Below are 72,089 nucleotides of genomic sequence, written 5' to 3'. Positions count from 1 at the left end.
GGGAACCTCATTCTCGCAGGCGCCGCTGCAGTCACCTAAGTTGCAGCTGTGGACCTGGGCCTCCTTGGGCTGTTGGGGGCCGGAAGCAGGCAGGAGCCCTGCTCGTCAGGGCGCTGTTGCAGCCGCCTGGCTGCGGGTGTGGACCCAGGTATCACTGCACTCTTAGGGGCCCAGGAAGGTCTCCCCATTTCCCGCAAAGGCTCAGAGGTGTCTGCACCTGCTGCCTGGCCTCTCCCTACCCGCAGCAACCACTCTGATTTCGGAGCAAGGTTGAGGCCAAGACCGGGCTCTGTTGCAACCTGGCTGTGTGTGCGTATGCTTGGGGCAGTGCTGACACACCAGCCCAGTGCCACCTTGGCCGCCTCCAGACTTTGGGCACTGCCGATCACAGGAGGGAGGCCTTGGGGGAGCTGAGGGCAGCTCAGTACTGGCCTGCAGGTGCCCCTTGTCACAAACAGCCTGGGCATCATGAACCACAGCAGGAGGCAGAAAGGCTCCTGGTTGGAAGGGGGTGGGTGTCTGGTGAAGCCTTACCTTCCAGCCAGGGAGGGCCTGAAGCCTGGGGGCTGGGCTGCCGGTCCTGTGGACTGGAGTGGGAACTTGTGGCGCTTTTTCTGAGCTGGCCCATGGCCTCCTGCACACACTCCTCCATAGGCACACACTTCCTCCCCTCTGAGGTCCATAAAAAGCTCCAGACTCAGCCGGACCAGAAGAGATGTTGGGACCAGTAGCTGCAAAAAGGAACTGTTCACTCTAGGGTCTCCTCTCTGCTGAGAGCAGGGAGACCATGGGACAACCTGCCTGCAGAGAAGAGCTACCTTCTCTGTGGAGAGCTGAACACTTGCTGGGACATGCTGGCTACAGAAAGGAGCAACCCACTGCTGGTCTCCTTTGAGTTGTCCTTAATAAAGCTCCTCTTCATCTTGCTCACCATCCACTTGTCTGTGTACCTCATTCTTCCTGGACACAGGACAAGGACGCAGGACTCGCCAAATGGCAGAGCTAAAAAAGCTGTAACACAGTGCTGAAACATGGCCCTTGCTCCACGTGTTGTGGGCAACAAGGATAGAAGAGAGAAGGGGAGAAGAGCTGTGGCCCTTTGGGGAGTCCAGACCTAGGAGTTCCCCCAGTCAGGGCTGTGACACCCTTTTAGGGCTCTGTAGTTCCTGGCATTTCCAAGCTTCTGGGTGTCACCATATTCCCCACTGTCAGCCATGGAAGCTGCTTATGGTATGCCTGGTCCAGCTGCAGCCTCACAGGCAGCCAGTGCCCATGCCTGGCCTGTGCGCAGTGGCCGGACCCCATGCTCCACTCACTCACACACCCCTCAACGCCCTGCTTGCCCTTGGCAGGCACGGAATCCAGGCTGGGAGCATGAGCCAAGCGCAGCCTGCTGGGCGGAGTGGGATCAGTGGGCCAGAGCAAAACTTGGGCAAAGGCACCACTAGCTACAGAGGTTTCCAGCTGGTGAAGCAACACCCCAAAGAGCCTGTGACATTTTTACTTTTTGTCTCTATGATTTAACTATTCAAAATACCTTATATTAGTGGAATCATACAGTAGTTGTCTTTTGTGACTGGATGATTTCACTTAGCATAATGTCCTCAAGGGTTCATTCATGAGGTAGCGTATGTCAGAATTTTCTTTTCTTTTTTTTTTTTTTGAGACAGAGTCTCACTTTGTTGCCCAGGCTGGAGTGCAGTGGCACAATCTTGGCTCACTGCAACCTCTGCCTCCTGGGTTGAAACAATTCTCCCACCTCAGTCTCCCAAGTAGCTGGGACTACAGGCACACGCCATCATGCCCTGCTAATTTTTTTGTATTTTTAGTAGAGATGGGGTTTCACCAAGTTGACCAGGCTGGTCTTGAACCTCTGACCTCAAGTGATCCACCTGCCTTGGCCTCCCAAAGTGCTGGGATTACAGGCACGAGCCACTGCACCCAGCCTACTGCTACTGCTTTTAATTCTTGTGGGCATATATCCAGAAGTGGAATTTCTGGATTATGAGGCATCTTAGTCCATTTTGTGCTTCTATAACAAAATACCACAGCTGGGTAATTATAATGAACAGAAATTCGTTGGTTCACAATTCTGAAGGCAGGGAATTTCAAGATCTAGGGGCCAGCACTTGGTGAGGGCCTTCTTATGGCATCATACCATAGCAGAAGGACAAAGATAGAAAGAGGGAGAGAAAGAGATCAAACTCACGCCTCAAGCCTTTTTATACTTTTTATACTTGGCATTAATCCATTTATGAGGCTGGAGCATTCATAATCTAAACACCTCCTGTTTGATCTTACCTCCCAACACTGTTGCATTGGGCATTAAGTTTCTAGCACATGTATTTGGGAGACACATTCATAACACAATATATGGTAATTTCATTTTTAACTTTTTCAGGAACCATCATACTGAGGGACAGTTTTGGCAGATATAGGATTCTTGGTTGCCAGGTTTTTTCTTTTTGCATTTTGCCTATATTGGCCCATTGCCTTCTAGCTTCCAAATTTCTGATGAGAAATCTGGTGATAAGCTTATTGAGGATCTCTTGTGTATCATAAATCACTTCTGTCTTTTGGCTTTCAAGATTCTTTCTTTGTATTTGTCTTTTGAGAGTTTGATTATAGTGTGTCTCAGTGTGGGTCTCTTTAAGTTCATATTACTTGGAATTTGTTCAGTTTCTTGAATGTTTATATTCACGTATTTCATAAAATTTGAAAAGTTTTCTGCCATTATTTTCAGATATGCTCTCTGACCCTTCTCTCTATTCTCCTCTTTTCACTCTCATAATGCATATGTTGGCCCACTTACTGGTGTCCCATAGATCCCTTAAGCTCTATTCACTTTTCTTCAATCTTTTTTACTTCTATTCCTCAGACTTAATAATTTCCATGATCTTATCTTCAAGTTAGTTGATTATTTTTTTGCCTGCTCAAATCTTCCTCTGAGTCCCTCTAGTGAATTTTTTATTTCAATTATTTTACTTTTTCACTGCAGAATTTCTTTTTAGCTTCTTTTTAAGTTTTCTGTCTTTTTCTTGGTATTTCAATTTTGTTTATACATCATTTTCTTATCTTTTCACACATCTTGCTCAAGTACTTTGACCATTTTTAAGACAGTTGTTTTAAAGTCTTTGTTTAGATTATCTGCCTTTAGGTCTTTTGCAGGAACAGCTTATGTTGATTTTCTTAATGTGTCATACTTTTCTATTTCTTTGTATGTCTTGTGATTTTTTTTTTGCTGAAAATTATACATTAAGATCTAATAGTGTATTAACTCTGAAAATTATATTCTCTCCTTTTTCCAGAATTTGCTGTTTTTGCTATTGCTTTTGGTTATTTTTAAAAATTGTTGTAGGCTCTCTCTATGCCGTCAATCAGCCTAAGATGTAAACTTAATGTCTTTTCAGAGCCTGTGCCTTCCCCTGGCATAATCACTGTCTAATTTTTCCCATGTATGCAGTATCTTTGGCATGACCTAGTCTTTAATGTCTAGCTCTCAAAGGAGGAAAAGAAAAAAATAATAAAGTAGAGAGAAAGGCATTAGCTCTTTAAATGCCTTGGAAGTCACTTACACTGGAAGGGGAGAGACTTGTAACAGTGAGGGGTGATACAAAAACAATAGCTGCCTGCTTATTTGTACACATCTCTGTGATCAGGAGCGGCAACCAATGATCAGAGCACAGATTCCTAACATTTGGAGGACAGGGTCCTTTTTTACCCACTCTGGCTTCCCCAAATTGAGTGCAGTTTGCTCCAGAAACAGTGCACAGTTGCCTGCCACAGAGCTGGGTTGGGGAATGAGTAGCTGCTCCTGTGCTGAAATTGACCAAAATTAACCAAAATTTACCATCCAAGCCTGATCCTGGAAACCAACAGACTCCGAGTTTCCAAAATATTTACATGAGACAGATTCTGCCAAAGCAATTGTTGTCTAGGTGGGAAGACAGATTCCTGGTGCTTCCTCCTCTTCCATCTTTCCAGAATTATCTCACTGGTAAATGTTTAACAACCAATTTCCTCCTAAAAATGTATGGATAGCCATACATACATGAGTTGATTATAAATTTCACTAATATAAAAGATGTGTAGCATATAATTTACAAATAATAATTATATATATTCTTTGTTATACATTTCATACAGATAATTGATTCTCACAGAATGCTTTCTTTGATTTTTGCCAACTCTTGTAGAATTATTGCAATCTATGGCTGCAATTGATAAATGAATGCAGTTCTGACATAAATGTTAGTTGATATTTTCATTTACCTCCATAAGTAATACAAAATGAAACAATGAAGACATATGTTAGAAATTCACTCATTTATTAATGACAGAAATGACTTCTTCACTGAATGAGGTAATAGCTTTCAAATAGTCAGTGAATATTCTCACAATTTTTTGTGCTATTCACAATATAATAGTGATAGTTATGGCACACATTTAAATTTAATCTTCACTATTAACCTTTTTCCCATAATTCTCTTAAATATAGACAATCAGCAAAGCAATAAATAAAGCCATGATTTGTAATGTTTGCCAATTTTAGTGGTGTAAATACTGTCATCACGGCTGATTTCACATGACCAATGTGCTGTCACTGAACATGGAGTTGTAACACAGTATTATATAGTATTTTTACTGCAGAGATTAAATAGACATAAACTCAATAATATAGATAATAGTAAAATAAAATAATTAGGAAGTGATGCAGTTTGAGTATTATCATTTTAATATAATTTATATTTTATTCAGTTTATATAGGTACACACAAAATTTTATAATTTAATTTTTAATATTGTCTGTGTTTAACCACTAGATTGCAAAATTCCTAAAAATTTTAGTTAATTCTAGCTATATTTTGACATACATAATGGTGCTAAACAAATGTAATATATTCTTATTGAGAATAATGGCAAAAAGGTCCAATTCAAGTATGCTAAAAAACCAGATATTTGGCTTTGGCTCTTCAGAATAAAAAAAAATGTGGATCACATTGAAACAAAAATTTGAATGCTACTTGCTTCACACACACAGAGAAAAATTGTCACCTGGAATTTCCCTTATCTACTGTAAAACATAGCATTAGACATTTTTAGCTTTTCTGAAAGTAATTATAAGCTTTTATTCAGTAAGTTTAATAAGAGTGGTCATTTATTATAAAATGGACAGAAGAGGATAGGAAGATCAAATTATAGTTTTTGGTTTTGGTGTTGTAAAGACACATCTCCTAATTGCATCACACATTTTCTTACTTTTTACTATCGATATATTTATATTGGTTAACCCTTCTAATAATTGCTTATAGTTCTACAGCTCTCTAACATGTTGAAACACTCATTTATTTAACAAATATTGATTGAATGCTTATTAAGTATAGTATGCTATTTCATTTAGGAATAACAATAAGTTTTGTGGAATAGGCAGAAATTTTAACCTCCTTTATACTTGCAGAAACCAAGGCCCAAAGTGGCTTAGTGATTTTTCTCCAAAGTCAGAGATTAGAACTTAAGAAGAACCTTGACCAACTGGTTTAGTGTTTCTTCTCAGTATCAGTCTGGGTCTGCATAAAAGTTCACTTACGGAAAATTGCTAAATTTTGAAAGACGATCCAGTGTCCTAATTTGTTCAGCTAGTAAAGTTCATTTATTAAATTGTTTAATTATTTAACAAATATTTATTGAGCTCATATTGTTTGCTGAGCACTGTTCTAGACCCTATGGTTAGAACTCTGGTTATTCAAAATCATTAGTTGGGATGAAAATAATAACATGCTTGTCCAAAAAAAAAAAAATCAGTTGCTCTGTAAAGTCACTGAAACTTTTGAATCTTTGTAGGGTGATAATTTGTATCAAATTCTGCACTGTAATTCTAATAGCTTCTATGATATGACTGGAATTTAGTGTAATAGTAAGGTAGATTATGCTGAATTATGGAGTGTTATATACCAACATAAACATTTTCTTATTAACTTTATACTATTTTTTTCTGATTAAAAAATGATGCCGTCAGCCAGACTAACGAAAAAAGGGAGAAGACCCAAGTAAATAAAATCAGAGAAGAAAAAGAAAACATTACAATTGATATTGCAGAAATCCAAAGGATCATTATTGGCTACTATGAGCAACTATATGCCAATAAATTGGAAAATCCAGTGGAAATGAATAAATTTCTAAACACATACTACCTACTAACACTGAACCATGAAGAAATACAAAACCTAAGCAGACCAATAGCAAGAAACAAGACTGAAACCATAATAAAATGTCTTCCAGTAAAGAAAAGCACAGAATCTGATGGATTTACTGCTGAATTCTACCAAACACTTAAAGAAGAACTAATGCCAATACTACTCAACTATTCTGAAGAATACAGGAGGAGGAACTCTAAACTCATTTGACAAGGCCAGCATTACCCTGATACCAAAACCAGACAAAGATAAATCAAAAAAAGAAAACTACAGGTCAGTGTCTCTGATGAATAATGATGCAAAAATCCACAACAAAATACCAGCAAACTAAATTTAACAATACATTTAAAAGATCACTCATCGTAATCAAGTGGGTTTTATCCCTGGGATACAACAATGGTTCAACATATGCAAATGAATCAGTGTGATACATTATATCAGCAGAATGAAGAAGAAAGATCATGTAATCATTTTAATTGATGCTGGAAAAGCACTTGATAAAATTCAACATCCTTTCATGATTAAAAAAATTTAAAAAACTGAGTGTAGAAGGAACAAACTGCAACATAATAAGATGTGTATATTACAGACTCATAACTAGTGTTATACAGAAGAGGGAGAAACAGAAAGCATTTTCTCTAAGATCTGTGAGACAAGCATGCCCACTTTCACCACTGTTATTCAACATAGTACTGGAAGTCCTAGCTATAGCAATTAGACAAGACAAAGAAATAAAGGGCATTCAAATTGGAAAGGAAGAGGTCAAATTATCCTTGTTTGCAGATAATATAATTACATATTTGGAAAAACCTAAAGACTCCATCAAAAAACTATTAGAACTAATAAACAAATTCAGTAAATTTGCAGGATACAAAATCAACCTATAAAAATCAGTAGCATTTCTGTATGCCAGCAGTGAGCAATCTGAAGAAAAATGTAATCCCACTTAAAATAGCCACAGAGAAAATTAAATACCAGGGAATTAACTTAACCACATAAGTGAAAGATCTCTACAATGAAAACTGTAACATACTGATGCAAGAAATTGAAGAGGACACAACAAAATGGAAAGATATTCCATGTTCATCAATTGGAAAAGTCAATATTATTAAAACGTCCATACTACCAAAAGAAATCTAGAGATTCAATGTAATTCCTATGAAAATACCAATAACATTCTTCACAGAAATATAATAAACAATCCTAAAATTTATATCAAACCACAAAAGACCCAGAATAGCCAAGCTAGTGTGTGCAAAATTAACAAAACTGAAGGAATCATATTACCTGACTTCAAACTATACTACAGACCCATAGTCACCAAAACAGCATGATACTGGCGTAAAAACATACACATAGACCAATGAAACAAGATAGAGAACCCAGAAACAAATTCATATGCCTACAGAACTCATTTTTGACAAAGGTGCCAAGAACATACACTGGGGAAAAAGATAGTCTCCAATAAATGGTGCTGGAAATACTGGATATCCATATACAGAAGAATGAAAGTAGACCCTTATGTCTTGCTATATACAAAAACCAAATGAAAATGAATTAAAGACTTAAACCTAATACTTCAGTCTATGAAGCTACTGAAAGAAAACATTGGGAAAACTCTCCAGGATATTGAACTGGGAAAATATCTCCAGGATATTGAACTCCTTGAGTAATACCCACAAGCCCAGAAAAAAAAAAAAAGGAAAATGGGATCACACCAAGTTACAAAGCTTCTGCATAGCAAAGGGAACAATCAAGTGAAGAGACAACCCACAGAATGGAAGAAAATATTTGCAAACCATCTGTATTAGTCCATTTTCACACTGCTGATAAAGACATACCCGAGATTGGGAAGAAAAAGTCTTAATGGACTTACAGTTCCACATGGCTGGGAGGCCTCACAAACATGGTGGAGTGAAAGGAGAAGCAAGTCACATCTTGTGCAGGGAAACTCCCATTTTTAAAACCATCAGCTCTCGTGAGACATATTCACTGTCTCAAGAACAGCACAGGAAAGCCCTGCCCCAATAATTCAATTATCTCCCACTGGGTCCGTTCCACAGCATGTGGGAATTATGGAAGCTGCAAGATGAGATTTGGGCAGGGACACAGAGAATCAAACCATATAATTCTGCCCCAGACCCTTCCAAATCTCATGTCTTCACATTTCAAAACCAATCATGCCTTCCCAACAGTCCCCCAAAGTCTTAACTCACTTCAGCATTAACTCAAAAGTCCACAGTCCAAAGTCTCATCTGAGACAAGGCAAGTCCCTCCACCTCTGAGCCTGTAAAATCAAAAGGAAATTAGTTACTTCCTAGATACAATGGGGGCACAGGCAGTGGGTACAAGCATTTCTCCCATTCCAAATGGGATAAATTGGCCAAAACAAAGGGGCTACAGGCCCCATGCAAGTCCAAAATCCAGCAGGGCAGTTAAATCTTAAAGCTCCAAATGATCTGCATTGACTCCATGTCTCATATCCAGGTCACGCTGAAGCAAAAGGGGGATTCCCATAGTCTTGGACAGCTCTGCCCCTGTGGCTTTGCAGGGTATAGCTCCAGTCCTGGCTGTTTTCATGGGCTGGCATTGAGTGTCTGTGGCATTTCCAGGTGCACAGTGCAAGCTGTCAGCAGATTTATCATTCTGGGATCTGGAGGAAGGTGGCCCTCTTCTCACAGCTCCACTAAGTGGTTCACCAGTAGGGACTGTGTGTGGGGGCTCCAACCCCACATTTCCCTTCTGCACTGCTCTAGCAGAGGTTCTCCATGAGGGCCCCGCCCCTGCAGCAAACTTCTGCCTGAGCATCCAGGCATTTCCATACACCCTCTGAAATCTAGGCAGAGGTTCCCAAATCTCAATTCTTGACTTCTGTGCACCCACAGGCTCAACATCACATGGAAACTGTCAAGGCTTGGGGCTTTCACCCTCTCAAGCAACAGTCCAAGCTGTACCTTGGCCCATTTTAGCTATGGCTGGAGTAAGTGAAACATAGGGTACCAAGACCCTAGGCTGCACAGAGCAGGAGTCCCTAGGCTCTGGCCAAGAAACCATTTTTCTCTCCTAGGTCTCCAAATCTGTGATGGGAGGGGCTGCCATGAAGACCTCTGACATACCCTGAAGACATTTTTCCCATTGTCTTGGTGATTAACATTTAGCTTCTCATTACTTATGCAAATTTCTGCAGCCAGCTTGAATGTCTTCTCAGAAAATGGGATTTTCTTTTCTATCTCATTGTCAGGCTGCAAATTTTCTGAACTTTAATGCTCTGCTTCTCTTATAAAATCGAATGTCTTTAGCAGCACCCAAGTCACATCTTGAATGCTTTGCTGCTTAGAAATTTCTTCTGCCAGATACCCTAAATCATCTCTCTCAAGATTAAGGTTACACAAATCTCTACAGCAGGGGCAAAATGCCACCAGTTTCTTTGCTAAAGCATAACAAGAGTCAGCTTTGCTCTAGTTCCCAACAAGTTCTTCATCTCCACCTGAGACCACCTCAGCTTGTATTTCATTGTTCCATATCATTATCAGCATTTTGGGCAAAGCCATATAACAAGTCTCTAGGAAGTTCCAAACTTTCCCACATTTTCCATTCTTCTTCTGAGCTCCCCCAGACTGTTTAAACCTCTGCCTGTTACTCAGTTCCAAAGTCACTTCCACATTTTCAAGTATCTTTTCAGCAATTCCCCACTCTATTGGTATCAATTTACTGTATTAATTCATCTTCTTGTGGCTGATAAAGACATACCCAAGACTGGGAAAAAAAGGGGTTTAATTGGACTTACAGTTCCACATGACTGGGGAGGGCTCACAGTCATGGCAGAAGGCACGAAGGAGCAAGTAGCCTCTTACCTGGATGGTGGCAGGCAAAGAGAGGGTTTGTTCAGGGAAACTCCCGTTTTTAAAACCATTAGATCTCATGAGATCTTACTATCACAAGAACAGCACAGGAATGACCTGCCCCCATGATTCAATTATCTCCCATTGGGTTTCTCTCACAACACATGGGAATTATGGGAGCTACAAGATGAGATTTGGGTGGGGAGACAAAGCCAAACCATATCACTACCAATCTGATAATGTATTAATAACCAGAATATAGAAGGAGCTCAAACAACTCTATAGGAATGCTCTAGGAATTTGTTACTATAAATTCCAATAATCCAATTAAAAATGGACAAAATATTTGAATAGACAATTCTCAAAAGAAGACATACAAGTGGCAATAGGCATATGAAAAGATGCTCAGCAGCACTGATAATCAGAGAAATGCTAATCAAAACTACAGTGATATATAATCTCACCCTGGTTAAAATGGCTTTCATCCAAAAGACAGGCAATAAATGCTGGTGAGGATGTGGAGCAAAAGAAACCCTTGTACACTGTTGGTGGGAATGTAAATTAGTACAACCACTAAGGAGAACAGTTTGGATGTTCCTCACAAAACTAAAAATAGAGCTACCATATGATACAGCAGTCCCACTGCTGGGTATATACCCCAAAGAAACGAAATCAGTATTTTGAAGAGATATCTGCATTCCTATGTTTTTCGCAGCACTGTTGACATTAGTCAAGATTTGGAAGCAATGTAGATTTTCATCAACAGATGAATGGATAAGAAAATGTGGCACTTATACATAATAAAGTACTATTCAGCCATAAAAAAGAATGAGATCTTGTCATTTGCAACAACATGGGTGGAACTGGAGGTCATTATGTTAAGTGAAATAAGCCAGGCATAGAAAATCGAACATCATATGTTCTCATTTATTTGTGAGATGTAAAAATCAAAACAATTGAACACATGGAGACAGAGAGTAGAAGGGGTGGGGAGGGGAGGTGGCGATGGTTAGTGGTTAATAAATAAATAGAAAGAATGAATAAGGCCTAGTATTTGATAGCACAATGGGGAGACTATAGTCAAAATAATTGTCCATTTTAAAATAACTAAAAGAGTATAATTGGATTGTTTCTACTACAAAGAATATATTCTTGAGGAGATGGATACCACATTTACCCTGATGTGATTATTACATGTTGCATGCCTATATCAAGATATCACATGTACCCCCCAAACTGGGCACGGTGGCTCACACTTGTAATCCCAGCACTTTGGGAGTCTGAGGTGGGCAGATCACCTGAGGTCAGGAGTTTGAGACCAGCTTGGCTAATGTGGCAAAACCCTGTCTTTACTGAAAATACAAAAATTAGCCAGGCATGGTGGCAAACACCTGTAATCCCAGCTACTTGGGAGGCTGAGGCATGAGAATTGCTTGAACGTGGGAGGCAGAGGTTGCAGTGAGCTGAGATCATGCCACAGCACTCCTGCCTGGGTGATAGAGGGAGACTGTCTCAAAAAAAAAAAAAACAAAAAAAACTCATGTACCCCATAACTATGTGTGTCTACTATGAATCCACAGAAATTGAAAATGAAAAAATAAAAATAAAAGTAAATTATGCCATATGCTTATGGTCGAAAATTGTATAAATGTAGAAGAGAAGCAATAACAAGAACAAATCAGCTTTTTTACCCTAACATCTATATGTGATCCATTGTTAATATTTTAATGTTTCCTTTCATACACACAATACATACACACATATATATGTATATTATGTAACTGTCATTATATATATATAATTCATTTATGTAAAGTCATGCATCACATAATGTTTCAGTCAATGATGAATTGAATATAAACAGTGGTTCTATAAGATTATAGCAAAGCTGAAAAATTCCTATGCCTAGTGATTTGTGCTACAAATTCCTACAGTATTCAGTCCATTAACATGCTGTGCAGGTTTGTAGCCTAGGAGCGATAGGCTATACCATGTAGCCTAGGTGTGTGGTAGGCTCTAATATCCGGGTTTTTGTGAGGAAGGTATACTCCATGATGTTCGCATAATGGCAAAATCACCTAATGACGCATTTCTTAAAATACATCCCCATCATTAAGGGACACATGAGTATACCACCTTTAACATAAATAGTATAAAACACAAATATTTTTTAATGTCATCATATATGCTTCAAAGACAACCTTTATGTACTTGTGTAATATTTAATCGTGTAGATTTACTATAAATTAACTTAGCCAGACATTAAGCTATTTTCAATGTTTTATTATTATAAGTAATGTGATACTAAAATATGTATCATAGCTTTTTAAAAACTTTTGATTATTTTCTCATGCTATTTGTGGAAAATAAATTTTAAGTCCACAACTCCTGAATTTTTAAAGGCTCTTGGTACCTATTTCAAATTTTTTTTTTCAACAGCTTAAACCAAATTGCTTTCCCAGCAATACAGTGTAGGAGTGTGGATTTCCTTGCATTCTTGCCTACACTGAACATTCATTTCACAAAATATTTCCACTTGGTAGATAAAAGATATAACATGGATTTGATTTGCTTTTCTTCGATTACTAATAAACTTTATTTTATAAGATTATTTGTCCTTTCTCTGTCTTTTAAAGTTATTGTTTCACTGCCTTTGCTCATTTTATTTTTTAAGGGTCTTTTTAGGTATTTTGAACTTTTTTTTCGTATTCTGGAACCTATAGAAAAATTTTGAGCAGGGAGGTGATATATGATCAGATCTGTTTTCTTTTTCTACTTAACAGTGTAAAACATTTTGAATAAAACATATGGGGATAAATTTAAGCATATTTACATAGTACTAGTCTCACATGTATGCATTTCTCCCTTTTTAAATAAATTAAATTAAAATTTTTAAGCTGCCAAGTGGCACAGACTGGCAATATACATACTCCTTAAGTTACACAACAGTCAAGCAGCTAAAGTCACGATTTATGTATGTGTGCCCAATTAGAAAAGAGGCTGGTGCCAAGATAATCACAAATTTGCCATAAACTAAAGTTCATTACTGTTACATGAGAAAAGATATTGGAAGAACTTCTTTTATTTGTTCCAGTTGTCCTAGAAAAGAAAAAGGATTATGAGAAACATTTCATATGAAAGCACAGCTAACATTTATTAAATGCTGACTAAACATGTAACACTTAAATACATGTATTAAGTAATTTAATCTTCACAACAATCTATGAAATAGCTCCTGTCTTTCGTTCCATTTTATGGATTAAGAAACTGAGGCACAAGGCTGGGCGCGGTGGCTCACTCCTGTAATCCCAGCACTTTGGGAGGCCGAGGCAGGTGGATCACGAGGTCAGGAGATGGAAACCATCCTGGCTAACACGGTGAAACCCCTTCTGTACTAAAAATACAAATACCAAATTAGCCAGGCATGGTGGCGGGAGCCTGTAGTCCCAGCTACTCGGGAGGCTGAGGCAGGAGAATGGCGTGAACGCAGGAGGCGGAGCTTGCAGTGAGTCGAGGTCACGCCACTACACTCCAGCCTGGGCGACAGAACGAGATCCATCTCAAAAAAAAAAAAAAAAAAGAGAGAAAAAAAGAAACTGAGGCACAAGTTCAAGTGACTTTCCCAAGGTGATTTAATAAGTAAGTGATAGAGCTGGGTTTTGATTTGAGGCAGCCTGGCCTTGGAATTTATACAACCTCCTTGCTAGTAGCCTTTCGATTTCAATTCCATTTAACCTTTCAATTCAATTTAACTGCATTTACTGAACAGCTGCATACTAGACACTGTAAACAACTTATGGAGAGAAAAGATAAATAAGGTATAGTTCCTCATTCTAAAAGTGTAGACAAATGAAGGTGACATGCCCATAAAGAGTGGCAAATAATGTGGAAAAGGCAGAGGATTTTACGGAAGCAGAAGGGAAGTGTACTACATTTAGTCTCTGAGAGATAATATCTGAGCTGGGGTCAAAGAATGAGGAGAAGTTAGTCAGGTGAAGAAAGAGAAACAACAATTTGAGTAGATGTTGACAAGTGTTGTCAATACCTCTTATGAGTTAGTTTTGTGCTGAAAGCTGGAAATAAAACACTGAACAAATCAGAAAAGTTTTCTGCACTAAAAATGAGTGTATGTCAGCTACTAAATTAGAAATCAAGAGGATATAGATTGTGAACAATACTACGAAGAAAGAAAATGAGAAAACAAGGTACTAGAGAGAAAAAAACTGGGAATGTGTTTTAAGTGAGGTGCTCAGGTAAGGACTGTCTACGAGCTAGTCATGTGGAGATGCAGAGAAAACCAGATCTCCGCATGAGAGGCCACAGCAAAAGTAAAAGCTCTAACATAGAAAAGAGTTTAATATGTTCTGGAAAGTGAAAGAAAGCCAAAGAGGGTATAGCACAGTGAGCAAGAAGTGGCAGAGGATGTCTGAGATATCGGCAGAGCCAAATTTTACAGCCCCTTGTAGGTGATAGTAAGGAGATTATATTTATCTTGTGTGCATTAGAGAGTTATTGATAGGCTTTGAAGCCGGGGTCACTACATCATCTCATTTCTCATTCAGGCTGTTTGCGGAGAGAATGGATTAAGCAGGGCACAAGCAGAAGCTGAGAGATCTTCAAGGAGGCCTTGGTTGGTGGTCCAGCTGAAATATGGTGAAGAAACAGATGCCATACTAAGGAACTTGAACTTTCTTTTGCAAGTGTTAGAGGCTCCTGAAGAGTATTTTAGCAGGGAAGTTACGTGACATAAATTGGGGTTTAGATAGGTCACTTTATTAAAGTTATGGAGAACTGAGGGAAACAAAATCACTTGTCAGAAAATTTTTCCAGCACATTGTGGATACATAACAGAATTTATATGTGTGATTATAAATACGTATTTTATTTCCAAATGAGGCTTTCTTTCTGGAGATACAGAAGACTCTCAAAAGACATTATAAACATATCATTTGACTTCTTTCTCTCTTTCATGAGGACTCAGGTCTTGACAGAGTACTTCCAAAGTAGATTTTTGTCATCTCTTAGGGTTAACATCTAGATTTCTGCTTCAGAGAGGAGCTGATGTGACTGCAGCAGAGAGGAAAACGGTGAAAGAGAGCTGTTATATAATTGTCTCTTCCCTGTTTAGTGGACAAACTGTCAGATGACTCTCTAGCAATGATCATGAGGCCCTTGACAATCTGGTCACCATTATCCTTCATTTGTAATTTGAATGCTAGGTAAAGGGGACCCCTGCCCTGGACCCCTGCTTTGGACCCCACATGTTAAATTTGTCAGATAGCATGAATGCAGTTGATGCTTTCATAAGAAAGTATTGCTTCCCAGGAGTTCTGAGCATCTGTTTTGCTTCTCTTTGCCTTCCAGTTTGTACTTCTGGAAGCACTCATATGTAGTGCTGAGCTCACTACAGTTGTACACAGCAGCCAAGGAGCATTTTTCAAGGTTAAACAATTCAAATTACTCTTATATTTGTTATATAGAGGTTTAGGTGTAACATGTATGAAGCATGATACCAATTCTTTTCATTGGCAAAGAGGTGGACACAAAAACTAGAATTGTATAAGGTTCAATTTTTGGAAAAATATTTAATAATATTGTTAAAATTTAAATTTTTTGAAATTAAATAATGAAAATGCTCATTTTAATTATAGCTTTTAATTTTAATTAAATATATCTCATTAAAATACTTTTAAACATCAAATACAATTTTCAACTTTAAATATTTTGATTAAATATTTGAATATTTGATAAAATATATTTGATAAATGATATACTAAATATTTTAACTAAATATATTTAATATATCAATATTAAATATTTGATTATGTATTTGATGAATATCAGTGAATTTTTTAATATCAAATAGTTGAATATCAACGTGATTTGTTCACCAACTACAATTTTATTTTATCTTTTAATTTTAATAGATAATTTTTAATATTTTAAAATATATTTTTATATTTTAAACTTTGTTAAGTTTGTTAAGTAATTTTTATTTTTGTATTTGTTTAGTTTGTGCTGTTGATGAAATACATCTAATATTTAATATTTTGAATATAATTATATTTTGTTGATTCTGTAAGTTGCTATTAATGGAAAACAAGTATGTAAAAACTTGTTTATAACAACACAGTGATTTTGCTGAATTGAAAGTAAGAAAATACCATAAACTAAATATATAATAATTTATGAATTGTCTTTATTTTGTGACTCATCCAAACATTGCTGGTCCATCCCCAGAAATGTCCAATAGTAATTAAAGTTAATTATCTGTGTTTTTTTGCCCGATTTTAGTAATATAAAGCTATACCTTTATATATATCTTCCGATTATGTTGTTATAAAGATACATTTGCAAAGTAAGAGATGGTATATTTTTTAGCTTGATTTATAATTTTTAAATATTTAGACATGATACAGGGGCTCCATGCATCCTTGTCCTAGGCATGGCAAATGTTAGAGGAGGGCCTGTTGATACTCACACACATTTCTGCTATATGGAGGCTTCACAGCTGCCTGAAAAACTCTGCTCCTTCCCTCTCTTCTGCTTAGTTCACTCCTCTTCATCATTCAGTGTTTAGCCCCAATGTCAGTATTCTCTGATCCCTGAATCTAGACTTACTCACTCTCTCCTCAGGAGTCCCACTACACTTTTCATGTTTTCTTATGATTATCCATTTACATGGGTCCAAGCCTTGTCCTTAACTGTGAGCTCTTTGAGGCCAGGCATTCCTCATTCATCTCAGTATTATTAATGCTTGTCACAGAGCCTGGCCTATAGCCTGTGCCCTCCATAAGTGTTTGAGGGAAAAATGAACACTCACACCCACTCTCCATCTGTAGAGAAGTGCTTGTGTTCACACATTGCATTTGCTCTTGTGTGATGAGACATACTGCATATACCCAAATATATACACACTCTCCCACATATACAGATTTTTTGGAACATGCTTCCCAAATCAAACAATACATTTGTGTGATACAGACTTTTAAAAATCTGATCTTATTTCCTTTTCAAGTTGAATACATATCTTTCTCTTCCTACTCTTTGAGCTGCTAATACTAAGTTGACATGATCATATATTCTTAAGATTGAGAGCACTTGCTTTTTTTTTTTTTTTGCTAATGTTATTATTGTTTTAACTACTTAAACAGTTTTTATTTTTTTCAGATCAGCTTGTTAACACTGTATAATAACAATGTAAAAAGAAATATCTTGCAGTTTGGGTCATAAGTGAAAGACATTTATTTAAAAAATCTTCGAATGAGATTATTCCAGAACTTTTCTCTACAACAATGAATATTGATACCAAACATACTCCCCTGTGCAAAACAATTCTTTGACCAAGCTTACTTTCCTATTTTCATGCTAAACAATATTGGGGCCAGGCAAAAATAATTTAGCTTCTTGCTTCAGGAAATGCCTACTCCTAGAAGATAAGACTGGAACTAACTAAGGAGATTACTTATCAAGACTAACAGCTTGTTCATCAAGAACTCTTTCAAGACTCTCCCCTCATTGTGCCCACCAATCCCGGTCTATTCTATCACAAAATCTGCAGAATCCCAATTAGTATGCCTTTTTGCAAGACTTGCCTTAAAATCACCCTCTACACTCTGTAAATACCCTCCCCTGAAATCCTTCTTCTCAGCTCAGACACTACTAAGACTGTATTATCATGATAAAGTTCTGCTTTACTGTGTTACATCTAATAAATTTAGTTTTTCTTGATAGACAGTTTTTCTGGTGAAGTTTTTAGGGATGAGACATTTGAAAAATCCTCTAGATTCTACCAAAATATAGTGTCTCAAGACCCTGGAATTGGATTAGCATGCTCCCCAAAGACCCCTTGAGCTTCCTGTCTACAGTGTCTCTGATTGCAGTGGATAATAGATTCCTTAGTGGGTCAGAGCTGTGATTAAAAAAAAAAAAATTCAGCTCCCAAATATTTCCTGGGAATAAGAAATCTTTGTTTCTGAATTCTTTGATTATCTGATCAGAAGTGAAATCTTTTTTCCTTTGAGAAAAGCTGTCTTGTGACTAAAAACACTGCTGTTTGTCTTTTGGTTTGTCTGTCCTCAACACTTTCTGCTGAATGTATGTAAGAAGATGATCAAAAAAAGAAGATGGGTGTAGGTTTGAGGAGTTCATCTCTTGAGTAGTTCAAAAGTTCTCCTTATGTCAGGCTTCTTATAAGGCAAACTTTACCTTGGGTTTCCTATTAAACTCTTATGAGACCTTTCCTCAGTCTTGTCTTATTTTATTCATGAGCATTTGGGTCAAGGCAAGTTTTCTACTCCAAATCTTCCATTTGAAATTGGCGGTGGCTAACTATTAGGTTAGGGTGTGATGGGTAGTTTTATATGTTAGTTTGATTGAGCTAAGAAATGCCCAGATAGTTGATAAGACATATTTCTGGGTTTGTATATGAGGGTGTTTCTGGAAGGGATTAACATTTGCATCAGTAGACTGAGTAAAGGAGATCACTCTCATCAGTGTGGGTGGGTCTCATCCAATTAGTTGAGGGCCTGAATAGAACAAAAAGGCAGAAGAAGGACAAATTCTCTCTGTTTTTGAGCTGAGACATCCATCTTCTCTTGATCCAGTACATCAGCACTACTGGTTCTTGGGCCTTCAGACTCTAATAACGTATTCTATTGGCCCCTGGCTCTCAGAGCCTCAAACTCAGATTTACTATTGGCTCTCCAGTTTCTCAGGGATTTGGATTTGGGCTGGAACTACACCACCAGCTTTCTGAGTCTTCTAGCTAGCAGAGCACAGATTATGGGATTTCTCAGCCTCCATCATTGCATGAACCAATTCCTCATAATACATCTCCCTATATGTATTTATGTATATTCTGTAGGTTCTGTTTCTCTGGAAATTTAATACAAGGAACAATGGGCATAAGCAACATATCCAGAATACCATGGCTTTCATGAGGCTGTCTCAGTCCAAGTCCATGCTCCAATGCAGCTGGGGAGATCCCAGTGTGAAAGGCTCATGGGACATCAGGGGAGAATTATCTTTTATGTAAAGGTCCTTGAGGCCCTGGACCTCAGAAGAGTGTTGGGAAATTTGCTTCTATCATGTATTTTCAGTATAGTTTGTTTGTTTGTACATTTAAGTGGAATAATTTTACCAAGGATATTTTAGAATTACAGTGGCTATTTTGACGAGCATTTAATTTGAACAAAACTATTCATTTGAGAGATATTTTAGAAAAAGAATGGTCTGCAATTTTCATTGACATAAGAACCTAGCAAAAGAAATTTAGTTTCTCAAATTGATGCTTTCAAAAGATTCCTTAGCCATGGCAAATGAGAAATATAAAAACCTTAAAACTATTTTCTTAGACCCTCCTGAACTTCCATCTGAATATAACTGCCTTTATTCCACTCTTCCTCCTTCCTAGGCTCCTACATTACCCTTATTCCCACCCCTTCCGTTGACTCATCTCCTTTCCCTTCTAGCCAAGAAGAAACTCCCAAATCTCAAATGTTTTTTAGAGTTAAACCCACTTCAGAACAGATCAAGTTCTATTGTGGTTGACTTTAAGCCCTGATCTTTGTCTGAATTGAAAGCGATTGTTAGCTACTTTCTAAAGCATACACACAAAATAGAGACAGAAATTTACAAGAGAATTTGGAGTTGTTCTATTAGTAGATTATTTAGAGATCTCAGATTTACATCATTTGGCTCATATATTAATAGGAATCTCATAGGCAAAAAAAGAGGAATAAAAATTGAATGGAAAAGTCAGAATGGGGAGATTCTGAGTGACCTAATAGACCTTGAATTGTAGGGAAGATTAGAGGGGTTAGAAAAGCTGTAGATGTAGAGCAAGAGCTGTAAGATGCCATCCTCAAAGTCTGTTCTGTAAAAATAGATTGTACTGTAATCTTGTTCTACAGGCAAAGAAAGGATGAATCTACTGGTGACTTCAGGAGTAGGCTTTTTAACACCTTTATACAGCGTTCAGGAATAGATCCAGGAGCAGAAGTGACCCTAACTCTATCTTCAGTTTCTTTGAACAACTTTAAGCCAGAACCAGGGGATTTAATATGAAAGCAAAAACAGGAATGGGAAGTAGCTCTGTTGCCTGGTCTCTAGTCATTCACTCAACATCTTGAAATAGCCTTAAAACACAATTGGAATAAGGTGTAGTATGAATTGGTGGTCTCACGCATAAAGAAACTGCACGTTCCCTACTCTATCACAAGAACATGGGTAGAGAGTTATTAATAAAGACACCTGTAAACAACGTAAGCAGAAAAAAAATGATAAAACAATTGCACTGTGGTAGTTAGAAACTGAAGGAAAATATTGAAGTGGGTAGACACTGAAAATGCTCCAAAGGGAAATTCAGCATTTATTTTCCCATTTTTACCCTCAAATTTACAAGTAGAAATTTCTGCAAATGTTAAAGGACAACCTGCCAGATTGTTTATCGATACCACAAACTCTGCCACCAGTACACAACCTTTCTCTTAGAATCAAGAAACTAGTAATCTCTAGTTATTTCTTCATCTTAGTCTATAACCACCACCCTTCGACTTTTAACCAAATAACATTTTTTCCCCTTCTCTGTGATACCACATCTGTGAACTTAACAGGGAAGGATCTAGTGGGCAAACGAAATGTTTAGATTAAGTGTTCCACTGTTGACCTCTTGAAATCCTGAGGATTCTCCTAGTCATAATCAGATAATAACTAATTGAGATATTGACATACTGGTTTCTTTGCTTCTTAAATAAGTCCAATATGAAAATCTTCTCCATATATAAGACTACTTGTGAAAAAAAATTCCACTTATTTTGGCAAAATTATTGCTGCCTGCTATGTTCTGGATGTTTGTGTCCCTCTCAGATTCATATGTTGAATTCTAATCACCAAGGTGATGGTATCAGAAGGTGGGCCTTTGGGACATGACTGTGCTCTGATAAAAGAGGCTCTTAGACCTGCCTTAACCTTTCTCCCACGGGAGAACACGGTGAGATGGTGCCTTCTATGCACCAGGAAACAGGCCCTCGCCAGACACTAAATTTGTCAGCACCTTGATCTTGGATTTCCCAGTCTCCTGAACTGGAGAAATGATTTTCTATAGTTTATCAGCTACATATTTTAGGGTTTTTTGCTATGGCATCCCAAAAGGACTAAGACAGTGCCCAAAGCATCAGGGTTCAGATCGATCCACACAAATCTTGATACAAGTTTGCACAATACTGTTTAAAGCCAGAAACTCAAAAGGCTAAAACCAGTAGTTAAAAGACTACTAGAGAAAAGTCTCTTTATACCTAGTACCATTCTTGTAATTTTCCTTACCTCCCAGTTAATGAACGCTAAAGAAAAGGACATAGATTCATCCAGGACTTCAAGGCCATAAACAAAATAATCATTCTCTCTTCTCTTCCTTGTGGTTGTGAACCCATTTACGTGTTACTTGAAGATACATTTTTTTTTTCTTTTTTGAAGTTATAGATCTGTGTTCTGCCATCTTTACTTTCTTTAGCTGTTTGCCTCTTCCTGGGGAGTTGAAAATATACCTCGGCTCTCTCATTTTTGGCAAAGATGAGTTAGCCCTCCATCCTCCTTACAACTAAAAAAACATGGATGTAACAAAACAAATAGATTGTAAAATGCAGAACGAGAGTAGATTGCCTAGGGACCTCTTGACTCGAGGAATGACATGGCAGCTGATCATGTGGTTTTTATTGTTGCCTCCCATATATTTCCTAAAGGGAGCTTCAAAGATCTCCATCCCAGAGCCACCAACAGGTTTGTTGTCCATAGCTAAAGGACTGAGAAAAAGGTAGCCTAACAACAGAAAACTATTTTGGCAATACCTGCCATATGCCAAATAAACACCAATAAATACATTGCATTCCTCCCTGCAGTTTCAGTGGAACTGAACAGAAAGCTGGTGTCCCTTGACATCCTCCTACCCTGTGGAAGTAAGTTCAAGTTGTGATATGCAGATTCCTCTGCTGTCAGCAGACAAAGTGGAGACCTAATCTATCCCTTTCCAGGTAGAAGTCCTACTTGCAGGTAGTCCTTCTATCTGTCTGGTGGAAGCAGACTGTGCTCTGATATTACCCCCAAGGCAACAGGGTCGGATGGTAAGCTGAGACTTCACACCCACCCAGCAACAATGAGACATAATGAGGAGGTGCAAGGAGATAGTCACCACTATACTTCACCATTCACCCTCAGGATTCATGGAGCCCAGCCAGTAGCTGAGCCTTCATGTTCTCCTGGCATCCATGAGACTATACGAGGTGGTATGAGTTGAGGCTAGTCTACCAGCACTCCACTGTCACCTCACTTTTGGTGTCACAGGAGCCCTATGGAGCCCAAACTTCCACACCTACCTGGAGGCAATGAGGCCAAACAGGGCAGTATGAAGCAGAGCTAGTTGGCACTCTGGTTCCTCTGCCTACCCCAGTGTCAGTGGGTCCCAGTGGGGAGCTGAGCCTATAGTGTTCAAGAACATTGAACAATGCAATGCACATGAAGTAGGCTGATCAATATTCTTCTCTCCCCATCCTGTGCAGAGCTGAGCATACACTTCCACCTGGATCAGTAAAGAAAAATGAGGTGATGGATGGTGGGCTAAAAGTTGGCATTTTTTCCCCAAAATGGAAGAACCCAGGTATTTTTTTGACTCCCCAGGGAGTGACGAACAGCTAAAGGCAATAAAGATGGCAGAACACAAATACACATACATTGTTGTAATTTCATGCCAGTAACTTTTGTTGTGCCCTGGAAGAAGTGTGGTGCTTTAATAAATCCTGAAATACGTGGCATTGACGTTGTGATTAGGTGGCAGGCAGAAGCCTGGCAAGGCTCAAGGAGGTTGCCAGCAAGGGCACAAAGACCTGAAGGTTGTGGCAGAAACTGTCATTGCAGTAACATGGAAAAGAGGAAACACAGCCAATAAACTCAATGGTATAGTAAGGAGATTTCCACGCAGAGAGCTCAAGAAACTGTGGATTTTTCTAGCTGCTTATAATAAAATGTAGGAAGACAGAAAATAAACTATTCAGTCTTAAAGTTGGATTTAAAGGAAAAGTAGAGGCTCCAGATATTCTTTCTAGCCAGCAGAAGGTTCTCAAAGTAAGAAATATCCTATGGCAAAGATCAAATTCAGGGTGTTACCTAGAAAAAATAAAGCTGAAAATATGGCTAGTAAAATCCCTTATTAAAATCTTAGAAACATTTAAATCAGCACCTCAAAGACTCTTTCAAGAAGACCAAATGTCTTCTAATGATAGTATATGTATGCTTCACACATTCTCTCCAGTAAGTAATAGGAGAATTCCAAGGTCATTGTTCTACAACCACTCTGAAGAAGACCCAGGGAGAGAATCTATTCTGAAAAGATTTGTGGGTGTGGTTTTGTTTAATAGTGTGGAATATAAATCAACTTGTAAGAAGCCCAAAAAGTCTTTAAAAGAATTATAACAGCTTGGAGAGAAAAGGATAGGGACATTACAAATTAAAAAGTAGCCTTTGGGCTCTTGAATGTCTATAAGTAAGAAGCAGGTTGAGAAAATTACTTAACTGCAAACATAAGCTATTTCTGTGGGAAGGAAAGCAGACCAGAGGGCAGAGCCAAGAGATGACAGAGTGATTCCCAGGGAGTTATTACTTGTCCTTAGTCAAGGAACTGGCCTCATGTGCCCTGCTTGTCTCTAAATTGTGTGGATCAATTATTGTGTACCTTCTACCTGTCCCTGTTTTTGAACAGGAATTACGATGCTTGTTCAGCTAATGTACATTTGGCGTGTGTAGAGCTAATAATTTGTCTTTCTTGTTTATAGGTTTTTAGATCAAAAAGAATTGTACTCAAGGAATTGAAGCTATGGAGCCTCTGCCACATCTGGACCTGATTTTGATGACAAGATCCTGTACCTCAAGCCCGAGACTAATTTCATAATTTGATGAATCTTTTTGGAGAGTCATGGGAGGAATGTAAACAATTTGTGGCCAAAGGAGAATTATGGTAGTTTGAAGATGTGGATACAAATTATTTGACATTCTTCTCATAGAAAGGTGATGCTTATGTCTCCACTCCTTGAAAACAAGCTGGCTTGTGACTTTGACCTACAGTGTATGGTGGGAGTGATGCTAGCATCAGGAAACCTACTTGCTACAGACCCAACAACATGCAATGATCAGATCCCAATTTAGACTGTAAAAAGACCAATATCAGAGACTAAGAACTGAGATCAAACATACCTTCTTCCCGTACCAAACAGTTCTGGGGCCAAATATTGTCTACTGTCTCTATGCTAACTAGTACTGAAACCAGGCAAAATTAACTACTTAGCCGCTTGTTCCAGGAAATACCTGCTCTCGGAAGAAATAAGTTAACCCACCTGTATTAGTCTGTTTTCTGCTGCCATAACAGAACATTACAGACTAGATAATTACTTTGAAAAGTTTATTTGACCCACAGTTCTGGAAGCTAGGAAATCCAAGAGGATGGCACTGGTGTCTGGTGAGGGTCATGTTATAGTGGAGGAGTGGAGGATGGAAGCAAACACATGAGACAGACAGAGAAATCAGGCCAGACTTACTTCTCTAACAAACCCCATCTCAATAACTAACTCATTCCTATGATAATAGCATTAATTATCTCATGAGAGCCCTCATAACCTAATTACCTCTTAAAGACCCCACATCAATAAAATATCAACATGAGTTTTGGAGGGGACATATATTTAAATAATAGCACCAACTAAAGAGCTTACTTACCTTGCTCATCAAGACTTTCTTCAAGACTTTCATCGTGTTGTTTCTATCTACCCCAAACTATTATTTCATACCCTTTGTTCCATCCCAACTAATTTTAGATGCTACGGTCTGAATGTTGAAATTCATGTATTGAAACCTAGTCACCAATTTATGGTATTAGGAGATTGTCCTTTGGGAGGTGATTGGGCCACAAGGGCTTCACTCTCATTAATGGAATTAGTGTTCTTCTAAAAGAGGCTGCAGAGAGCTGCATTTTCTCCTCCATTGTGTGTGAAGGCAGTGAGAATTTGTTTGCAATGAATCAGGAAATGGGCCCTCACCAGACACCAGCACTTTGATCTTAGATTTTCCAACCTACAGAACTGTGAGAAATGAAATTCTGTGGTTTATACCACCAACTTAGGATATTTTGTTATAGCAGCCAGAACAGATGAAGGAACTCCACCTTGCCTTAAAATGACTCATTTCAGGCCCCGAAATCCCATAAACACTTTCCCTTGATGTCTTCCTTTTGAGATACTATTAATATTCTGTCAAGGTAGTAGTCTGCTTTAATATAATCAGCTAGTTTTTTTTTTTTTAACCAATAGGTTTTTCTGGTGGGTTTGTGTGTGTGTGTGTGTGTGTGTGTGTGTGTGTGTGTAGCTAATAGTCAACATCACCTTATCAAGAACAACTGTCTGAATATTAACTTACTTAGGACGTTTGTCTAGGGAGATCTTGGTTGTGTGGATGAGTTTAATCTTATTAATGCTCCACATGGGTATTCTAAGGCTGAGTCAAGGCATTTTTCTAACATAACATGACAGCATTAAATGATCCATTTCTAGTGTGTTTTTATTCCACACCACACATTTGTAGACCTAGGACTACAAACATTATCTATGTCATTATAATCACATTTTTTGGTCCTTTCTAACTCATTATTCACAGGATGTTCCTGGAACCAGGACCTATATTTAACACTAATACTGTCATAAAAATAATCCACTATTGCAATTTACATGTTCACAAAATACTACTCTTTTGTAAACAAAGTAAATTTTCTAACTGTAATTGAACATCAAATTCAAGGCCAGATTCCCTAAGGTCAATTCAATTACAATTTACACAGTTAATGGAGTAACTTAAAGCACACATACATTTACACACATTCATACATACTTCTTTCAAAACTGTACTCAGAAAAACACTTTCCTGCTTACCACTGAAGGCATATATCGCTACTGGCATCTAGGCATTTTTGTTTGGGTAATCTACCTGAGTAAGGCAAGGCTTTTAATGGATGAGAATAAATGACTGTGTCAAGCTAAAAGTTTCAAGATCTTTCAAGTTTCATAAAAATGAATCTTTAAGTGTTCTCAGAATGCAAAATTGGAGCTGCAATTGGATATCAAATCAGTTGCAAAAAGTGTGCAGCAGCTGTTGCTCAAGTTGAGACTCAGCTTGCAGTTTTGCAAAGAAGTTTCAGGAATAGTTTGTTTGGCCTTGTCCCATCTTCTGAAATAATCTGATCAGGCATGAATTTCTTAAAAGGCTGCCAATTTGGTAGTGACAATTTGCTCATACTTCTCCTGAACTTTACCTTCACAGCCTCTTAAGAGATGCTCACATATTAGTCCAACTCACGGGAGCATAAAGACGGCTGGTCCCTCTTCATCAGGTTTGGAGGAATCTGATGAATTTTAGGTGCCATTATTGCTGAGAAGGGAATCATATTCTTTTAAATACAAACTTCACAGTGATTAAAAACAAAAATTATAAGCAAGCAACTCCTAATTGTTTCCATTTCTGATAATGGTTTTATTCCTCTTTTCTAATCTGAAAAAATGCACTCCAGGGTGGGTTGAATGGTGTCACTTGCTGCCAGCAGGGTTGGTTGCTGTGACATGGTAGCTGTGGGTGGGCTCCAAGGTGACAAGAGAGACTTCCAGACCTAGCAGAATCACTTCCACTCCAAGGTCCACGTAATCCACATCATCCCATGTCCTGTTTCTGAGGGTCAGAGACTCAGTGGACATTCCTGACCCACTGCTCCTCAGTGGGGCTCAAGATCCCGATTTTATAATTTTTTAAAAAAAGGAAAACAAAAATAAAACCAAAAATAAACAATCACTCGTTCTCTACTTACATGCAGTGACTGACTCTCATTTAGCTTGATTTGCCCAATTTATTCATATCAATTAATTGGATAATGAGTCACCAACAGTCTTTAGGTTTTACAGAACCATTATCCTCATTTCCTAATTTACTTCCAGGGAAATTATATATGTAAACATTTTCTCAAAAACGGGGGAGTGTATCCATTTTTCAATATATACAAATCATTATTTTTTCATTCCAACTCCTATCTCAAAATATGCAAATGTTTCCTGAAGTTCTCTTAGGATATTTGTCTATTTATAGCTCCCCTTCCCCTCTATTTAACACTGTTTTGAGGTGCTGTTTCTAAAATGCAAATCTGACTCCTCCAGTCACACTTCCAGGTTTAAAAGTCTTCGCAGCTTTCTATCACCTTTAAAACAAGATCCCAAGTGTCCTCCCTGCTCTGGGCCCTGACCAGGTCTGTCCACCACCCGGCACGCATCTTTAAACTTGCATTTTTCTGACTTGCATTTTCTTCCCTCACCCCCTGGCTCGTTCACAAACTGCTCCCATTGTTTACATTGCTTTTTACCATGGGTTCTCCTGGCACATGTTTATCTAGTGGCTGGTTCATTCTTCTCTGGGGCCCCAAATCTTCTTAGCAGTGGTTCCAGATTACCTCTTCCTCAGTGTTTCTCGGTAGTTTAGGTGTCCCTCTTCTGAGGTCCTCTCTCAGAATTGCCACGCTGTGTGGCCATCACTGACTTAGTTTTCCATCTCTCCTTCCTCACAAGAAGCTCTTTCAAGACAGGAACCGCCTTTTCTTTGTGAATGCTCAGAATTCCACTAGTGCCAGGCACAAAGGGAGCTCTCAGCTTCTCTGTTGAGTGAATGAAATGAATGCATGAGGGGTTCTAAAGAACTGTGTGGCCTTTCACAAGCAATGTCCTCCGTTACAGAGGGGGTAGGACTGCCTTTCTTTCTACTCTTGGGGAAAGCTCTGTGCCATCAAACTTCAGATATTTCAAAGTCAGTGCTGTTAGGAGAAAATATTCCACTGGAGCCTAGAAAGCTGCAAGAGGTAACAGGCTTGCAAGAGAAAGGGTCCCGTTCATCCTAGATCATGTCTGGCTCTTGGTAAAAAGACACAAGATGACTGTCTTTTTTATTCTTTTTTAGTGAATCTTTTTTTATTCTTTTTTAGTGAATCTTTATTAGTTTAGCAAATAATTTTTGAGCACTATGTGCCTGGCACTGGGGATTCAATAACAAACAAGCTATATGTGATCTGTCTTCACCAAGTTGAAATGGATCATGAGTGAAAAACATTAAATTCTCAAACGAATGACTGCTAAGTTCCAGGCAACTGGGGTAAAGGTTGTGAAGGAGATGCAGAGTATCCTGAGAAGCTGCAAATTTTAGTTTTTGTAGATACATGAGCCACATTTCTTCATTCCAAGAAAATATTTTATTAATATGTTCAACCTGATCTGTTGGGACAGTAAAGACTTCTCCAAGAAAGGCCTATGAATTAATTTAAGGATGGTGGGTAGGCAAAATGAATTTAGGAACAGCATGCACAGAAGCCCCGCAAAAGAGAATGGAAACAAGGATATTATCCCTGGAGTGTGGTGAATAAGGAGTAAAGTCAGAGGGGGTAGGGCTTGGTGATGCCCCTTCGTAATCACTTGCTGACTCACTGAACAAGTCTTGATCACTCAAGCCCTTGCTGCGTTTGCAATAAAGTCTTGCAGATTTAATCCATAGACAAATGGAAAGCTTCTGAAGGTTTTCAGCAGAGGAGTTGCAAGTTTGCATTATGCTCATTTAAAAGTATTGTTCTGGCTATTGTTTGGAGTGAAGGAGCAGAGAAGGTGGGTAGGTCATTAAGGCAGCAGATTTATCCAGACAGTCTCTGAACGTGCCTGTGATTGAGTGTGTATGGTAGGACTTTCTGTTCAAGTTTCCTCAGTGATATGTAATATGGTTCTTGCTCTCGAGGTAACTCCATAGCTGGGAGCCAAGTCTCGAAGCCCCATGAGGGGAAGTGGATACATCTCAGAATTGGGTTTCCTGATACACACGACTGCATCCTTCATCTGCCAGGCCCTGGCATTGTTTACTGGAGAAGATGTCATAGGAAATTGGGCTATGTCATTGAGCCACTGGAGTCACACATGAACAGCCATTTGGAGATTCTGGAATTGATGGTTCAGGTGGAGTACCCCTTATCTGAAATGCTTGGGAACAGAAGCATTTCGGATTTGGGATTTTTTCATATTTTGAAATTTTTGCATCCTATACTTACAGGTTGAGCATCCCTAATCTGAAAATCCAAAATTGGAATTGCTTCAGTGAGCATTTCCTTTGAGTATCATGGCAGTGCTCAGAAGGTTTCAGATTTTAGAGCATTTTGGATTTTGAATTTTTGGATTAGGGATGCTTAACCTGAACCTACCATTTAAAAGTGCTTAATAATCAAGTCAAATCCTATGTTGGATAATGAGACTTGGCTTAAATAGCCCTTCCTATATTTAACTGTCTATCTTGTTCTGCTGAAACCTTGGGAATTGAGTGGGAAGAGGTATCATGGACCCCTGTTGCCTGTAAACTCCTGAAAGAAGAAAAATATGTTTTTTAACTCCTGAATGTCAGGGTTCTTATTCATCTTTGTGTCCTCTGTCACCTAGAAAAGCCTGGAAGTTAGTAGGTCTTCAATTAATAGAAGGCCTTATAGCATAATTGTTAAAAAGCTGAGGCTTTATGGGCAAATGAGAGTTTAAGTCCTGAATCCACTAATTCTAAACAGTTTCTTGGGCAAGTTAATTAACCTTCCTAAGCCTCTAGTTTTTTATCAGCAAGATAATGATTAAATGCCAAATTCTTAGTTAAATGCCTAGCAAATATAAAGGACCAAATGTATTTTCGTTCTTATTATTAATGTTGATTGAATGCAAAAATACAATCATGATGAAACAAACCATTTTACAAAATTGGGGATGAAGAAAAGAGCAAGATGTGCTACATTTATGAGCTCATCATATTTAATAGGATTTTCAGTGTCTGCAGTTTTTCTGTTTCTGGGATAAGATTTGATGTATTTTATATATTAATTCACATAATAATGGATCTTTTTGTGGTAATCTGCATATAACCTGGATGAAAACTCAAACGTGTTTCTACAGCCTGCCAAAGTCTCCCTGAGAAGCCAAACTTCTGTTGCTTAGATCCAACTATGGGGTATTGGTATGGCCATGGCTTTGGAATAACGGTGTGATCCAACTGAACTTGGTCATAGTGGTGTAGAAAAGTAGCAAAGGCATTTGGTTAGCATAGAGGAAGTGGGGGTTGGGGGAGGCACATAGCTCATGCTACTGGTCTGGGGACATGTCTGGCTGAAATGCTTGTTGGAAGTATTTCAAAGTCAAATACAAATAGTTTTACATAATTTATTCTTATTTTCTAGTTTAGGTAAACTGTATGATGTAGTGAAACAATGTTGCCTGGAATTCCTGAAGAGAAGACCAATCACTAAAATTTGAGACTACTGCACAATTCTGATATCTGAATCATTTCCATAGATAGATTTTGGTTAAAGCATCTGTGTATATTCTGTCTTTATTAATTTGTGTCTGCTTTTTTACAGGTTTCTAAAATCATGTTTTTAAATTTTACAAACTCAGGTAAATAAAATAAAACCACCCATAATCCTATCACCTTAACACAGCCTTGGCCAATAGTTTTTTTGTTATATATATTTTTAAGTCTTTTTTCTATTCACTCTTTTAATTTACCTGTAGCCATTGTGTACATAAAAATTTATATCTTCCTATCTTCTTGCTTAGCATTTATTACAAATAGTTTCTCACATTACATGATCTCAGCTATTGTAAGCATCATTTTATTATTTATTATTCTTATAAGATTATAACCTATATCTACTAAAATGCACATGGTGCAAAATAGTTGTAAATTAAAGTTATATCTTATACAAGCTCAAATTCTAAAGCCAGTATACAAGTCAAAAATTACTTCTGGGTGAATTATTCTTGGAATTTCTTTAAACAACTATAAAATGAGCATACAAAACCCTCACTTCTTCTCTGTCAATGACAAACATTGACAGAAAAACTATAACCCTCAATTCTTCTCAATTTCTTCTCAAAAATGTTGACAGAGTCATACTACTTATTTATCTGGTTATGGAAATATTTTAAGTTTCGTTCATAGGAGAAAATTTAAAACCATGCACATATGTTTTTCACAAATTTCCAACAAGCAATGTTGGTTATAGCATGTGTAATTTCATCTACTGCCAGAAGCAAGAAACCATTGAGAGCAATGGCTGGCATAGTTGTCAGTATTACTTTAATCTCTCTCTCTCTCTCTCTCTCTCTCTCTCTCTCTCTCTCTCTCTCTCTCTCTCTCTCTCTCCCCCTCCTCTTTCTCTCTGTCACCCTTTGTCTCTCTCTGGTGAAGTTAATGTTTATGAGTGAAATTGAATTACCATGCAACTTCATCATTGAATATACTGCTTGTCCTTTCACCCTCTCTCCCCACCTGAACACCAGATGTAATAACTTTAAATATTTTTTAGTGCATTGGCCAGCCAATGTAAGCCCTAACATTAATTCCATAGGTATTTACGGGTGTAACAACTAACTGAACATTCAATATGCTTTTCATATTGTATTTTTTGCACATGCAGTGAATGGCTTCCATAAAGAATATCAGTGATGACTATAATAGTTACACAGAGTTCCCAAAGCTCTATTCTGTGTCAGGTTCTGCTTTATCACTTTGCATGCATTGTTTACATCATCTTCATAATGATCTACTGAGATAGATATGATTATGAGAGGTTAGTAACTTGTTCAGCATCATGGAGCCAGTAATTGGTAGAGCTGGGTCTACAATCCCAGGTATGTATGACTTCAAAGAGCAGTATGCTAACCACTGCTATGAATGTCACTGTACATTTAAACAATATGCTGATATCTCTGTTTCTTGATTTATAATTTTTATATTGACTCCCTGCTGTTAAATCTGAGGAAATTAACTTGCATATGCTTCTAGGATGACAAACTTGTCCAGACTTGCCTGGGACTTTCCTTTAATCCCAGCAAACCCATCAGTTTAGAGCAAACTGTCTCTTGGCAGGTGTGCTTCACGTTCTAAGTTATTTTAACAGTTTCTCTAATTATTAACTTTCTATTAACTAGTAGTTCTAAGAGTTTTAATCCTACTTAATACCTATTTAAAATAACTTAAATACCTATAATTACATTTTAATATATTTAAAATATTTTAAATATATTAAATATTTATATATATAATATATAATATATATTTTAAATATATTAAATGTAATATATATTTATATATAAATACATAAAATATTTAAATATCTTAAAATATACTTAGATACCTGTATACTTAGATACCTGTATAATAACCTATTGTAAACACTAGGCAGTATCTCTTACCTTCGAATATACAAAATAGTACATTCATATAGTGGAGATTAGTACTCTTTCAGTGCCTTTCCCTTTTCTCTTCCTCCCACTTGCAGACTGCTGCCAGCTATGTATGCGTGTTGTGTACTTTCTGTTCTGCATACCTGAAATTCAGTGTAATATACTTTGTGTAGTCATTGATTCTAAGCATGGAAAACGTGTAAACAGCATTTGCAACATTATGATTAAATAAATAATATTCATTTTATTCAAGTAAGTGATTGGACGCCTAGAGAAGGAGATGTCACTGCTGCTAAGCCTGTCCTAGTTATGGGAGTTTGTTCCTTTAAGGAGTGTGTTTCTTGAATCATCCAAGTTAAATGGAAGGTCATTTTCTCTGTTGGTCAGTTTTTCAATTCGTGTAACATTTCCTTCCTATTTGGAAAATTACTTTATTGGTCAAATTTTTGTTTTTGTTTTCTCTGGAATTTTTAATTGTCTTTTTTTGTTGGCAAAAGGAGCATGCACCTTTCTCAAGTTATCACTAATATCTTGCAACTTTTTTTTTTGAGACAGAGTCTTGCGCCGTTGCCCAGGCTGGAGTACAGTGGCGCGATCTCAGCTCACCACAAGCTCTGCCTCCTGGGTTCACGCCATTCTCCTGTCTCAGCCTCCCGAGTAGCTGGGACTACAGGCGACTGCCACCACGCCCAGCTAATTTTTTGTATTTTTAGTGGAGACTGGGTTTCACCGTATTAGCCGGGATGGTCTCGATCTCCTAACCTCATGATCCGCCCACTTTGGCCTCCCAAAGTGCTGGGATTACAGGCGTGAGCCACCGCGCCCAGCCATCTTGCAACTTTTTAAACAAATTATCTGTTGAATGCAATTCATTATGTTCTTCATGAGTATATTATGGTTCTTACTGGGCCCATTGCCTTCGAGGGGTGCTGCATGGCACAGTGCTCCTCCTGGAACAGTGTTTGTAGTTCTTCTGCATTTGTTCCCACTGTTGGTTTGCTTTTACTTTGCATTTTGTTCTTATAGTTTCATTTTTCTTTCCATTTTACTGGAGTCCATTTTCAGGTAACATTTTTAGGATATATACATAGAGATAAACATTTCTTATTTCATGACTCACTTCTAACTGACATTTTGAAAGAGAGTGAAATCCAAACTCATAACAATTTTCCTTCAGAACTGTGAAGACATTACTTCATCACTGTTAATAAGACATCTGAAGACAATACAACAATTCCTTTTTGAAAAGCCTTGTTTCCTCTGCCTTCCCACCCGCCACCCTAATACTATTTTCATCTAATGTAATTTTTCTGTTTATCTCTAAATATGTTTATGTTTTGTGTGTTTTTAAGTGTCATTTGCTTAAGGATCTCGAAGGGGTTATACATACACACACATGCTCTCATGCACACACATCTATATGATTATTTCTGTCAACTAGCACAAAACTTTCAATAAAGTTTTCTTTTAGTGAGATCTAGTTCCAGGAGACTATTCCTATTCTTGGTTTCACATACCGTTGTAAATCAGATCCACGCCTTCATTTTCTATTCTTTCATCTACGTACCCTTGTGGGTTTATTATGCATTCAATTTCAATGTGTATCTTATGACTATTACACTACCACTGGCAAGGTGCTCTATTTTCTTTCCCTTTATGTACCATACCTTTTCAAAGCATTTGGAAGGATACTAATCATTCAATGTCTCATGAAATTTTTGATGACTGATAGAAAGTAAGTAGAAAGAGATGTCTTTCAAGTGGAGAGGAGGAAGTTTTGTGTTTTTTTGCATGTGATGTTTTAATAAGATTCCTCTTACACTCTTACCTGTATCCTCACAATTTTCCTTGAGTAATGACATGGATATAAAGACTCTCCTAGATGTAGCAATTTTAAAAGAATACTTACATTGTGAAATTGGAATGGCCTGAAGCAATGCCTTTATTTCCTTGGCAAATCTCATAAACTAAAAAAGTATTAAAGAAATGGTGTTGGGGACTTTGAGAGAAGAGACTCTTCTTTTTTGATTCTCTTTCTTCCTGTTCCCCCAGCACCGCCCTGGTGGAAATGAGACTGCTACAGGGGTTGTTCTTTAAACAGTCAGACAAGTGATTATCCTGTTCCAAAGACATGCTTGAAGTAGACGCTCTGAGAGCACAGGACTTTCTCACAGAAAAGAGGATTGGCCGTTCTTCCATCCTAGAATTGGGAGTTGGCATCAGCTAGTACTAAATTCATGAACTTTCTTGTAGAAAATGGGATAGAAAGTGTGTTAGTTGCTCTCATGAGATGAAGAGGATCTGCTACATTAAAGAATGATAATACAAATAATGATAACCAATAGTAATAAAACTAATACTGATAACAGTAATAGTTAAGGCCATTGAACACTTTTGAGTGCCAGTAACAATGCTAAATACTTACCACATAGTATTTTACATAATTCTCACAATAACATTATGAGGTTAGTGGCTACTGTAGTCTCCGCTTTTTTTTTTTTTTTTTTTTTTTTGAGATGGAGTCTTGCTCTGTCACCAGGCTGGAGTGCAGTGGCACCATCTTGGCTCACTGTAACCTCCGCCTCCCGGGTTCAAGCTATTCTCCTGCCTCAGCCTCCCAAGTAGCTGGGACTACAGTCATGCACCACCACGCCCAGCTAATTTTTGTATTTTCAGTCGAGACAGGGTTTCACCATGTTGGACAGGATGGTCTTGATTTCTTGACTTCATGATCCGCCCACCTTGGCTTCCCAAAGTGCTGGGATTACAGGTGTGAGTCACCACACTCAGCTTTCACTTTTTTATAAAGAGAAAATGTGGTTTAGAGAAGTTGAGATACCTGCCCAAGGTCAAAGTTAAATAACTGATGTAGCCAAGATTTAAACTGAAGTCACCGCACCACAGAACACGAGCTCCTAAGCACTACTGCTGTCATTTGCCAATGCTAACCACTTAATATGGTTTGGCTCTGAGTCCCCACCCAAATCTCATCTTGAATTGTAATCTCCAAGTGTTGAAGGAAAGGCCTGGTGGAAAATGACTGGATCATGGGGGCTGCTTTTCCCCTTACTGTTCTCATGACAGACCTCAAGATGTGATGGTTTTAAAGTGTGACATTTCCCCTTCACTTGCTCTCTCTCCTGCTGCCATAGAGGTGCCTGCTTCCCCTTTGCCTTCTGCCATGATATTAAGTTTTCTGAGGCCTCCCTAACCATGCAGAACTGTGAGTCAATTAAGCCTCTTTTCTTTATAAACTACTTAGTCTCAGGTATTTCTTTATAGCAGTGTGAAAATGGACTAATACACCACTCTGCCTAATTAGTCTACAGAAGGATTTTGTTAAAAAAAAAAAAAACCTCTAATAAAAAGATTTATGCAAAGAATTAGAAGCCCAAGCATCAGATTATGCTTAAAAGCTAAAAAACAAACAAACAAAAACAAAAAACAAAATGCACACACCCACACAAAACACAAAACAAACAAACAAAGAAAAACCTTTACTCAGAGTTATTTTCATGTAAAATCTAGCAATAGCTGTGACCCTTCCAATTACCAGGCAAGGAAGTTTGGGTGGTTTTAGGCATTTTTACTTTTGGAGGTTTTCCCAGATCATATCAAATGTGTTTTAATGTGCTTATATCCCATGCTCAACCTAATTTCTATGTAACAAAATAAGAATAGAGTTGAGGAACAGAATAATGAGTTGACTAAGTAGTTTACATGTTACATTTTGTAGACATTTAATTATATTAAATTTCATTTTATTCAGAGATTGTTTTCAGTTAAAATTTCCAAGTAATACACATTTTTTAGACTCAAACACTGTTAGGCACCCCTTCATAGCTCATAAGATGAAGCCTATAGAAAGAAGATAAATAAACAGGAACTTTAATGGAGGACAGGTTTGAGGGGTAAAGGTGACAGCCTGCTATTGTTGCAAGAGCAGCAGATTGTGAAGCAGGTAATCAGGGATACAATTATAGCTCCACCATTTTCTTTCAGAAGCTTTGGAAAATCATTTAACTTTCTTTAGGTCTTAGATTCTATGTTTAAAATAATAGATAAACGCTCAGACTATTATAATGATTATAATTTGAAGCTTTTTTAACTCAAAAATATTTATTGAATGCTTATTAAGCATGAGGCATTGCTCTAATGTTGAGATATAACAAGAGATGAGGACAACAGAAGAGCCTGTTCTCTTGGACTTTATCTTGTATGGAAGGAAACATTAATCAATATTGTATATGCACTCATGTAGTAATAAGGCCTATGAAGAAAAATGAAGTAGGTGAAGGAGATGGGGAGTGAAAGAAGTCTTTGTTTTAGATAAATGGTCATGGGAGTCCTCTTTGAGAAGGTGACACTTGAGCAGAGTCAAACTATGCGTGCCCAACATTTCCTAGAGAATAGGAAAGAATATAAAAGTTGGAAGCAGTGTGTGTGTGTGTGTGTATGTGTGTGTGTGTGTGTTGGGGTGTGTTATGGTGTTATGGCAGCATGACACAGCTGTTTCTAGAACTCTGCCATTTCTCTGAATCCCCCCACCGCCTCTGTTCTGAGTGCTTAGGAACTAAAATAGCAGAGTCCCATGTGGTGTCCATATTTTCCTTAAGAAATGTGTTAGAAATCACAATCCTGTGCAGAAGAGTCTTTTTAAAAAAGTTTACCTGATGCAAATTCAAATCTGTGAATTTACAGTAAATGCCAATCTAAGTTTGCAGTAAATTATTGTGGAAAACTCTGAGTAATACACAATAAAAACTGAAATAGACGCTGGGCGCGGTGGCTCACGCCTGTAATCCCAGCAGTATGGGAGGCTGAGGCAGGCGGATCACCTGAGGTTGGGAGTTTGAGACCAGCCTAACCAAAATGGAGAAACCCCATCTCTACTAAAAATACAAAATTAGCCAGTTGTGGTGGTGCATGCCTGTAATCCCAGCTACTCGGGAGGCTGAGGCAGGAGAATTGCTTGAACCCGGGAGGTGGAGGTTGCAGTGAAATGAGATTGCACCATTGCACTCCAGCCTGGGCAGTAAGAGAGAAACTCTGTCTCAAAAAACGAAAAACAGAAAACTGAAATAGACATGAAATGATGATTTAATTTATCTCTACCATACAGTGGTATAGTAGATAAAATGTCATCAACCCTATTTTGCAGGTGATGCCCAAACTTACACAGATAATAAATGGAAGACAGTGAGTCCCTATCCTGGCCTCACCCCAGTACAGACTATTCAAACTTGCACCTTAGCTGCTTTTCAAAACATATACTTTGGTTTTATATAAAGACCTTTACAAAATCCGAGCATCATTATGAATGTGGGTCACTTACCCATAGAGGCAACCAGAATAAGGTTTCCTGAGGGAATCTGAACAGTGCTTCAGCTAATCATTGGTTGTGTGAGAGCTCCAGCCAATGAATAGAGGTGGCAGAGATAAGGGGGAGAAAGGGCTTAGGTCCTCAGGGATCAAAGAAAAGAGGGAAAGTATAATAGTGACAAAATCTCACACGAATAAATATCCAGAGTTTGTTTCTTGTCTCAGTCTCCCTAAGGAAAATTCTGGCATTGAACACTTGACATTTCCTCACTCCCAGCTTCTGAACTTTATCATGAGCTTCGGTGTGGGAAGAAAGGAAAAAACTAGAAGATTTACACTGACGAGAGGAGGAGAAAGAATAGCTAGTGGTTCTTAACCCTGGCTGGATATTAAAATCACCCAGAGAACTTTGAAAAATTCCAATGCATAGGCCAATTACAGTCAGGTGCCGCTCAATCATGAGTATATATTCTGAGAAATGCATTGTTAGGTATTTCACTGAAGGGTGAACATGACAGTGTCTACTTACACAACTCTAGTATGTAGTATGGTATAGCCTACTACACAGCTAGGCTATGTGGTTTAGCCTATTGCTCCTGGGCTACAAAGCTGTGCAGCATATTACTGTACTCAATACTGTAGACAATTGTAATGCAATGGTAAGTTTTTGTGTACCTAGGTATATTTAGACATAAAAAAAGGCACAGCAAAATACAGTATTATAAGCCTATGAGACCACCAACATATAATGCTGTCTGTTGCTGACTTAAACATTATTATTATGACTGAAACAGTATGGTGTCACATAACCACACTGCAAAATTTCTGAAAGTTGAGCTAAGATATCAGCATTTTAAACATACCTCATGTCTTTTCAGTTTGCAACTATGCTCAAGAACAACTGGACAAGCAGAATGCAAATATATATATATAAATATATATAAAAATATATAAATATATATAAATAAATATAAATATATATATATATAAGAGAAGGTGTGTTGGGCTGGTGGAATAAAGAATCTGGCAGTCTAGGCATAGGAAATCTTGAGGATTGTAAAAATACAGTGATAAAGACAAAAGATGTGAAAGAGCAGCTGCCATCAATGGGAATCATATTGAGAATGGCAGAGGTGGAGAGAAAGGAATTTCAAGAAGTTTTGCTCCATGGGAATAACATACTCCCTCTTCCAAACTCAAATTCTCCAGAAGTTTTTCAAGTAAAAATCAAAATTCTTTTCAAGGTTTTTTTTCCCCTCTTAGAAGATTGCTTCTTTTTTTATTTGTACCATTTAGAGATTAGACCACATGGGGCCATGCTTATTTGGGGGTACAAAAGTTTGAAGGGATTAATAAAAGTGAACTAAAAGTAAATATTTATGTAAGGGTTCATTTGCTTCCTGATTATGTTAAGAAAGAATAATCAGAAATAATACTAATGATGATAATTTATGGATTACTGAACAATGAATATATGCTAACATTCTTCTATGAACTAGAAATGGATCAACTTATGTAATTATCCCAATCATGTGAAATAGGTACTACTATTACTGCTATTTTTCGAATGAGAAAATCAAGCAAAGAGAGGTTAAACATTTCTCCAAGTCACACATTTACAAAGTGGTACAGACTAATTCAAATCCAGTTTCACTCCCAAGGCCCTCTTTTAAACACTGAGAGCTTCATGGTGTTTGGCCATGAAGAGAGAGAATCATGATAACTCAGGAAAAGAGTACTATGAAAGAGTGGACAGAAGATGTAGGAAAAGGACACTCAGAGGACTGCAAAGACTTGAAGAGGGGGGATATCAAGAGCTAAGACGCAGCAAACATGGGCAAGACAGAGGAGAATAGCAACAAAATGGAAAGCTCCAGGCAGTGGTTCAGCCTGAATGGTTTATAAATCAGGAGGAATTTGTAAACCAAACACTGAATCTGAAGGTTGCTTCTGCTTCCATCATGAATCATCAATTTTATTAATTTTGAATAATACAAAAAAAAGATCTTGAATCTAAGAAATTTAGTAATTTAAAGAAAGAACACTAACATAGCTAAAGAAATTAAATGAGAGACAAAAGTTTGAAAAATGCTTAGTCTTTTTTTTTTTATTAGATAAAATGGACCTTACTGCAATGATACTGCAGAAAAAACCAGGTGGATATGTCATAAATGTCTGCATTACTTTTCCATCTGTCATTCAGGGGAGATAGGTACCTACAAATATATATGCTGTTAGTCAGAAATTTATTTTGGTATTAAAGAAGGACTAAGGGCTAATGATTACAACATTTTTATTTAAAAAAAATGCCTTATGATAATCTTGAAATCATTTACAATGTAATTAAAAGTATGCATTTTGTTGAGTTTCTTTTAAAATTGAGTTATGTATCATCTTGTTTATATTGGGCTAAATCTCTAAATAAAATGAATAAAAAAAATCTCTCTAACGGCTTATAACCTCAGTTATCTCATTTGTAAAATTAAGTGGCTGATAGTTGTCTTTCTGATCCAAAATACTATTAGCCTATGTTTATCAATACCTTTTACCTTCATCATGTAACAATTCAAAATATCATGAGCAACAGATAAGCAGAGCACAAATGATTAAATGATCAAACACCTTTTTATTGAAAAGAGGTATTTTGATTTCTAATATTCGTTTGAAGTGTTTCACAGACTCTCCACATTTTTAATTTTATTTTTATTGTTTTAGTACATGTTACTAAAATACATAACGGACAACAACATATATACAGTCACGCATCATTTAATGACAAGGGTACCTTCTGAGAAATGTGTCATTCAACCATTTCATCATTGTGCAAACATCATAGAATGTACTTAAAAATGTCAGCACATTAACTTGTTGACCAGATGAATCGGCTAATCTATTGTCCTTCTCTAAATTACCACGCAGTCTCGTTGTGCATGGATTTAAACTCTTGAGTCACTACTCAGGTGGTTGCCCTTCTGCCTGTGTCTTCTCACATAATACTGTCCATGGGAGGGCACCAGAGCAGCATTTGCTTATCCTTACCTTGGAAATGCTCACCAGGGTTCAGGCACTTTGCTTCTATGCCAGTGCCTCTCCTGATGTGTTTGGGGTGCAAAACAATGAGCACTGACCAGCCCAAAGAAATCATTCTCACCATGGAAAGTTTCAGCACTTGCTCTCAGTGTTGAGGATTTCCTGTAGGATTTTCTCTGTTACTAAAAATGAGAATTTTAGGGGAAAAAATGTGGTTTTTTTTACCTTTAGTTTCTCCAGCTAAGGTCCTGCAAATCAGACTGACAAAAGACAGATTAACAAGAGAAAACCAACAGAAGTGTATTAACATATGCATCACACACATGTGGGAGAACTCAGCAATAAGTATCTCAAAGGGGTGGTTAAAACTTGGGCTTATATAACATCTTAGTAAAAAATAATAAATTTGTAGAGAAATAACAAGACAAAGGAAAGGAATTTTGAGCTTCTAGAGGCAGTAAACTGCAGACAGGTAAACATATGGGGAAACTAACTCAAAGGAAAATAAGGACTAGTTAGATGTGCTATATAGGTTTCTCTGGTCCCACCTCTGGGCTGATAGGAGAATAGAATTGCCTTCAGTGATTAACAATCATTTTGCCCTTCCTAATAGAGAGATGGAGGGCAGAGAGCTTGTTCTGTGTCTGATATTTCTCAGTCACCTTTAGCTCAAAACAATTCTGTGACAGACTGGCATGTTATGGTGTGAACCCCCATTAGAAACTATTAAGAATATTTGTTGTAATGGTGAGCTTTAGACTTAGTTAAACCTATAATCACATCTCTACTTTCCCACTGATAGGTTCTATGGCTTTGGTGAGATTACTTAACCTCTTTTCATAACAGGAATAATAGCAGTGTTTAATATTTCAAAAGGCAGTTAAAATGTCTAGCACAGGACTTGACACACAGGTGTTTGAGAAATAAAGAATTAGGTACTCTACCCCATCACCAAGTAATCGAGTCAGAGGAGGTGTTAGCTTGTGTCCTGTCTGTTTCCTACTGCTATAATGGAATACTACAGACTGGGTCATTTATAAAAAACAAATGTTTATGTGGCTCACAGTTCTGGAGGCTGGGAAGTCCAAGGGCATGGCACTGGCATCCAGCAAGGGTCATCCCATGGCAGAAGTATGGAAGGCAGAAGTAAGTCCATGAGTCAGAGAGAAACATTGATCTGAACTAATCCTTTTTATCAAGAACACACTCCTTCAATAACTAACCTATTCCTGTGATAACAGCAGTAATCTCTTCAAGAGGGTAGTGCCCTCATGGCCTAATCACCTCTTAAATGCCCCACCTCTTAATACTGTTACAATGACAATTAAATTTCAGCATGAGTTTGGGTGGAACTTTCAAATCATAGCAGCTTGCTAATGGTTAATAAAGTTGTCAGATCAAGACTCTTTCCATGTGTGAGAAGGAGCCACCCTAAAGAGTTCCTTCTATGATCAGCATTTATCACGTTTTTATGGGAGGACACGATGTAATTGTGGGACTTTTGTTCGAAACAAGATGTAGAAATCTTGGAGAGAGTTCCAAAGAGAATGACTAAAAATGATTAGTTTAGAAAATGGGTCCTTTGAGGAAAAGCTAAAGAAATTTGGGTTATTTAGCATGAAGAAAATTACCATGGGGATTGGGGAGAGGAAAAGAAAAATGTAAGCAGAGTGAGTTTTACTTAAATTTTGATTAAATCATTAGGTGCAAAAAATGCACTTTACAATGTGTTTTTTTATCAAAGACCTACTCCTGTCAGTGCATGTTGTGTATAATAGATGCCTTTTTTTTGCTCGGAGGGTATACAGTGCTATGCATTTTAAAGTAGTAATTTATTTTATCACATTATTGTTGCAATTGAAAAAGAAAATGCAGTATTTTTTTATAACTTATTAAAGTCAATTGAAGCAGAGGCTATTAAATTTTTTAGCAGAAAAGATGAGTTACTCCTTAATTCAGAGTTTTCTCCTGGTGTATTAGAAGAGAACTACATCCCCAAATAAGGCATGAACAAATATTTATTTAACCAAAAATAACAAGCATACATTTATATATTAGGCATACATTTGTTTTTGTCAGCAAATGACATCTTTAATTATTTCTTAGCAAAGTAAGTGTACATATTTACTATTTTAGTTACACCTGGGAATTGTGCTTTTTGAAAAACAAAACAAAATAGACATTGCTTAGTGAAGTCGATGAAAAAATTTGAAATGTTAAGCTGAATATTGTAGTTAGTCTTGTTCTCCTTTTCCTTTTATTTCTGTCCTAGAAAAATAGGAGCTTCTTTGTTTTTCCAATTACTAAATGTTTTCTCAATTTAAAACTAATTAGTACAATGGAAGTAAACATTCTTTGTACACCTGTGAAAGAGCTACTGTTGCTAAAAATTAGGTTATTGCTTTAAAGATCTGAGGTAAATTCAGGTGTTTAAACACCTCTCCCTAGACTATTGTATGAGTTTCTTTCAAATCTAATCAACAAATACTGATCTTGAGTGGTTCATCCTCAGTCCTAAAGTGCGTTCTTGTTGGCTTTGAAGACATATGCTGCACGTTCCTCACCCGGTCAGCTCTGCTCAGAAGGGAACCTGTCATGCAAGGTGTTAGCAACACATAAGTTGGAGGTACTGTAAGGCATCTTAAGACCTATTAGAATATTGTCATAAAAGGTACACAAATGAATTATACATGATAATTATCATATTATACATGATAATAATCTAAATTTTGAGCCATCTTAGAAACTCATTTTGCATAAGTCTAATTTATTTTTAAAGAACAAGAAAACTCGTGGTGGCTGGCAAGATGGCCGAATAGGAACAGCTCCAGTCTGCAGCCCCCAGTGAGATCAGCAGAGAAGGTGGGGGTGATTCCTGCATTTCCAACTGAGGTATGGGGCTCATCTCATTGGGACGGGTTAGACAGTGGGTGCAGCCCACAGAGGGTGAGGTGAAGCAGGGTGGGGGCATCGCCTCACCCAGGAAGCTCAAGGGGTTGGGGAACTACCTCCCCTAGCCAAGGGAAGCTGTGAGGGACTGTGCCGTGAGGAATGGTGCACTCCAGCCCAGATATTACACTTTTCCCATGGTCTTCACAACTCACAGACCAGGAGATTCCCTTGGATGCTTACACCACCAGGGCCCTGGGTTTCAAGCAAAAACTGGGTGGCTGTTTGGGCAGACACTGAGCTAGCTGCAGGAGTTTTTTTTCATACCCCAGTGGTGCCTGGAACGCCAGCAAGACAGAACCAATCACTCCCCTGGAAACAGGGCTGAAGCCAGGGAGCCAAGTAGTCTAGCTCAGGGGATCCCACCCCCATGGAGCCTAGCAAGCTAAGATCTGCTGGCTTGAAATTCTCACTGCCAGCAGAGCAGTATGAAGTCATCCTGGGATGCTCGAGCTTGGTGGGGGCAGGGGCATCAGCCATTACTGAGGTTTGAGTAGGAGGTTTTCCCCACACAGTGTAAACAAAGCCACGTGGAAGTTCAAACTGGGCGGAACCCAACGTAGCCCAGCATAGCCCAGCAAAGCCGCTGTAGCCAGACTGTCTCTCTAGATTCCCCCTCTCTGGGCAGGGCATCCCTCAAAGAAAGGCAGCAGTCCCAGTCAGAAGCTTATAGATAAAACTCCCATCTCCCTGGTACAGAGCACCTTGGGGAAGGGGCAGCTGTAGGCACAGCTTCAGCAGACTTCAGTGTTCCTGCCTCCCATCTCTGAAGAGAGCAATGAATCTCCCAGCACAGTGCTTGAGCTCTGCTAAGGGACAGACTGCCTCCTCAAGTGGGCCCCTGAGCCCAGTGCCTCCTGACTGGGAGACACCTCCCAGCAGGGGTTGAGAGACTCCTCACACAGGAGAGCTCTGGCTGGCATCTGGCAGGTGCCCCTCTGGGTCGAAGCTTCCAGAGGAAGGAACAGGCACCAATCTTTGCTGTTCTGCAGCCTCCACTGGTGATACCCAGGAAAACAGGGTCTGGAGTGGACCTCCAGCAAACTCCAGCAGACCTGCAGCAGAGGGGCCTCACTGTTAGAAGGAAAATTAACAAACAGAAAGGAATAGCATCAACGTCAACAAAAAGGATGTCCACACAGAAATCCCATCTGAAGTTCACCAGCATCGAAGACCAAAGGTAGACAAATCCATGAAGATGAGGAAAAACCAGTGCAAAAAGCTGAAAATTCCAAAAACCAGAATGCCTCTTCTCCTCCAAAGGATAACAACTCCTCAACAGCAAGGGAACAAAACTGGACAGAGAATGAGTTTGACAAATTGACAGAAGTAGGCTTCAGAAGGTAGGTAATAACAAACTCCTCCAAGCTAAAGGAGCATGTTCTAACCCAATGCAAGGAAGCTAAGAACTTCAAAAAAGTTTAGACGAATTGCTAACTAGAATAACCTGTTTAGAGAAGAACATAAATGACCTGATGGAGCTGAAAAACATAGCATGAGAATTTCGTGAAGCATACAGAAGTATCAGTAGCCAAATTGATCAAGCAGAAGAAAGGATATCAGAGACTGAGATCAACTTAATGAAATAAAGCATGAAGACAAGATTAGAAAAAAAAGAATGAAAAGAAGTGAACAAAGTCTCCAAGAAATATGGGACTATGAGAAAAGACCAAACCTACATATGATTGGTGTTCCTGAATGTGACGGGGGGAATGGAACCACGTTGGAAAACAATCTTCAGGATATTATCCAGGAGAACTTCCCTAACCTAGCAAGACAGGCCAACATTCAAATTCAGGAAATACAGAGAACACCACAAAGCTACCCCTTGAGAAGAGCAACCCCAAGACACATACTTAACAAATTCACTGAGGTTGAAATGAAGGAAAAAATGCTAAGGGCAGCCAGAGAGAAAGATTGGGTTACCCACAAAGGGAAGCCCATCAGACTAACAGTGGATCTCTCAGCAGAAACCCTACAAGCCAGAAGAGAGTGGAGGCCAATATTCGACATTCTTGAAGAAAAAAATTTTCAACCCAGAATTTCATATCCAGCCAAACTAAGCTTCATAAGCAGAGCAGAAATAAAATCCTTTACAGACAAGCAAACGCTGAGAGATTTTGTCACCACCAGGACTGCCTTCCAAGAGCTCCTGAAGGAAGCACTAAATATGGAAAGGAAAAACTTGTACCAGCCACTGCAAAAACATACCAAATTGTAAAGACCATTGACACTATGAAGACACTGCATCAACTAATGGGCAAAATAATCAGCTAGCATCATAATTACAGGATCAAATTCACACATAACAATATTAACCTTAAATGTAGATGGGCTAAATGCCCCAATTAAAAGACACAGACTGGCAAATTGGATAAACGGTGAAGACTCATCAGTGTGCTGTATTCAGGAGACCCATCTCATGTGCAAAGGCACACATAGGCTCAAAATAAAGGGATAGAGGAATATTTACTAAGCAAATGCAAAGCAAAAAAAAAAAAAAAAAAAAGAAGCAGGGGTTTCAATCCTAGTCTCTGATAAAACAGACTTTAAACCAATAAAGATTAAAAAAAGACAAAGAAGGGCATTACATAATGGTAAAGGGATCAATGGAACAAGAAGAACTAACTATCCTAAATATATATGCACCCAATACAGGAGCACCCAGATTCATAAAGCAAGCTCATAGAGACCTACAAAGAGACTTAGACTCACACACAATAATAGTGGGCGACTTCAACACCCCACTGTCAATTTTAGACAGATCAATGAGACAGAAAATTAACAAGGATATTCAGGACTTGAACTCAGCTCTGGACCAAGTGGACCTAACAGACATCTACAGAATTCTCCACCTCAAATCAACAGAATATACATTCTTCTCAGCAACACACCACACTTATTCTAAAATTGACCACATAATTGGAAGTAAAACACTCCTTAGCAAATGCAAAAGAACAGAAATCATAACAAACAGTCTCTCAGACCAGAGTGCAATCAAATTAGAACTCAAGATTAAGAAACTCACTCAAAACCATATAACTACATGGAAACTGAACAACCTGCTCCTGAATGACTACTGGGTAAAAAACGAAATTAAGGCAGAAATAAATAAGTTCTTTGAAACCAGTGAGAACAAAGACACAACATACCAGAATCTCTGGGACACAGCTGAAGCAGTGTTTACAGGGAAATTTATAGCATTAAATGCCCACAAGAGGAAGTGGGAAAGATCTAAAATCGACACCCTAACATCACAATTATAATAACTAGAAAAGCAAGAGCAAACAAATTCAAAAGCCAGCAGAAGACAACGAATAACTAAGATCAGAACAGAACTGAAGGAGATAGAGACACGAAAAATCCTTCAAAAACTCAATGAATTCAGGTGCTGGTTTTTTGAAAAGATTGACAAAGTAGATAGCTCGCTAGCCAGACTAATAAAGAAGAAAAGAGAGAAGAATCAAATAGACACAATAAAAAATGATAAAGGGGGTATCACCACTGTTCCCACAGAAGTACAAACTATCATCAAAGAATAGTGTAAACACCTTTACGCAAATAAACTGGAAAATCTAGAAGAAATAGATAAATTCCTGGAAACATATACCCTCCCAAGATTAAACCAGGAAGAAGTCGAATCCCTGAATAGATCAATAACAAATTCTGAAATTGAGACAGCCGAATTCTATGAGAGGTACAGAGGAGCTGGTACTGTTCCTTCTGAAACTATTCCAAACAATAGAAAAAGAGGGAATCCTCTCTAACCCATTTTATGAGGCCAGCATTATCCTGATACCAAAACCTGGCAGAGACACAACAAAAAAAAGAAAATTTCAGGCCAATATCCCTGATGAACATTGATATGCAAATTCTCAATAAAATACTGGCAAATAGAATCAAGCAGCACATCAAAAAGCTTATCCACCACAATCAAGTTGGCTTCATCCCTGGGATGCAAGGCTGGTTCCACATATGCAAATCAATAAACATATACCATCACATAAACACAACCTATGACAAAAAACACATTATTATCTCAATACATACAGAAAAGGCCTTCGATAAAATTCAACACCCTTTCATGCTAAAAACTCTCAATAAACTAGATATTGATGGAACATATCTCAAAATAATAAGAGCTATTTATGAGAAACCCACAGCCAATATCATATTGAATGGGCAGAAGCTGGAAGCATTGCCTTTGAAAACCAGCACAAGACAAGGATGCCCTCTCTCACCACTCCTAATTAACATAGTATTGGAAGTTCTGGCCAGGGCAATCAGGCAAGATAAAGAAATAAAGGGTATTCAAATAGGAAGAGAGGGAGTCAAATTGTCTCTGTTTGCAGATGACATGATTGTATATTTAGAAAACCCCATCATCTCAGCTCAAAATCTCCTTAAACTGTTAAGCAACTTCAGCAAGGTCTCAGGATACAAAATCAATGTGCAAAAATCACAAGCATTCCTATACACCAATAATAGACAAACAGAGAGCCAAATCATGAGTGAACTCGCATTCACAATTACTATAAAGAGAATAAAATCCCTAGGAATACAACTTACAAGGGATGAGAAGGACCTCTTCAGGGAGAACTACAAACCACTGCTCAAGGAAATAAGAGATAGCACAAACAAATGGAAAAACATTCCATGCTCATGGATAGAAAGAATCAATATAATGAAAATGGCCATACTGCCCAAAGTAATTTATACATTCAATGCTATCCCCATCAAGCTACCATTGACTTTCTTCACAGAATTAGAAAAAACTACTTTAAATTTCATATGGAACCAGAAAAGAGCCCTTATAACCAAGACAATCCTAAGCAAATGAACAAAGCTGGAGGCATCATGCTACCTGACTTCAAACTGTGCTTCAAGGCTACAGTAACCAAAACAGCATGGTACTGGTACCAAAACAGATATATAGACCAGTGGAACAGAAGAGAGGCCTCAGAAATAATACCACACATCTACAACCATCTGATCTTTGACAAACTGACAAAAACAAGCAACAGGGAAAGAATTCCCTATTTAATAAATGGTGGTGGGAAAACTGGCTAGCCATATGCAGAAAACTGAAATTGGATCCCTTCCTTACACCTTATAGAAAAATTAACTCAAGATGGATTAAAGACTTAAATGTAAAACCTGAAACCATAAAAACTCTAGAAGAAAACCTAGGCAATACCATTCAGGACATAGGCATGGGCAAAGACTTCATGACTAAAACACCAAAAGCAATGGCAACACAAGCTCAAGTTGAGAAATGGGATCTCAGTAAAGTAAAGAGCTTCTGCACAGCAAAAGAAACTAGCCTCAGAGTGAACAGGCAACCTACAGAATTGGAGAAAATTTTTGCAATCTACCCATCAGACAAAGAGCTAATACACAGAATCTATGAAGAACTTAAACAAATTTACAAGAAAAAAATGAACAACCCCATCAAAAAGTAGGGAAAGGACATGAACAGACACCTCTCAAAAGAAGACCAACACATGTTTGTTATGTTGGTCTATAACAAACCAACAAACCAACATATGTTTGTTATGAGGCCAACAAACATATGAAAAAAATATCATCACTGGTCATTAGAGAAATGCAATCAAAACCACAGTAAGATACCATCTCATGCCAGTTAGAATGGCAACATTAAAAAGTCAGGAAACAACAGATCCTGGTGAGGATGTGGAGAAATAGGAACACTTTTACACTGTGGTGGGATTGTAAATTAGTTCAACCATTGTGGAAGACAGTGTGGTGATTCCTCAAGGATCTAGAACCAGAAATACCATTTGACCCAGCAATCCCATTACTGGGTGTATACCCAAAGGATTATAAATCATTCCACTATAAAGACACATGCACAAGCATGTTTATTGCAGCACTGTTCACAACAGCAAAGACTTGGAACCAACTCAAATGCCCATCAATGAAGGACTGGGGAAAGAAAATGGGGCAAATATACACCATGGAATACTATGCAGCCATAAAAAAGGATGAGTTCATGTCCTTTGCAGGGACATGGATGAAGGTGGAAACCATCACTCTCAGCAATCTAACACAGGAACAGAAAACCAAACACTGCATGTTCTCCCTCATAAGTGGGAGTTGAACAATGAGAACACGTGGACACAGGGAGGGAAACATCACACACCGGGGCCTGTGATGGGGTGGGGGAGTAGACAAGGGATAGCATTAGCAGAAATAACTAATGTAGATGACGGGTTGATGGGTGCAGCAAACCACCGTGGCACCTGTATAACTATGTAACAAACCTGCACGTTCTGCATATTTATCCCATAACTTAAAGTATATATAAAAAAGAACAAGAAAATGCAGCAAAATCTCAGATTATTGAATTATTTTCCTTGAAATTAACATTTTAATTCACTGTGAGCTTTAGCAATGAGAAAGAATAAAATATGTGATAAGCATAATGGCAAGTTTTGGTTTGCTGATTTCCAGTGAAAATAATGAAAATGAACAATTATAGTCAAAAGCTTAATTAGATCTTAGCTACAAGTCATCTTTTCATACACTCTATGTGTTAGATGTAGTGCTGCACCTAAGTGAGTGCTCCATCTAAGCTCTATCTGAGCATGTAACTCAGCAAGGTGAAGGGACTACTGCTTTCCAGCTAGTTAGCAGAAGGGCTGGCTAGGATGAAAGCTCAAAAAATAATGGCCGATAATTCACTAGCCATTATATTTCTTACCACCTAACACTATTTCTCCAGTAGAGACCGCAAACTGTTTAATCCTTTTCTTACTGGATTTGAAAGAAAATGAGGAATACTCTGCTTCAATTTGCTATCCCGAGAAGGAATTTTTTTAGTTGGTCAAAATGGTTCATACAAGCTCTTCAGTGTCAATTTCTTTCTCCAAGGGCCTAGGATAGAGCCTAAGTTGGAGCTGAATGTTCTGGAATTTCCTCCCACCTCCATGTTGGAGAGGTGAAACTGCTTTTCAAAAAAATTCATTAGTTTATTTTCAGCTTTACTGAGGTTTTAATGACAAAAAATGAATATATTCAAAGTATATAATATGATGTTTCAATGTACGTATACCTTATAAAATGATTACCACAATCAAGCTAATTAACATGTCTATCACCTCACAGTTACTTTTTGTGTGTGTGGTGAATATACTTAGATCAACTCTTAGCAAGTTTAAAATGTATTATATGTTAATGCTAACTATAGTTGCTATGCTATAGATTAGGTTTCCAGAACTTATCCACCTTGTAAGTGCAAGCCTGTACACGTTGACCAACATTTTCTATTTTTCCCACCTCTGATCCCTGGTGACCACCCTTCCACACTCTGTTTGAAAGTGCTCTTTGAAGAACAAGCATTAACTTCTTGCTAATGCTGCAAAGAATACACTGCCCACAGAGCTAAAGAACTATTGCAGAGGGCTTTAGCAATTGAATTAGGTGTATAAAAGGCAATCACAGTCAGTAATTTCTGGTATCCACCCATACTAGGGGAGCTATTTTGAATTCACAGAAACATTAATAAAAATTTCCCCTTGAAGTAAATAATTAAAGGTGGATTATGATTTGAAACCTCCTAAACCATAGAGGTGGCACATTTGCAAATTAATATATAGAACTGACTTAGGTAAATCACACAAAATAAATGAGAACCAGATTTTGAATGAGGTTAGGCTGTGTAGTAACAAAACTAATGTTAAGGATAAAATCTTGTAAGAGAGAAAGAAAGATTTCTATCGCAGTGTTTTAAAGAATTGATAAAAATGTGCAGAATCCTTCAAGGCAACTAAATGAACTTGAGTAAGTGAAAGAAGCATTAATTATCGTTCTGCTGTGTTAAATGTTATATTAAAAATTAGGGTGTTTATTATCATGGCAATTTGTTATTAACCTTATTTAACAGGCAGAACTTTTTCTCCCTAATTTCTCTTCTCACAAATACCATCCAGTCGATGAACCCATTTTTACTGAATACTTATATTTCACCATGCTGAGAGATTTCTTATTTAAGTATTTGGTATTAAAGTCTGTAAAACTATCATTAAAAGTTCACCAATCATCTGGTCTGTTTGTGAAGTACATATTGTATGGTTAATCTTACCATTATTACATGGATGTTTTCTCTCATCTCTCACAAATAAGTTGTCAAATCCACACAAAAGGAAAAAGATTCTAAATTGTACCTTCTTAGAAACATTGTTCTCTCCCTTCATTAACAAAAATAATTGATTTATATGATGGAATCAAAATACAATAAGATGTCATTTAGATTTTTATTTTAATTACCTGTATTTTCACTACAATTCAGATTATTTTTTAGCATTCCCCTTTGATGCCTTTGTTTTCTTATACAAAATGAGAAAAACTTTTTTCCATCATTGATTCTATTGCTTTAAGCCTGGAAACTTTTGAATTAATTTTTATATACTATACTCAGTTTAGTAAAATATTTAGTGCTTTTATAATGTTGTAAACCATTAGGCTGTAATTACACTAACATAGTACGGAGACTAATAGTTCTGTTGGAATACAACAGTGATGCATGATGGCCTTATTAATATAATAGTCCTGAAACACTAAGAATATTAAAAAAATTAATCATTTTTACAGTCTGTATTTAGTTACAGATTGTAAAAAACTACTTATAATTTTACTACTGTTCTTACAGCCTCTGGGAGAAACCTAAAACAATTTCAGTAAAGCTTCAGAAAGTTTCAAACATCATTTCAGTCTGATGATCTAGCTATAGTTTAGTGAATTTTAAAGCATCAGTAATTTACAGGGAGGAGTCAGACTGACTTTAGCAATTACTAAAGGTGGATCTATTGGTTCAAATACATTACTTCATGGCTACTAGATGGCTTTAAAATAAGCAGATGGATAATAGTGGGAGCTGAATTCCACACCCTAACTTGTTCCCTGTCCCCACTAGATAGTAAACTTGATGAGGTTATGGTACTTTGTGTAGTCATTTTAACCTGCAGCACCTGACACATGGAAGAAACTTAACAAAACACGTTTTGTATGAGTGTAATGGAGTGTATTCAACACGTGTTGAATGAATGCCCAGAATCCAATACATAATCAGGCCAGGCTTTTACTGAGTATGAGCATTGTGTGTTGAATGCCTCTCCCTCCCTCTCTCCCTCCCTCCCTCCCTGTCCTTCCTTCCTTCCTTCTTTCTTCCTTTTTCTCTTTCTTTCTTTCCTACCTACCTCTTCTGCTCTGCAGACCCTGCTACTACTTTACTTCCCTCCTCCTCTTAACATCTCTCTAGCCTGAGGGTGAAAATTAGAAAACTATGAGATTTATATTGTGGATAATGAAGGAACTCTGTGCATCCACTTTACTTTATAAAAACTCTTTACTGGAGTGCCTAGCAGTCTTGAAGCTGTTAGTAAAGTGAAACTTTGATTCTTAGTTGTAACTTTGCAAAATTTTTGCTGGTGGCTAGACTCCACTCACTATATATCCTGACATCTTGCTAAACCATCTGCCTATTGCATATTTTTGGACTCCCTAACACCACCACCTCGATGCAGATGACCCACTTGTGTCTCTAATGGTCTCCTTTCTCCTTTTTATCCAAGACCCTTAATCTGCCTTGCTTGTTCTAACTGATTTCACCAAGTTTGGTTTTTATAATTTTAGTCCACAATATTAGGAAACATCTATTTTTCTAAGGAAGAGAAGTAATGTTTATTTCTCACTTTCTACATTTTAGTGTATAACAACTAGGGATTTTTTCTTGTTTTTTTTTTTCTGATTTTAGCTCCTAGCATTCAATAATGTTGACTGATTGCCTCTCTAATACTTGATCAGGGTTCTAACTGAGAAACTAGACCCTAAGAATCTGGAGTTTAAGTAGGCTGGGATCCACCAGTGGTTGTGTTGAGCATCTACCTTTCTGAATTAACTTTTATAGAATCATTCTGTAAAATCTATCTAACTACTTACTAGCAGCAACTCACAAGTGAAAGAATTAAATGGCATAATATATGTCCCATGATTCCTTCAGGGACACCTGATATGAGGGTTTTATTGGCAAGGACAGGTAGGCTGCATGATTTCCTGGAAAACAACCTTTGGTACAAGAGTGTATATTTAATTATTTAAACACAGAGTATTGAGCCCCTACCATGTGTAAGGTGCTAAAATGCTGGAAATAAAAAGATAAATAGTAATGAATCTGACAGTGATCTCATCATCGAGGAGCCTCAGTTTAGGTGAAGATGGGGTACATTCATTAGTATATAAGACATGTGAGAAGTAAAGCCTATTGGTTGATAGCAGTTGCCTTGAAGTAGAATATAGGAATCCAAAATTGAAAGGTATTTCAAATTTATCTCATCCACTCTCACCTAACCTATTTACCATGTGACTAGCCAGTCTTGACTTAAAAATCACAGGAAATAGGAAATACACTACACCCCCCAAAGGCAGCCTGTTCCAATTTTATGTCTCAGAGCTCAAATCTTTCTTCCTGAAATTTCCACTGTGGATCCTATTTTAAAGGCTCCATCCAAGACTAAATCTAACTTATCCTTCCGACAATTCTCAGTGTTTGACTGTAGTTAAGATAATATAGCTAATATTAATTAAGAAATTTAAAATGACATTATTAAAGCTTTTATATGTGTTTATTTAACCTTCACAACAACATATGAAGTAAACATTATTACTACTCCCGTTCTACAGATGAAGACATGGAGGCATAAGAAATTGCCAGTATTCACTTTGGGAGACCGAGGCGGGCAGATCACCTGAGGTCAGGAGTTCGAGACCAGCCTGGCTAATAAGGTAAAACCCCATTTCTACTAAAAATACAAAACAAAATAATTAGCTGGGCATGGTGGCACATGCCTGTAATCCCAGCTACTCGGGAGGCTGAGGCAGGAGAATGGTGTGAACCCGGGAGGCAGAGCTTGCAGTGAGCCAAGATCGCGCCACTGCACTCCAGCCTGAGGGACAGAGCAAGACTCCGTCTCAAAAAAAAAAAAAAAAAAAAAAAAAAAAAAGAAAGGAAAAAGAAAAAGAGAAAGAAATTGTAATTGTCAGTATCGCCAGTTTCCAATATTGTCCATCAGTGAGGAATGAAATTGAGATTTGAAGCCAGAACCCGCACTGCCTCCCTATCTTCTGAGTTCTTTTCGAAGAGAAATCGCCCTAGTTTTCTTATGTCATTTTTTTTTAACTCATCATTATTCTATTGCTACTGGAAGAGTTGTTTTTTTTTTTTTTTTAAATGTAATTTGCAGTGTGTGCCCAATGGAGAAAAGAATATTCCAGTTGTTCCCTGACCTACTTGGAGTTGAGTGGAACTCTCACTTTTATGCACCTGGATGTGCTATATTCAATAACTGTAGTTCCTATTACTTTTCAGCCTCATCTCCCAGTATCTCCCATCCTCTCCATCCCTTTGCATAAGCTGTCTGGAATGAACTGCAGTTCTGAAAACAATTCTCTCCTTAACCTAACTTTGGTCAGGCTCTTCTGAGCCCTCTTCTCAACTGCCTCCCAATCTTTAGATTTCTGCATGTTTCTTTGTATCATCCAGTCTTAGCAAAAATCCTGCTGAGTTCGTTTAGCAAGAATCCCCACCCTCAATATCTGATCACCCTTAATATCTGATCAAATTCCAAATTCTTCAGCCTTGGTGTTTGATTATATTGGCCTGCCTTCAGCAAGAATCCTGTCAGGTCGTTTAGCCAGAATCCTCCCTTCACTGCTTAGTAATTTTCTGTCCACTGATCCTGCTTCTTGGCTATAAATCCCCACTTGTTCATGCTGTATTTCGAATTGAGCTAGGTTCCATACTGGAGTCTCTTTTTCTCTACTACAATAGTTTTCTAAATGTATAATTTAACTTCACCACTTTAATTTCTGTCTGGCTCTGATTTTCTTTAACAGCTCCTTAAATGTGTCCTGTGGATGTGGGTGGGGTGGCAGCAGAAGCAGGAATCAAGAAATGCTTCCTGGAAGAGACAATGTAAAATCAGAGCTGTAAAAGATGTATGTAAAATTTCTTGGGCAGAAAAGAAGGGAAGAGAGGGCATTTCAAACATATGATCAGCTTATACAAAGGCATAAAGATGTGAATCAGCATGGAGGCTTTAAAACAATTGTAATCAGTTCCATGTTAACTGAGCAAAGACTGGTGGAAGAGGTACTAGGACTACGGCGGACATTTAATACTGAATTGACAGTACTCTGAGACACCAGCCAATGGATTTGAGCAGGGTAAAGGCATATTGAGACATGGTAAAAGATAATTTTCAAATAAGAGGAAAAATCCTGACTCTAGTACAGTATAAAAATGAATATGTGTTAAACATTTTATTTAACTCATTCATTGATGAGACAAGGCAAATGTTAAAACTGTTTTAAAAGAGACTCAAAAATACAGTCACATTTACAGATCAGAAATACTGAAGTGAATTTGCAAGTGGACATAAAACTGGTTTTTCCACAGGGAGGAAGGGAAGACAAACTTCTATCAGACAGATCAGAATCTGCATAACTTGAGATAAAAATTTTGTACTGCTATCAGTTACCTAAGATTTACAGAGTTGTGAAATACCTCCTCAGATTCAGCATCAGATAAGAAAAAAGGATGCTCTATGAACAGTGCCTGGATTTCTATTGGTGTAAACTTTTTTTCCTACCAGTTTGTATTCAAGAATATTTTCTTCGTGGCCCTGGAGGACAGAACAGAAAGGAAGTTAGTGTGTTTTGTTCTATTTTAGAGGACCTTCTAAATAGCCCTTTTATTTATTGTATTTGTGTGTGGTAGGAAGCATGATAAACAGAAAAGAAGAAATAATTTTTCAAATTGTTATGCTCTTTACCCTGCCCTTTCGCTTGTTCACATGGCATGAGGGAGAATGGTAACCAATAAAGAAACCTTGTATACAACCATTACATGCGACTTTATTTCCTCTCTCTGTCCCAGTTAGCAAGATAGATTTGAAGTTATAAAGGAGAATAAATAAACTTTTTCTCTACCCTCCTAGGTTCTCTGACTGGGGCCCTGTAAATTAAACTGACAAAAGGCAGATTAAACAGACAAAGAGAAAAACGAAGTTTATTAACACCTACAGCACATATATAGGTGGGAGAATTTCACTGACATGTAACTCAAAGGGGTGGTCAGAACTTCAGGCTTCTGTAGCATCTTAACAAAGAATAACACATTGCAGAGAAGTAACGAAACAAAGGAAAACGGATTTAGGCTTTTTAGGGTGGGAAACTCTGGAAAGGCAAATATATGGAGAAACTAGTGGGAGATAAGGGTTGTTCAGTAAGGTTTGTCATGCAGCTTCCTCTGGTGCCATTTGTGGGTTGATAAGAGTCTTGAGTCATCTCTGGTGATTAAAAGTCTAAGAGTTATCCTCCCCTTCTTGTTATAGGAGAGGGAGACACCTTTACAAATGGAATTTATGTCCTGCTTTTGGCCAGATAAGGGATGGCAGAGAGTTTTTATTCTGCCTCTGGTGTTTCTTACTTGTCTTCAACTCAAAATAATTCTTATGCCAAAGTGGCATATTTTGGGGTGGCATTTTCTGATCCCCTGCAGAGTCCAGGCAAATGGTTCTTGGAATTATTTTATTCTTTTAATGAAGGCAAAGGATTTTATAATCAGGCCAACAGAAGAATGACTTATTCAGTAATTGATAAGTATAGAAGATCACATAGAGAAAGAGATTTTTTAAAAGAGGAGCTAGAGAAAAGGATATGGTAATTTTAATCTCACATGTTTTTAATTTTACTTAAAGGAGATCATTTTTCATTACTGTATTAATTTTCGTACATTCTTGGAATGGTCCCATTTTTGTTTGTTGATACAAATCATGCTTAAAGATGCCTCATTTTGCTAATGGCATAGTTTAAAATCTAAGGCCTAATCTTGACATGATTGGCCTTATAAAGTTTCAAAATGTGTTTAAAATACAAAAGCTTCTCTTTGAAGCTGTGATTAACTACATACTATACCTTTGGATGAAGCTAAGGTTCTGATCAATATTTAATAATGATTTCATGGTAAGTGGGTGGGTATGCTCATTGGAACAGTAAGTGAGAAAAGGATGCATTTTAATGGAGAATTAACAAATGGAGCTTGAGGGCAAGGGATATTTGCTTTAGAGATTTGTTGTAATTTAAAATAAGGTATCTTAAATATAGCATTCCATGCATTTCTTTTAAATGACAAATTGTGTCCTAGATCTAAAAGTGTTACCATTATTATGATGAATGTGATCTGAGATGAGGCCTGAACAGCTTAAATAAATTAACATTGTGAAAGCTTGGCTCAAAACAATTTGGAATGGTTCAGGTTTTAATTCATTCAGACACAAGATATATTTCCCATGTTCTTAAATTCAGTGGCATGAAAGTCTAGAATTTTAAGTAAAATTTTGGTAAGCTTTCTACTTTATGTCTCCTTTTTTCTCCCATGGGATAAAGTTAGCCTCAAGATCTCGTGTCTCTTGTCCATAAAATTCCACTTTGAGAAAATCTCAGCTCTAAAGGCAGTCTCCATTGATTAAAAGAAAAAAAGTAGCAGTAACTATTGTAACACTCTGGCAAACTCTAAGAGCAAGCTTGACCAGTCATTAGTAAACAGCACAACAGCATGTGTTGAAACCATAGTTGATCCAGAAACAGAAAACTCATGTTCTAAGTTAAACCACAAAGAGAGTGAAAGGAGAGAAAAAAAATTTATAATGGTTGTTGAGAAATTTAATTTGCATTTGTTTATTTGTAGGTAAGTATAATCTAGTTAGAATGAAGAATTCAGAAGGCCAAATGAATCTATATGAGAAAGAAAATTGACCTGGAGAAAACGGATCTCCACTCCAAGACAGAGACCATGTTAGGTGAATTAGGCTTATTACTGAAAACTTGAGCTGGCTTTCTTCTCTCTAAGAATATCTGGAGAATGGACTTACCCATGGAACATTCAAACAAACCACCACCATAGCCAAAGCTGCTGTCTGTCTTAGTAAGATCTGAACTAGAGGATCTGAATATGTTATATGTGTGTAACTGTGTGTTTGTGTGTGTAAGTGAGAGAGATGGAAAGACGAAGAATGAGTACCTGTGAATGAAAGTTTATGATAATAAATTCATTGCAGATCCAAATTCCATACTCTTATTTGCTTTAAACATTTTTCTATATGTCTCTCATTTGTAAAAATAATCTTCAACTCTTTGACAGTTTCTCCTGTTAGGAAGTCAGAAGGATTTAAGAAAACTGAACTATTATTATAGAAATTACTCTGTGTTTTAGTCCATTTGTGTTGCTATAAAGGAATACCTGGCTGGGGACAGTGGCTTATGCCTGTAATCCCAGCACTTTGCAAGGCCGAGGTGGGTGGATCACCTGAGGTCGGGAGTTCAAGACCAGGCTGGCCAACATGGTAAACCCCATTTCTATTAGAAATACAAAAATTAGCCAGGCATGGTAGTGCATGCCTGTAATCCCAGCTACCTGGGAGGCTGAGGCATAATTATTGCTTGAACCCAGAAGGCAGAGATTGCAGGGAATTGGTGGTTGCAGTGAGCCAAGAGTGCACCACTGCACTCCAGCTTGGGCAACAAAGTGAGACTCTATATCAATAAATAAATAAATAATAAAGAAATACCTCAGGCATGGATAACTTATTTTTTTTTTAAAAAAAAGAAGTTTATTTGGCTCACAGTTCTGCAAGCTATACAAGAAGCATGGTACCAGCATTGGTACCTTGAGAGGCCTCAGACTGCTTCCATTCATGGCAGAAGAGGAAAGGAAGCCGGTGTGTGCACAGATCACATTGTGAGAGATGAGGCGAGAGAGTGTGAGGGGAAGTGCCAAGCTCTTTTTTAACACCCAGCTGTCACAGGAACTAAGAGAGTGAGAACTCATTCACCTCTCGCCAAAGGAGAGCATTAATGTATTCATGAGGGATCCACTCTCATAGCCCAAGAACCTCCCTGTAGGCCCTACCTCCAACATTGAGGATCAGTTTCAAAATGAGATTTGGAAGGGTCAAACATCCAAACTATTGCACTCTGCAAGTCAACAACTCAGCTTTTCCCAAGAAAATATTAGTGGTGTTCCAGAAAAAAATTATATTCTGACAATATATTTTTCCGAGATGTATGTAGACATTTATGTAAAATTGTTATTATTATTACATATGCTTTTATCTTTAAGAAATGGTGTTTCATAATTGCATAAGGCCTGATCCAAAAATGCAGGATTTCTGTTCCATTTGCTTGTTGATGTGAATGCTGCGTTGGTGTTTTTTATGTCATTATCACTAATCCATGTCACATATTTTCTCATACTTTCAAGATGTATTTGTGATATTATCATATAGTATTAATAAACAAGATATTTTGAAACAGAATCTTGTAGTTCTTAAGTTGTCTGAATCAAATAAGTAATATGTGTAGGTATTATTACAGCTTTTGAATTCTAAAGAAAGGAGAAAACCAGCTGTCCAAGATGAAACAATGGTGTTTAGAGTATCACAATTTAAAAATTACAGAATTTTGCAAATGTATGGTTTGCATTCTCCTCCTTGTTGTAGGATAGCTGTGGGGAACCAGATTTTATAGTATTTTTCAGAGAAAATAAAATACAAGAATGGACTTGGTGCTCCACTTGGTATAAAGATCCAATTCAGTGACACTATTCCTTACTTTAAGAAGATATTTGCAAGAGAAGATGGAGAAGGAGGAGTGGGAGGGGAAGATGGAGGAAAAGAAGGAGAAGAAGGCTTCTTTAAATATTATTTGTATTTTTAAATGCTGGGATTTTGTGATAAATGTGAAATGAAAGATGCTTTACTTTACCTTTTATTTTTTGTTCAGTTTTGTTTATTAAAATGAAAGTAAGTAAATTACTTTGATTCACTATATTTGTTGTATCAAAAGAAAACATTAAAGCATATAGATTAAATTTCTAACAGCAACTTATTCTAGAGAACTTTCTTTTAATCTAAGCATGTTTATCTACTAAGATGCCAGAATCTGTTATTTTCAGAATTATTTTATTTATAACTAAGGTTATTTTTTCTAAAGTATGAGAACATTATTTTGTTTAGAATCAAATACATTTAGGAAAAACTATGCAGCTATTGATGTAATTGTCAATTCACAAGTAATAGCTAATGACTTTCTGGGTGTCCAGAGTATATGCCATACTCTTTCTGATAGTCTGACTTATCAGAAAGAGTCCAGATTTTGGGATTCAGTGAGTTGTGTTTCAAATCCCAGGTCTTCCATTCATGAGTATGCCATCTTGAATAAGTAAATTTTCCAAAACCTCAGTTTCTGTGTCTGTAAAATGGGGATAATCATAAGACCACAACAGAACTATTGAAGTAAACATTGAATGAATTGGCAGTTGGCATTATCAATTTTACAGGGATAAAATTGAGTCATATCAACTGGGTCAAGAGGCTGGAGATGAGATAAATTGGTGAAAATCTCCTTTCATTTATATGGGAAGAAGAGTTAGAGGACTGATGGAACATCTTGGCCAGAAAGATGGCTTGGAACTTTGAGGCAGCAGCAGATGACTGGCTCTTCACCATCTCTCCTGCCTTTTGCTATGACAGTGTGGAGAAAGATAAATGGCAGAGGCACTTCCTGTGAGGCAACAAGTTCCGGGATAAACCTTACCTCCTCAGGCTTCTGAAAAAAAAAAAAAAAAAAAAAAAAAAAGAGTTCAAAAATTGATGAATCTTACTTGGAATTTGTTATGGACTGAATTGTGTCTGCAGTCCATTCTAATGTCATTATAGGAGGAGGAGATTTGGAATGCACAGAGACACTCCAGGTGAACGAGCACAGAGGAGAGGTCGTGTGAGGACATGGTGAGAAGGTGGCCATCCTTGAGGCCAGAAAGAGAGGCCTCAGAAGAAACCAAACCTGCTGACGCCTTGATCTTGGACCTCCAGCTTCCAGAACTGTGAGAAAATAATTGTCTGTGCTTAAGCCACTCAGTATGTGGTATTTTGTATGGCAGCTTTGTTAAACTGACACAGAATCCAAAGGTTAACATCTCTCCTCATCATACTTAAAACTTCACCCAGTAGTATAATGAAGAATGAAATAAACTTGGCTCTTCACTCTTACTCGTGCATGGGGAAGAGTGTGAAGAAGGGAAATAGAGAAAGGGCTGTGTATCTTTCCTCCCTGAACACTATGTGCAGAATGCTGCTGAAACATTGGTCTAATTTTGGGATTGAGCGGAGGCTTTCTGGAGGAAATCAGGCCTGAATTAAATCATGATAGATGAATAGGGCTTAGGCCCATGACTAAACTTTTGGGAAATGCATTGCAGATTGAAAGAGCAATCTGAGTGGATTCATGGAGGCAAGAAATAGCATGATATTTTTATGTCAACACTATCAGGACTTTGGTATTAATGGAGAGTAGGTGTGAAACGAGTGACAGGAGAGCCTGGAGAAGGAAGGAGAGGAGAGAACCATATCTAGGTTTTTAGCAAGAGGCAGAAGTGGTCCAGTGCATGTTTCTGAGAGTGAACTATGACTACCATGCTAGAGTGAATTCAAAGTGAGTGTGGCTAGAAGAAGATGAATTAGGCACCTATTACAGTCAGGCAGCAATAATGAGGCCTTGACTCAGGCAGCGACACCTCCCATGCAGTGGAGGTCATGAATTCCTGGTATGCTTTCCAACAAGGCTTGGAAACCTAGTGATTAACTGGATGCAGTATAGGAGTTGTGCAGATGGATCCTGCCATTGCTGGAGGAAAATAGAAAGAGGAGCAGGGCCTTTGATTTTGAAGCTAATATGTTGACTTCTCCACTTCTTTCTTTCTTTTCATTTTGTTAAGCGCATTTTTGTTAAAACATATATTTCTCACACTTTTAATTTTTTATTTTATTATATAATATATGTAAATTTCTTTAAACTTTGTCATCCGGAAACTTGACAAGCCATTCTTTTTAGATCCCCATTCAAGTCACTAATAAATCATTGAATGAGAGAAGGCTGTATATACACTGATCTGGTTAATACTGCCATACCTGCTGTGGGTTGATATTGATACAATAATGTCAACTCAACTGTAATACTTTCTAGCCCAACCATGCCATTGGTAACTCTCCCTTCTCTTCACTACTCCTGAAAAATCTCATCAATCTGATCATCCTATTCACAAAATAAATTATTCATGCAGTATACTATACTGTATAGACAAGTATGCAGAACAGAGTTATAATAATCTTTATCTGAAAAGATTATTTGTTAGGAATTCTGTCCATAGAAGTCTGGGCAAATATTTATATCTTTATAACCAGAATTTAAATATGTATGAACAAAAGTTCCATTTGAAAAAATATCACAATTATCTCTATGTGATTAATTCTGTACTTCTGTATGAACTAGTTTTATCGATGCTGGCATTTCTCAAAAAGACTATCCAGTCTTGTCAACCAGTAAAGTAAGCTATTGTGTCTTCATTTAGAATGTGATTTTCTAAAAAGTGAATGACTTATACGTATAAAAGATAGTAGAAATCAAAACAAATATATTTATTATATGTAAATATTTTAGATTCTTCATAGTAAATGAGTTTACCGATCTTCTTGAGCAAGCAGATCACTTGACTTTAAATAGTAATTTTTTCCTTCTGGGGTTATCTGGGGAGATCTGGAGACATTTTCAACAGTCATGACTGGGAAGAGGGTGCTACTGGTGTCTAGTTGGTAGAGACCAGTGATGCTAAGCATGCTTTGATGTGCACAACGCCTCTCAACAACACAGAATTGTCTGGCCTAGGATGTCCATAGAGTGGAGGTTGACAAACTCTGCTTTAGAGGTGCCTGATTATCATGTACTGCTTTGCAGGGTACAGCACTAATAGCCATCACTATGCTAAAATATTAATTTGCTTAGGAATAAGTTGCTAACATATAGTCCAACACATCTAATTACTTTCCAATGGAAATGGCTATACACTTACAGGTTGTGCTATATTGTTTTCTGCCAACTCTTTTTATTCAGTCCTGTAATCATTTTTTCCCAAAAGTGTTTTAATGAGTTCTACTAATCTATTAGTTCTTACACTTTAATTAATAATTTAAACTTGGCAATATTACTGTATCGTTAGAGCAAATATTATGTAACTGCCCTAACCCTACTCCCAGACTTTACTTTTTTTGTTGTTGTCCAAAATAAGTCCATTTATAAGCCCTTTTGTCTCATCAGGTGCCAGAGAAGCAATCTCTGAAGCTCAAATTCTCGTGCAAATGATTTATTGAGAAAGTGCTCCTGGAGAAACAAAAAAAGTAGGGAGCTGGAAAAGAACAGAGAGTGGGGAAGTAGCCAAGCAAGGACTATGGAGGGTTCCTTCAGCCTCTCAGGCAAGGGGACCTCTGAAGTGTATGTTACACATCAGAAGTGTCCCTTTGCAATACAGTACAGAGGCACTGAGCTTTCATCTGGACTCACAGGTCAGTCATTGACTAAGAGCCTCCACCGTGGACATAAACTCCTTGTACTCCTGCTCTCTGTGCATGTAGGTAAAGATGTTCCAGTTACATGAGAGGTTTTCTAAAAGAAGGTACTGCCTGTGGGAGAAAAAACACAGGGAAGGCAGAGGAGAGATTCCTGAAAATGGCAAAAAAGATCAGAGGGTATCTGGGAAGGTCATTGACAGCACTATCTACATCCTGAAGCAACCACATTTTTCTAAGGTTAATAAAAATGGGAGGGTTGAGTACTGCCCATGTGAGATAAATCGGTATAAATGTTCAAATTCACAAGGTAATAGTTTCCTAGGAAAGTTAGCTTAAATTTTACTGCATGACTCACTGTCAATTTATAATAATTGTTTTATATCATACTTTTAATATGAATTTCACATTTTTCATTTCTCTTCTTATAAGTTCTTAATCATTATAACCATAACTTCTGTACTTCAGTGGGATTAGCATTCCCACATGAACTAGAACTATTAAATCGTTAATAGTCTCTCTATGATTTTTCTACTTGACTTGTTATGACACTTTAATAATTCCATCAGAGTTTAGGTATTGTGAAATGTTACAATTTATACTGCTGGGTTCCAAACACAAGGCATCAATAAAGCAAACTCTTCAGTGAGAATAAAATGTTAAATAAGTTAATGTTACATAGAAAACAACCACATGAATTACCCTACAATGTTACTGATTGATTTTTTAATTTTAATTTTCAATTTTAATTTTTATTTGGTTGTATAGAAATAATGAAGAAATCCTAGGGTGCTATCTGTAAGGTTATTTCTGATTCTTATGTTTTAAGCAAACAACTTTTTATTGTCATAACAAGTAGTTGTCTCAAATATTAGACAAGATGAAAATCAATTTACAAGCTGCATACATTTTAGCTTTGATTCTATCATCTGTTGTACCTTATGTCTGGGGAACAAAAAGTATTTGGCTCTTATAACCATGCAAGTCTCCTGATAGCCAGGTTCCAAGTCTACTTCTATTGCAGGCCACAGGCAGAAAGCACTTTTTTCTTGCCCAGAGGCCCATTCTCCGTCTCTACTTGCAGACTAGTTAGCTGTCAATTGAATTTCTCTCTCTTTTATAGGGCTCTGCTAAAAGTGAAAGGAAATAGTCAATGAACACCAAAATTTTGAATTTTGCCCATGCTATGGTTTGACTGTGTCCCCTAAAATTTATGTATTGAAAACTTCATCCCCAGTGCAACAGTCTTGAGAGGTGGGACATTTAAGAGGTGACAAATGTTGTTATCTCAGAAGTGGGTTTCTTATCACAAGAGTGGATTTGGTATAAAAGCTAGTTTGGTCCTATCTTTCCTTGTTTCTCAGATGCTGTCTGTATGATGCCTTCTGCAAAGTTCTGATGCAACAAAAAGGCCCTCTCCAGATGTGGCCCCTGAATCTTGGAGTTCTCAGTCTCCAGGACTATAAGAAAAAAACATCTTTTTTACAATTAATTATGCAGTGTTGGAAGTCTCCAACATTCTGTTAAAGCAACACAAAACAGACTAAGACAGTCTACATTTCCTCCTCTTGCTACGTCCTTGAAGATATGGTCTACCTTCCAAGGGACTACAGTCTAAAGTTTGAACAATTGTGTGTGTGTGTGTTTGGTTTTTTGTTTATACAACAAAAACATCCTCACCTTTCCCAACTCTGCTATCCAAAATCTTCTGATTACCATTTATTCTAGAGTTTATTTATAGGACATAATCTTGTACAGATATGAAATTTTGTAATTGTCAGGATCTAGGATTGGCTGGAAAATAGGAAAACAAAATCATAGTCACATGGACAACATGAAAATATATTTTTTTCTTTCTTAAAAACATGAAGAAGGCCGTTTTGTTCCACCAGGATGTGTAAGAAACCAAGCTCCTCCAATCTTCTTGCTCTATAATATAGTCCCAAACTTCTTGCCATCAATCAGCCTTTCAAGCAGCAGTACAGAGTATGTTAGAAAGTGTTAGAAGTTAAATGGAACATCTTCTATTTTTAAAGAAAAAAGAAGAAGTAATACACTTCACTTACACTCACACCCATTGGGCAGAACTTAGTCAAATGACCACACTTTAAACTGAAGAGAAGCTGAGAAATGTATTATTTATTCCCAGCAGCCATATGCCATGTTAAAAGTTCCACTACTGTGGAACAAGGGTGGTATGGGTTTAAAAGGAATTCTACCAGTTTTCTATACCACAGTCATACCACAGAATGATATATGGTTCTATTAAACAGGAATATATAGTATACACTATGCAATGAATCATGTGGTTTCTAACTATATAATGGAACATTTAACAAAACTAGAAGAATAGATGTACAATGTATCCTTATAATGGTAGTTGTTTTATTAACAGCTTTGTTAAGGGTTAGTTAACATACAATAAATTGCACGTTTAAAGTATACAATTTGATAGATGTGTTTCTATGTGTATATGTATGTATATACATAGGTACATATGTAGTATTGTATCATAGTTTCATGAAACGTGTATGTATATACACATATATGTGTATACACACACATACATTCCATGAAACTGTCATATACACATATAGCGCTTTTAGGTGTTTAATCCATCTTGAATTGATTTTTGTGTATGGTGTAAGGACAGGATCTAATTTCAATCCTCTGCAAATAGCTAGCCAGTTATCTTAGCACCATTTATTGAATAGAGATTCCTTTCCCCATTGCTTGATTTTGTCAGCTTTGTCAAAGATCAGATGGTTGTAGGTGTGTGGCTTTATTTCTGGGCTCTCTATTTTGTTCTGTTGGTCTATGTGCCTGTTTTTGTACCGGTACTATGATATTTTGTTTCCTGTAGCCCTGTAGTATAGTTTGAAGTTGGGTAATGTGATGCCTCTAGCTTTGTTCTTTTGTGCTAAGGATTCCCTTGGCTATTTGGGCTCCTTTTTAGTTCCATATAAATTTTAAAATAATTTTCCCTAGATCTGTGAAGAATGTCATCAGTAGTTTTATAGGAACAGCATTGAATCTGTAAATTGCTTTGGGCGGTACGGCCATTTTAACAAAATCGATTCTTCCTATCCATGAGCATGGAGTGTTTTTCCACTTGTTTGTATCATCTCTGATTTCTTTGAGCAGTTTTTGTAATTCTCATTGTAGAGATTGTTCAGTTTCATGGTTAGCTGCATTTCTAGGTATTTTATTTTTTGTGTGTGGCAGTTGTGAATGAGATTGTGTTCTTAATTTGGCTCTTGGCTTGGGTGCTGTTAGTGTATTTTTGTACATTGATTTTGTACATTGATTTTGTACTGATTTTTGTACACTGATTTTGTATCTTGAAACTTTGCAGAAGTTGATTATCAGGTCAAGGAGCTTTTGCACAAAAACCATAAGGTTTTTTAGATATAGAAGCATGTTGTTCGCAAACAGGGATAATTTGACTTGCTCTTTTCCTATTTGGATGCCTTTTATTCTTTCTCTTGTCTGATTGCTCTGGCCAGGACTTTAAATACTATGTTGGATAGGAGTGATGAGAGTGGGCATCTTTGTCATATTCCAGTTTTCAAGGGGAATGCTTCCAGCTTTTGCGCATTCAGTATAATGTTGGCTGTTGGTTTGTCATAGATGGCTGTCACTATTTTGAAGTATGTTCCTTTAATGCCTGGTTTACTGAGGGTTTTTAACATGAAGGGTGTTGAATTTTATCGAAAGCCATTTTTGTATCTATTGAGATAATCATGTGGTTTTTGTCTTTAGCTCTGTTTATGTGTTTAATCATATTCATTGATTTGCATATGTAGAACCAACCTTGAATCCCAGAGATAAAGCCTACTTGATCATGGTGGATTTGCTTTTTCATGTGCTGCTGGATTTAGTTTACTAGTATTTTTAAAAGGATATTTGCCTCTATATTTATCAAGGATATTGGCCTGAAATTTTCTTTTATTGTTTTGTTTCTGCCAGGTTTTAGTATCAGGGCAATGCTGGCCTCATGGAATGAGTTGGGGAAGAATCTCTCCTCCTCAATTTTTTGGAATGGCTTCAGCAGGAATGGTACAAGCTCTTCTTTGTACATCTGGTAGAATTCACGCATGAATCCATCTGGTTCTGGGCTTTTTTCAGTTGGTAGGCTATTTATTACTGATTCTGTTTCAGAGCTTGTTTTTGGTCTATTCAGCAATTCAATTTCTTCCTGGTTCAGTCTTGGGAGGATGTATGTGTCCAGGAATTTATCCATTTCTTCTAGATTTTCTAGTTTGTGTGCATAGACATATTCACAGTAGTCTCTGATGGTTATTTTTATTTCTGTTGGGTCAGTGATAACATACATTTTGCCATTTTTAATTGTGTTTATTTGGATCTTCTCTTTTCTTTTTTATTAGTCTAGCTAGTGGTCTATCTTGTAAGTTTTTTTCAAAGAGTCAACTTGTGAATGTATTGATCTTTTGTATGGCTTTTTCTATCTTTATTTCCTGAAGTTCAGCTCTGATTTTGGTTATTTCTTGTCTTTTGCTAGGTTTGGGGTTAATTTGCTGTTGCTTCTCTAGTTTTTCCAGTTGTAATGTTAGGTTGTTAATTTGAGATCTTTGTAACTTTTTGATGTGGGTGTTTGGTATTATAAATTTCCCTGTTAACCCTGCATTAGCTGTGTCCCAAAGATTCTGGTATGTTGTGTCTTTGTTCTTATTACAAAAAGCTTGTTGATTTCTGCCTTAATTTCATTATTTACCCAAGAGTTATTCAGGAGCAGGTTGTTTAATTTCCACGTACTTTCATGGTTTTGAGTGATTTTCTTGGCCTTGATTTCTATTTTTGCTGTGCTGTGGTCTGAGAGTATGGTTGATATGATTTCAGTTTTTTTGAGTTTGCTGAACATTGTCTCATGTCTGATTGCATGTTTGATTTTAGAGTATGTACCATGTGGTGATAAAAATAATGTATATTCTGTTGTCTTTGTTGGAGAATTCTGTAGAGTCTATTAGGTCTATTTGGTCAAGTGTTGAGTTCAGGGCCTGAATCTCTTTATCAATTTTCTGTCTTAATGATCTGTTGAAGTCTGCCATTATTATTGTGTGTGAATCTAAGTTACTTCATAGGTGTCTAAAAACTTGTGTTATGAATCTGGGTACACCTGCATTGGTGAATATAGATTTAGAATATTAGGTCTTCTTGTTGAATTGAACTCTTTACCATTATGTAATGTTCTTCTTTGTTTTTTTTTTTAATCCTTGTTGGGTTACAGTCTGTTTTGTCTGAAATTAGGACTGCAACCCCTGCTTTTTCTGTTTTGCATCAAGAATTTTTAAATTAAATAGTGCTATTTAGTTATTTATTTCTTCTTGAGTGAATTTTGGTAGTTTTGTACCTTTTAAGGAATTTGCCTATTTCATCCAAGTTGTTGAATTACTGGCACAATGTTGCTCATAATACTTTCTCATTATCCTTTTCAAATCTGTGGAATCTACAGTGATGTGACCTCTCATTTCTGATACTCATATTTTGTGTCCTTTCTTTTTTCCTGATCAGCCTGGCAAGGGATCTCTCAATTAACTGATTTTTTTGGTTGTTGATTTCTTTCTATTGGTTTTATTTCTTTCATAGTTTTCTGATAGATCTTTATTATTTCTTTCTTCATCTTATTTTGAGGTTTTTTGTTTTGTTTTGATGGAGTCTCACTCTGTCACCAAGGCTGGAGTGCAGTGGCATGGTCTCAGCTCACTGCAACCCCTGTCTCACAGGTTCAAGTGATTCTCCTACCTCAGCCTCCTGAGTAGCTGGGACTACAGGTGCCTGCCACCACACCCAGCTAATTTTTGTATTTTTAGTAGAGACAGGGTTTCACTATGTTGGCCAGGCTGGTATTAAACTCCTGACCTTGTGATCCCCCTGCCTCAGCCTTCCAAAGTACTGGGATTACAGGTGTGATCCACCACACCCAGCCTTGAGTTTTCTTTACTGTTCCTTTTCTAGCCTTTTAAGGTGAAACTGAGGTCATTGATTTTAGACCTTTTTCTTTTTTTCTAATATAAGCATGTACTGCTATAAATTTCCCTCATATTATTATATTAGCTGCATCCAACAAATTTTGATATGCTGTTTTAAATTTTTTATTTAGCTCAAAATAAGATGCATTTTGAATTGATTTTTGTGTATGGTGTGATGTAGGGGTAAATGTTCATGAAATTATTTTTATGAAAATAAACAGTTAAAAATAAATCTCTAGGAATACTTATAGATGTAATAAAATAACAATAAAAAGAAAGCAAGGGGACAATGAACATGGGATTCAAATTAATGATTACTTCTGGGTCAGGAGAGTCAGGGTTTGTGATGAGGGGTTATACTGTTTATATGTAAATATTGTATGAACTAGCTTTTATGTTTAGTAGTGGTTTCGAGGGTGCTTATTAGATGATTATACCAGCTAGCCAAACAAAAACAGCCACATATGGACTAATGATGAGGATGTATCATTAACCAAGGATGCAAATAATCAAATTCTGTTTAATATATGTGGAAGAAAACAAAGCAAGAAATTCCATTCTTGAGTATATATCCCAAAGAAATTCTTGAACATAGAAAAGAAAACACATATAAAGAATGCTCAGAGCAGATTTATAATAGCAATAAAATTGAAACAACTTAAGTGCCTATTAACAAAATAATGGATAAAATGTGCCATGTTTACATAATGGGATACCATATACCAGTGAAAATGAACAAATTACTGTTACAGAATCAACAATTATAATTCCCTGGAAAAGCTGGTAGCTTAAAAATATACATAATATAATACCACTGATATAAATTCTAAAAATTTGCAAAGCATTTGTATATATATATTCTTAATTAACACATATAGAGTAAAATGAAAAGAAATGCATGTGAATGATAATCTGAATTCAAAAAGATGACTACATCTGGTGGAAAGAAGGAATTGAGAAGAGGAAGGGAACTCAGGTGGCTTGAACTATATAGTTAATAATCTATTATTTGAGCTTGTTTTACATGAACAAAGAAGGCCTTGGGGATTACTCCTAATACTACTTTATCTTTCTGCCCCTGCCTATTCACATTTATACTGGAGAGCTTGTTTCTCTTTCAGGTGAAATCTAAAGCAAGTGTCATGACTTTTCAGATCACATATAAAAAATTTCCCCATTACTTCTAGTCACAAAAAAAGTGTCCCTTTAGTCATTGGTGTATCCATGGTGCAATTATAAAATTCCAACTCTATGTAAAGTTAAAGCATCTTATCTCCCCTAACTCAGGCTGCTTCCGGTTGGCCTTACGCAGCAGTGAGTGAGACATGCTAGACTTCCCATCTTCTTGCTCAACTAGAGGTTCCTCCTTTCCTCCTGGACTCTCTAGGTTGCCTCTGTATTCTTCAGGGTGGAATCCTGCATGTGGGTGGGAGGATCAACCTTACTTGATTGGGACTATTAATGTAATCTAGTATATTGGAGGGCCATAGGCTTAATCCATTACTAAAAGCTGACTCTCTCTCTAGCTTTTTCGTGTTTTTGTCGAGTGAGGAGATTGCCCCTGCGTAACACTACAGGAAATCTCTGACTTGCAGTTACCTTGTACAGAGAAACTCTCTTATATCCTGGGGATCCAGGAGTACTCACCCAGCCTCTTTCATTCCTGCTGCCATTGGCTTTGTTTAGGTTCCCAGGGCTCTCATCTGGACCATTGTAATAGCTTTTCAACTGGTCTCCCTGCTTTCAGCTTCTCCAACCTCGGTTACTTTCTCCATATTTCCATCAGTGCTAGTGATTAGTATACTTTTCTACTTAACATTTGAAGGTTGTTTCTTTCTATATAATATAGCCCATATTCCTTTGTCCAGCATAAGATGGCATTCACAATTTATGCAGAATTTAACCTTTCTAATCTTATTTCTATCTTCCACAGCATGTACAGTCCACTTCCGCCACACTAAACT

The 72,089-nt window shown here is 37.4% G+C and overlaps 1 long non-coding RNA gene across 1 annotated transcript; it reads left to right on the top strand.

Annotated features, from left to right (window-relative positions):
- The first annotated feature begins 23,862 nt into the window (after nt 1-23,862).
- On the top strand, nt 23,863-54,552 carry LOC134808902 (uncharacterized). The gene is made up of 3 exons (XR_010153082.1): nt 23,863-29,096; nt 30,527-30,563; nt 54,360-54,552. It is a non-coding gene; the product is annotated as an uncharacterized LOC134808902 (long non-coding RNA).
- The last annotated feature ends 17,537 nt before the right edge of the window (nt 54,553-72,089 follow it).

The sequence above is a fragment of the Pan troglodytes genome, chromosome 1 (genome assembly GCF_028858775.2).
Source record: "Pan troglodytes isolate AG18354 chromosome 1, NHGRI_mPanTro3-v2.0_pri, whole genome shotgun sequence".
NCBI classification, from domain to species: Eukaryota; Metazoa; Chordata; class Mammalia; order Primates; family Hominidae; genus Pan; species Pan troglodytes.
Note: the sequence above shows the minus strand (reverse complement) of the source record. Positions and strands in the feature narration are given on the sequence as shown.